At 36.3% G+C, this 72089-nt stretch overlaps 4 protein-coding genes across 7 annotated transcripts in view; 3 read left to right on the top strand and 1 right to left on the bottom strand.

Annotated features, from left to right (window-relative positions):
- The window catches only part of LOC149926102 (uncharacterized), a 4901-nt gene extending 3701 nt beyond the window's left edge, over positions 1-1200 (top strand). For 2 of the 3 annotated variants that reach the window (XM_090160241.1, XM_090160239.1), the window contains 5 exons: positions 1-50; positions 119-274; positions 340-453; positions 519-605; positions 1047-1200. The exon at positions 1-50 is cut by the window's left edge and continues 37 nt beyond it. In XM_090160241.1, coding sequence (XP_090016367.1) covers positions 1-50; positions 119-274; positions 340-453; positions 519-605; positions 1047-1147 — 508 coding nt within the window. In that variant the 3' untranslated portion in view covers positions 1148-1200. The remainder of the gene's footprint in view (positions 51-118; positions 275-339; positions 454-518; positions 606-1046) is intronic. The other variant, XM_090160240.1, reaches the window with a different exon arrangement.
- Positions 1201-1207: 7 nt separating this feature from the next.
- LOC149926101 (uncharacterized) lies at positions 1208-2403 on the top strand. The gene is made up of 5 exons (XM_090160242.1): positions 1208-1251; positions 1316-1420; positions 1488-1702; positions 1777-1936; positions 2007-2403. The coding sequence occupies exons 3-5, from the start codon at positions 1532-1534 to the stop codon at positions 2216-2218; spliced, it is 543 nt and encodes a 180-aa protein (XP_090016368.1). The 5' UTR covers positions 1208-1251; positions 1316-1420; positions 1488-1531; the 3' UTR covers positions 2219-2403.
- A 1370-nt stretch (positions 2404-3773) lies between these two features.
- Positions 3774-6103, top strand: LOC149926100 (uncharacterized). Of its 2 annotated transcripts, none has more exons than XM_090160772.1 (3): positions 3774-3802; positions 3895-3980; positions 4058-6103. In XM_090160772.1, the coding sequence occupies exon 3, from the start codon at positions 4179-4181 to the stop codon at positions 4851-4853; it is 675 nt and encodes a 224-aa protein (XP_090016898.1). In that variant the 5' UTR covers positions 3774-3802; positions 3895-3980; positions 4058-4178; the 3' UTR covers positions 4854-6103. The 2 variants fall into 2 exon arrangements, with proteins under 2 accessions (XP_090016898.1, XP_090016897.1); XM_090160771.1 differs by having other exon boundaries at positions 4042-6103.
- A 15220-nt stretch (positions 6104-21323) lies between these two features.
- Positions 21324-42715, bottom strand: LOC149926099 (MFS-type transporter SLC18B1-like). Its single transcript, XM_090160970.1, has 16 exons — positions 42671-42715; positions 39819-39949; positions 39196-39320; positions 38934-39135; positions 35180-35275; positions 33904-33977; positions 32735-32879; positions 31596-31664; positions 30871-30958; positions 28223-28359; positions 25796-25894; positions 25630-25721; positions 23791-23886; positions 23656-23730; positions 22611-22704; positions 21324-21519 (listed from the first exon to the last, which is right to left on the bottom strand). Exons 4-16 carry the CDS (start codon positions 39123-39125, stop codon positions 21361-21363), a joined length of 1416 nt encoding a protein of 471 aa, XP_090017096.1. The 5' UTR covers positions 39126-39135; positions 39196-39320; positions 39819-39949; positions 42671-42715; the 3' UTR covers positions 21324-21360.
- Positions 42716-72089: the final 29374 nt, after the last annotated feature.

Below are 72089 nucleotides of genomic sequence, written 5' to 3'. Positions count from 1 at the left end.
AAATCAAATGCCTGTATTCTCTTCAGTGTTTCAAAATAATAGTCAAACAGGTAGAAAATACTTTTCATAATTTTTTTACGGACTTTTTAAATGCTGACTGAAAAAATTAATTAAATAGTGAGCGGTGGACAATCTGGAGTTACTATGCAAATGAACATGCCAATACCAATAGATTTATCAAGAGATAAAGAATTAACAAAGCAAATAGTAGATTTATCAAGAGATAAAGAGAGAACTAATTACCATACAATGATGGCAGAGCACAATTCAGGTGGTATATATTTAAAATGGTAATAAAAGTACTAAAAATATAACTTTTATCTAAATCCCGGCTGTTAGGTTGTGAATTGATCAATTCTTTTGATGTATCAGTTCCGGAGGCAAATCTTAATGAAGCGCAAGAAATCAACTACTGCGATGACAATAATGATTATCAAGAGAACTTCTGCAGAGGTACTTCCATTTATTTAAAAAATTTAGATCAATATAATCTTAAGCAAATATATTCAAAAATCTAGAAAACGCAAGTTGTGGGAATTCAGCTCAAAATATTTTCAACACTCCATATTGTTCAGTTGGGAACCTATCTTCTAGTCATTCACTAGGTACTAAAACATTTAACTAAATGACCTTTTAATGCAGGCGTGTTCGTTGGCTAATAAGGAGCGAAAAAGGTCATAAGAAACGTTTTCCTAAATTGAACCATATTTGGGTAATTGGCTATCAAAAATCAACCTCGAAAACATGCAGTTTCCATTATTCCTTGAACCCAATTGTTTCCTTTTACTTAACATTTGGTTTCTTATTTTTTTTCAATAAAGGAAACAATTCGGTCCAAGGAATAATAGAAACTGCACATTTGTGCGTTTTTCGACGTTTTGAAGGCTGATTTTTGACGGCCATTTACTCTGATACGGTTCAATTAATTTAGGAAAATATTTCGCAGAATCTTTTTACTCCGTTAGCCAAAGAACATGCCTGAAAATTGATTCCAGACTTCTCTGAAACACCCCGTATAGTACTCTTATTAGAGATCTCTTATTTAGCATCCCAAAGTCAATTTAATGTCAGATCGGAAGACGTTGCAGCTAGAAAAACTACACCTATAGCTAGTGCTAAATCCAATTTATATTCATCAGGTGAATAATATCTTGCAATTCAATTTGATATCAATAAATGTACATGTAATTTCATTGATACATTTCACTCCACACCCTGCAGTTGGGAACATATCTTCAAGTCATTCACTAGGTATTTAAACGTTTACCAAAATTATCTTCGAATATAGTACTCTTATTTGATCTCCCTTATTTAGCATTCCAAAGTCCATTTAATGTCAGATTGGGAGACTTTCCAATCAGTGAAACTACAGCTACAGCTACAGCTAAAGCTACCGCTAATTCAAATTTGCATTCATCAGGTGAATCTTATATATCTAACAATAGAATTTGATATCAATAAATTTACATATAATTTCATTGAAACAGCTTGCTGTGCTAAAGATGAACAGTTCCGGCGCACTGTCTACACGATGTTTTCGGGCCTTGATCGTAAAATTAGTAAAATTCAAAATGTGCTCACTAAAAGTAATGTCATGGGATTTTCGGACATAAATGATTTTCCACCATTGCCTATAAAATCTAAAGAGGTTTTACGTCAGTATGAAATTTTAGTAGGAGACGAAACTAAGAGATTTAAATTGGTAATAAAACTTATATTTTGGCACAAGTAAACCGAAGATATACAATTCTACATATTATGGTTTAATTTACATAGATTTCACACCTTGCTTCAATGGGCGGAAAAACTGTAGGAGATACCGTTCGAAGAATTCTAAGAAACACTTTGAATCATGACTTGGTTTTAGGAATGAACTGGAGCGGAAAAAAGGGCTTTATAGCTTTCTCTAGTCTTAAATTGAAAGATGTTATAATTGGTAGGTTGAAACACTGAAAAAGGAGGGAAAAAAATCAACTTGTTTTTTTACAAACTGTAATTCATTACAGCTGCTGTTCGAGAAATGAGTGGATTCAGAAAAACCACAACATATGACATTGAAGCGGTTATCAAAATATGGTTAAAGCACAAAGCGGACCGTGGAGGTGGGAGAATTAAAAGATTATCAAAGGACACTCAGGCCAAAGGTTCGAACAACAGTGGTATAGAAAAGGAAAATGGGCAAAACATTTTCAAGGACAGCTCAGATGACTCAGACTAGATAATTCAGATATTTAAATATCCTGTGGGAAGTGGCGAAAGTTTTTTGCACAAAAGATGCCTTAATTAAGCAGGTGCTTATAAAAAAAATGTTATTTTTTTAAAAAGAATAGAAACCAGTTCATAAATTAAATGTTCTAAGTATTTTTTTATCTATTTAAGCAAGCCGCTTAATATTAATAGAAATGTGATAAATAGAAAATGTGATAAATAAAAGTTCCTAAAGTTTTATTGACATCTGTTTAATTCATTATTTCACTCCGTTCCAACTACAGGTAATTTATTTTTATGGCTTTAAGTGGTCATTTTTCAGTCAGATAAAATATTAAAAAGGAAGTCGGCCCGACGTCGTTTGGCAGTCGGCTTATGGTCACACATTCAAGGTCGATCGACGGTCGATGGACCATTTTACCCCTAGGACATTTCGACTCTGAAAAGTCTAATCGGCCGACGGTCGGCCGACCTTGCTGTTGGAGGGTATTTTCGACGTCGGGCCGACTCGTTTGTGCTACAGGGGTTCTTGAACAAAATGGAATCTATGGCGGATCTACCCGTAAATTTGGTGGGGCCCCAAATTGTTCCTTAATAAACAAATGTTTAATTTTAACCAGGTAGCGTTTTTGACATATTAAGGATTAGAAAATTTAGGACGTTAGGTTTACACGTGTGACGTGAAAAGTTTCCATTATTTCGACCGGCACTATACAGGCTCTCTCGATTTGCTCTGACCAGGTTTTTTCTCAAAAACTATTTGATATATAATTTTGAAATTTGCAGGGTATGCGCATTTAGTTGGGAACGCTTTAAATTGTAAATTGCGGAAAACTCGAATACGTTTTCACGTTTTTCTTTATTTATTTTTTGACCGATAGCTGCTAGGGAGCAATTTTCAATGAGAAAGTTATAGAGCACACTAGAAAACCTACAAATAACGTTTTTTCGATCACAAACAGACAATTTTTTCCCTTAGATAATGAGGTCAGCAAAAAACAAGTTTGCATTGATTAAGCATAATAACTTTCTGAAGTAATTAAATTTTTTAAGTAGAACTTTGATAAAAAGTCACCAAAATTACGAATATAGTTAAATTTAAATGGAAAATTAAGGTTACCTGATTTATGTATGAATACTGTGAACACCTTGAATATTACAAAATTGGTTATTCAAATTTTAGAGAAAACAACGACATGAGTTTAGAACATAACACGCTTGAACGATGAATCTACACGTAAGAAACACGTCATGGTAAGAAATGCGTCATGGTTTATTGAAGAGTGATGAAATACTAGGTAAGATAGCCACTTTGATAGCTCAGTATCGCCATCTAGAGAATATTGAATTCACGTTAAAAACGCAAAACAATAGACCCCTTTACTTATTCAACGGGTATTCAATCATCATAGGTTCGTCTCTTAATATGTAAAAGCACCTATAGATGGCACTTGCATCGAAGTGGCTGATTGGTCTAAAGCTTTTTTATAGAAATTGTATTTCTGTGGAATGCTTCCCAGATTCTCAGTGTTTATTCCAAGTTAAATATTTTTTGTTTTATTAATTTGAACAAAAAATAGTATCAATACGATAAGTAAGACTTTTATTATTGTTTCAGTGTTACTTTCTATAAACTGAAAGTTTTAAATAAGTATTTTTTTAAGATATTGATTATTTATATTCAAGTGATAATAAGCCTTGGTTAAAATCATAATGGGAAAAGTTTGTTGTGTGCACTGCTGGGTTGCAAGCAGCGAATGCCATCAAAAATTGTAAGACTATTACAACTTCAATTTAATAATTAAAATTGCTAAGTCATGAATTTTAATAAAGGTGTCATATCATTAAGTACCCAAAGACCAGGTGACAAGACAATTTTGGCTCAAGCTAATAAGGCGTCGTGATTATATTTACTCTCCAAACGTGACAAACATTTTTTTTGCTCTCACCATTTTAAAACCTCTGATTATATGTCATGTCGAGTTAATGAAAAAAAGCTGTTAAAAGATGGTGCTGTACCTAGCGTATTTGACTGGGATTTTAGCCATGGAAATGCTGTAGCAGCAAACTCGGAAGAGGGAAATACTGTTTCATCAAAACAGCCAAGTGTATCACTAGAGAAGCCGAAAACGTTTCCAAACTTTACCACAGATGAAAACATCATTGTACAAGACATTTTAAATGAAATGATTAGAAAGATAAACATAAACGATCATCAACAGAAAGAACTTGTATTTGAAGAGGCAGTTATAGAAATACCATCCGAGTCGTGTTGCACTTGTTTGGAAAACATTGAAGATCTAAAAGCTGAAATTGAGATACTAAAACATAAACTGGATGTTGTGAATCATAAACTTAGGCAAGCTGAAATTACCCTTAAAGATAAAACCAGGAAACGAGAGCTCGCTGAAAACAAAATAAAGATACAAAGCTCAGTATTGACAATATTAAAGATAGCGATGATGATATATTATTCTACATACAAGAAACTCATGGCACTATTACAATTTCTTAATCCGGGGAAAATGGTGAAAATGTTATTCTTTGGAGGAGTGGAAAAGACAAACAAGGCTTTCCCACTAAAGTATCTCTGGCTGGACGTCCTAGAAAGTTGGATGTCAGTGACCAATTTTAAATTGTTCTGATGCGTATAAGGCTCGGACTGTTTATTCAAGATTTAGCGCATTGATTTGCTGTTTCTGCAAGCACTATCAGTAATATCTGTAATACATGGATAAATTTCATGTATTTTAGATTAGGTCAAATAAATATATGGTCTACACGAGAAAGCATTGATGCTACAATGCCTGAAGAATTCAAAATGAACTATCCCACCACTCGTGTTTTGTTTGACGCCACAGAAATTAAGTGCGAGACACCGTCTTCATTAGTGTTACAATCTGGAACATATTCAAATTATAAGTCGTGCAATACTTTGAAGGGCCTACTTGGTGTTAGTCCTAACGGTTATGTAACTTTTGTTTCACATTTATTCACTGGCTCAATCTCAGATCAAGAAATAACACGCAGAAGTGGTTTTTTAACTTTAGACTTTTCCCCAAATGACTCTGTTATGGCTGATAAAGGTTTCATTATTGATAAACTACTTGATTAAATTAACGTGAAGCTTAATATACCCCCATTTTTGGGAAATAGAGATCAGTTCACCAAAGCAGAGCTTTAAGAGACCCAAAAAAAATAGCAGCTCTAAGAATTCACGTGGAACGCAGAATAGCTAGAATTAGGGGGTTTGATATTTTTGACCGCCCAATCCCACTTACAAGGAGACACCCCGAAGTGTAACCCACCGATTTTGTTCAAACTTGGGGGATTGGTAGACCTTCATGTATCATGAAAAATCCTAATGGGAATTTATTCATGGGCAACCGTTTTGCCATGGCAACGAAAAATGTTTTTGACAACACAAAATATTAAATTTTCATATTGAAAATAACGTGGGATTTTGACCTCAAATTGATCAAATGTTGATCCGTTTTGATGTTTTTTGTCAATTTTTATTTATTTTTTCTATTTTTGGCATTTTCAAAATTTTGAAATTTGTTAAAAATTTTCACAGGTCCTAGGAATCAGTCAGAATCCCATGTTATTTTCAATGGGAAAATTTCCATTTGTTGTTGTCAAAAACATTTTTCGTTGCCATGGCAAAATGGTTGCCCATTGAATAAATTCCCTTTAGGATTTTTCAAGTTACATAAAGGTCTACCAATCCCCCGAGTTTGAACAAAATCGGTGGGTTACTTTTCGGGATGTCTCCTTGTTAGTCTTGTACCAGTAGTTAACCAACTATGGACCATAGTGGCAATACTAACAAATTTTCAAACTCCGATCATGCGGAGTAAAGAAATTACAGGCGATAGTTTGAACAATGAAAACCTGGATGACACTCTTAAATGGGATGAGGACGAAGTCCATGATAACGAAGACAATTTCCTTGACTCGAATGGAGAAGACTTCGAAGAAGAAATTATAGAACCAGAAAACTACTCATTAGACACCAGTCTTAGTGATTCAGCTGAGGTTAGTTTTAATGGTAGTTTTGAAGAACCTCCAACGGTAGATTTGACCAATGATGAATAAAGGAATGATCTTTTTAAAATATTAAAAAATGTCTTTTATTTAAAACCAGGTACATGTCTAGGAACTTATAAAAGAAACAAATGATCTTTAGTTAATATTTATTTAATTTTAACATGGGGTTTCGGCTAGTTTTGGTAACATATGACTAAAATAGAAGTTTTTCATAACTTTACTAACTTCTCTCCACCTAATTTCATCAAAATGCACCCTTAAAATTATCATTCCAGCAGGAAAGAACGTGACATAATCACACCAACGTAACCCAGACACTCCCATTTGGCTCAGTATTTGATAATAGTGATTGTGAGCTGGGTTTAAAGAGAGTTTACCAGAAATCATTTTAACACGAAACCCATTCTCTATTGATGGGGTTTCTTCTCTTAAGGACCAGGGGCATTTCAGTTCTAAAACCCCAAAGGGTATATTCTCTTTAGGGTCGAAAACCAAACCATCTGGAGATGAGCCTAGCCAGGGTTGACTCGGGTTGACGATGTAGCCAGATGAGTAGACTCTTACGTTATGTCCTAGCACCTTCATATAAAATTTTTTAATATTGTAATATTTTTTTTTACCAGCAATATCTGTAATGCTGAAGGGTTGTATCCCTTCAGGAGGCAATGATTGACAGTTGTCAGAAAGTTTATTTATTGGAAATCGTTCTGCTGCAAAAACCTTGCTCGATCCATTTGATACCTTTGGAGGTTGTGTATTACTTCAAACCCACTTTCATTCAAAGACAGCTGTAAGCCCAAAAAAGAGCCTTTAGGTGCATAACCCCTCTTGGTCTCAACCCAAGTTGAGACTTCAGGGTTTGGAAGAAGACTAGCCCAACCATCCAAATTGAGATTGCTTATTAATTCTTTAGTAGCTAATGCAACTTATCCCAAGTGTTGTCGGTACCGACTGCCGAGATGTCACCTCCGGAAATGGAAACTGAAGATTTAGCGAAGTTGGCCACAGAGGAAGACTAGGAGTTTGGAGAGGGCAGTGTCGTAAGACGATTCCAACCTCGAGACGACTTGGAATCACACATATAGCTCGAACTGCGTTGAACGATAAAGCGCTAACTTTATTTTATTAACGAAGAGTTCGTATTTAAATCGGGAAACCATTTTTTAACTCTCACCCCGTCCGAATGTATCGTCTTACTCTGGGACCCCGTCCGAATGACAACTCTACCTTTCGCATAGAGTTCCCGGGTTTTGATGTCTCAGGACATCCAGGATCTTCGGGTTTAGTGATCGCTGACCCTGGGTGGAGTTATCCATACCCAATCCAAATATTTCTGCAAACACGAATCTATGTGACAATTAGTTGAGATTTATGATGGACGCTACGAATATTTTAAAAGTTTTCACAGCAATGGTTTTATGGCTTTTGTGGCCTGACACTTAGCTTGACAACTATTCCTTAATTTTTTTCTAACCCATCAAAATACAATAATACCCCCAAAATATTTCCCGCCAAAATTTTTCGAAACAAGGTCACGAATTCTATGAATAGCAATCGCGGTTTTTTTACGACTATCGGCACGGTATTTTTAAGATAAGAACTCAAAAGGGTAAAATACAATCAGGAAGAGAAGCCCCGACTTGACCTCCGCTAGAGGGGAAACCACTTAGGATAGCCCGCTTCCCGACCTCTGGGATCTAGGGACCAAATTCACCTTTTCTAGGAAACGGATCACTTTGAGGAAAGTCGGAATGAAACCAATTGGATCCGTAGATAATTTCAACGTGACAATATGTGAAGTATGAATTGATTTCAAGATATGTGATATATGGATGGATTTCAAGATATGTGAAATATGGATTGATTTCAAGATATGTGAAATATGGATTGATTTCAAGATATGTGATATATGGATGGATTTCAAGATATGTGAAATATGGATTGATTTCAAGATATGTGAAATATGGATTGATTTCAAGATATGTGATATATGGATGGATTTCAAGATATGTGAAATATGGATTGATTTCAAGATATGTGAAATATAAGGTTGATTTCAAGATGTGTGAAATATAAGGTTGATTTCAAGATGTGTGAAATAAAAGGTTGATTTCAAGATATGTGAAATATAAGGTTTATTTCAAGATATGTGAAATAAAAGGTTGATTTCAAGATATGTGAAATATAAGGTTTATTTCAAGATATGTGAAATAAAAGGTTGATTTCAAGATATGTGAAATATAAGTTGGATTTCAAGATATGTGAAATGGGTCATTCCACGGAGGTTCGAACACAGAGGGAACCATGGTTCGTCCGATTTTTATGAAATTTTACACACCGTAAATTGTGGCTAATGGAGGGCCAATTGTTAAATTTTAGCCTAATCTAAAGCCGGGTTCATAAAGACTCGAAAATGCGGAAAATGCTCAAGTCGAAAGCGAATGAAAAAAGTCGAATTTAGAATACGCCGGTTCACAAACCCGCCGATAGTCGAAAGGGCTTGGCAAATTCCGAATGCCGAGGGGAAAATCGACGTTCTGCTTCTATCTAACCATCGACAAATAACTACAGGACTGGCAATACAAGCTTATAAAACTTCGCTTCCAAACGGTCGCGGCAAAAATTCGCGCGACGTGCAGCGCCACCCCGTGCGGTTAATTGTAGTTTAAAATCCGTACAAGATGGCAGCCTCCTTAGAGGGCGAGATTAGGCTTTTAAAAGGTAAATATTACGTGAAATTTTACATATTAATTGGTAATTAATGATTAATTAAGTAATATTATGATATTTTGTTTTGTTACAGATATTATTGAAAATAGATTTCAATCAATTCTTTGTGAATCTATTGAGAAACTGGAAGATGCATTACATACTCCACGTAATGAAGAATCAAAGAGTCTGCTTAAATTTTTAATTTCAACCGGCTATGCATTAGAGTACTTGGAACTAAAAGATACTGTAAAAGAAGTGATATTGACTGTGATAATTGCGGGAAAAAATAAATTTTCGCTTAAAACAGGCTTAATCTTACAAAACCACTCTCTTCAAAAAAAAACCCAAGACATCATAAGAATAATTAGTAAGAAATCCAGAGTAAGTTTCAATGTAATGTTTTTAATTCAAAAATAAATATTAATAACAAAGTATAATATTGTTTCAGATTTCACTGAATTTGTGCGATGGTACAATCAACGTTGTAGCGGCTGCTTTTCTTAGAAGGTTGCTGATAGTAATTAATTACTACCTTGTATCTGAAAGAAACAATGTTGTTGTAGCAGCTGAAAATTCAACGGGGTATAAAGAAAATCTACCCGAAGAAGGCATACATTATGTGGGTGGGTTCGTACTACAGTCTGTGAAGAAAAAGATGGCAAAAATACGAAGCTACGCAATAAGCGATGTGCAACAATTAATTAACAACATGACCACTAGTTTTGAAAAAGAAAGTCGCGATTACGCTGATTTGAGCTGCTCATTGAACCGGGGAGGATTGTTTAACCTAAACGAGCAGGCATTTCAAATGTTTAAAATAATAGCAAAAATATCATCAAAACACTACGATTCAACGAGTTGTGAGCTGGTGTTAAATAGGAAAATTAAGGCAGAAGAAGAGATAAGAAAAGATAAAACAGTGCAGGAAAGCTGGGAAATAATGTGCAATAATATTCCTAACAATTTCAAGGTCAAAGGACTAAACATTGTTATTGCAACATATTTAAATACCCATGGCAAAGCATTCACCAACTTTTTAACAGAGAAATACCAACGCGATAGTTTTAAAAGTATTAAGTCAGTTCCTAGCCTACGAAGAGTTTTAAGCTCTTGCGAAAGCAATAACATGAAGTACTAGTCGGAGTCTATTCTGTGATGGAAATAAAAATGTTTTACCTCTGAAGATGTGTTTCCTCCCTCTGCGTTAATAATAATCAGCTAGACAATTCCTTTTAATAAACGTAATTTTCCAACATTTTTCTCATATTGGCTAACAGTTGGATTGGTGTTAGATCCGCAAAGGCTCCTGTGTTTGCCAAACTCCTGTTCTAAAGGATCTTGGTTTAATTTTCTTGTGGAAACATATTTCGCTCCTTTCGATAACATGTATCGAATAACTTTTATTACCGACAAAGCTATAAAGAGAGTGAATTTCAATAAGTTGAGTTTAATGACCAATTACTAATACTATAGTTTTACGCACTAGTTATTTTTAGCCCTTCTGATGTTTCGGTGCTTAACAACATGCTTTTTTTTCTGGGCATTGGTAAATTCTTCGGCACTTGCAACTTCATTTTCCCATTCTTGAAAATAGCCCAGAAAGTCTGTCTCAAGCCACTAAAAAAAGTCGTTCCATAAGTTCATATATTTTTTAGGGTATTCTTGGATCAATTTGGCATTGGGTTATATATCTTACCGTTAAACGGATGTCATCGGGAGACTGGAATGGTTCCAAATTTGGATTTCTTTTACAACTTGATTTTGAGAAACTCGACGCATTCATTATGTCAAAATATTGGTTCATCAAGGAACAAAACTTTGCGGTTTCCCTGCCCTCTTCTCCAACCTCCTTTCTAACTCCTACGGCAACTTTCGCAGACAATACCTGAACCGCATATTTAACCCTCATTTTAGCTCGTGATTTTAAATTGATGTGAGACAGTTTCAATTTTGGATACAATCTTGGAATTCGTTGCGCGTCTTTGTAGTACACGGTCTTGATATGGTCCCAAAGAATATGTTGTTTATTTTTCATTAGAAGTCTCGTAGGTATTTCTTCTTTGGGTTTCTTTGATGACTTTTTTGTTATTTTATTACTTTTCCTTTTAACTTTCGGTTTTTTATTCAAAGAACTGCTTTCCACGTTATTTCTACTAGTTTTCATAAGATGCGGATTGTCAAATAAGATAAACAACGGTCTTGGGTTTTCTTCTGCAGCGAAGTAATTAAGGGAGTAATGGGATAAACTACCATCATCGAGAGAAATCATGTTGTTTTTAAAAAAAGACCGGTTTGTATTAGCACCATCTCCAATAATTGTCAGGACTCGGCATTCTATGGCTTCTAGTCTCTCGATAGCTTCCCATAGTAGCGCGTTCAAATCTTCTGCATGGAGACAACTACACGGGGAAAAAGCCAGTGAAAACTGCAATTTGGTAGTGATGCCTTTGACCATTATTTGAAGAACATTAGTCGCTAGATCGAGTTTGTTTTTCTTCTCACTATTTTCATTACTTAAGCGCCTAATTTCGTTTAAATTTTCTCCCATGTCTACGAAACCGACAAGATCTCCAGACGAGCGCTTGTAAACCAACTCTTCTTTAATTTTCATTTCGTCGATCAAGATGGAGACGTACTTAGTGTGCTCTTCTTCAAAGCAATTTAATTCTTCCATTTGTTTTTTTAACAACGAAAAAGATTCTGCTTGGAAGCCTGGCTTGGTTGTTAAAGGCAAAGAATAGTTCTATAAAGTTCTCCGGCATGGTAGGTTAAGCGCGTTAGTTTTCCTTAAGCATTCGTATGCGCTCGGGGATTTACTGTGAAGTAGTAAACACCACTTTATAATGCTCGGGTGCCATCTACGTGCCCGATTATTCGATGCTTTTAGAGTTGATAACTGCTGCTTTAAAAAGGTCTTTGAGAAGTCTTTTTCAGTATCCATGTTTGTCTGTACAATGTCTTTCAAAATATCGCTGTCTTGCTTTGATATAAAATGTCCCTCTTCGCGAATCAACTTAGTTTATTTCTGGCTAACAAGTTTAATTTGCTTGGAGAAATACTTCGCTCTTCTTTTCCCATTCTTTACGCTAGTAATCAACTGTTTTTTAGACATAAAACTGAGTCTCTTCTTTGGTGTTAGTGATTTATTCCTAGAGGCCAATTTTCGCAAAACATTGCGATGCTGCTTGCAATTTTTACAACGTTTAACTCTTCCATCTCTTTTAAACAACAGTAAACAGTTTTTGGAGTGAAAGGAGTTCGTAAGGTTACAATAAACACCACTTCCGTACGAGTCAAGATTAGGAAAATCATTCTTCGCATTTCCCTGACAAACACAAATTTTTTCAAAGTTTTCCAGGTTCTTCACAACGTCTGTTATGTCATCTATCTTTCTTTTAACATTTTCCATGATGAAATGTGAATATGATAGTTCTTTTCTCAAAACAGTTACACGAGTAGTTTGGTCTTTGAAAATGTAAAATGACAATTCCAGTATCTCGTCTTTAGCCATTGAATACTTGGCGTAGTCCTCTCCATAGAAAGTAGTCCAATTTTTGGGACACCCAAGCTTCTGACTAAGCATGTCAATTGAAAAAAAAGGCTTATCTTCGAATGAAGTTGTCCCATTTTCATTTAGAAGGGAAAAAGCTGCTAAGTAAGAATTTTGTTTCGTCCGTTTAATTCTATTTAAATCTTCTTCATAGGAAATACTTCTTTTTCCAGACACAGAAATATTGGGAGTACTCGTTAACTGAACAGAAAATCAAAAATGTCATTAACAAGGTTACGCGGTTGTGTAAAAACTTTCAAAAGATTACCTGGCAACTTTCATAAACTGATATGTCATCAATGGAAACATCTGGTGTCGAAAGGTTATTTCCGGAATTGCTTTCAGAGTTAAAATCATTTTTGTTGTTCAAATTTGAGTGTGGATTATGCAGCTCTTTCGTAAGGTCTCTGCAATCACTTGAATGCACTATCTAGAGGGAAACAATTAATTTAGATGTAAAAATGTAAAAAAAGAATAACACACAGTACTTACTTTTTCATTCGAGCTGTCATTTGAACTCAGAGTAAGCTTCATGCAGTCATTCGAAATTGTTGTCTAGAAGTGAAAGCCAAAATAAAAATATAATGTAAGTGCACATTTTAAAATCGGAATTTCATACTTGCCTTTTCATTAAGTTGCTTCGGGTTTGGATTTAATTTCGACGGCCCATTCTCGACAAAATGTGTTGAGCAAATGTAGCGGGGAGTTTTTAAATAAGAAAATTTTTCTGATGAAGCCAAGTCCCACCCACTAGCTTTTAACCATTGCTCAAATTTAATAGGTTGTTTTTGAGGGTTTGGATAACGATAGAATTTAATTTCCAAAGAATTATTACCGTTGAGTTTTCTACTGTTGTTTTTACAATCACTGTAATAGCACCTTTTCGGTCCCATGATCAAAAAACAGTTGATAAAAACTATAAACCCCCGAACGTCGCGATAATATCCGCCATTTTATTTTACCCAGATTTTGAACTCCAGTGAATGACGCGTGGTGGCGTTTCAATCGAACAGCGCGACAGTTAAAAGATAGATCTCCTATGGGGACTTAGCATAACATTGCCAGTGCTGTAGTTATTTGTCGATGATCTAACCCAGTTTGATATTTCCCCCTTAGGCAGAAAATCACGTGAAATTTTTGGCCAATAGGACGACGTGATTGACGTCACACTAGTCATGTGATGTTTTAAAAACGCGTTCACGAAATTTAAAGTCCCACCACAGGCAGGGAAGATGAAATCTGCTATAGCGCAAATTAAACAACAAAAACAACTAAACCAACAGAAAGAAATAGAAAAAAAAAGAATTATTAATCGAAGCGATAAGAAAAGAAAGAGTCATTTGGAACAATAAATGTAAAGAAAAAACGGATCGAGACGCCGGAGATGTGGCTTGGACCAAAGTGGCAAAGGAAGTGAACATGACTAGTGAGTATAATTATTAATTGAATTATTTTATAATTAACGTGAAGTGGGAAAGATTTTGATAAAGTCGCCTGGCCTTATTTTAAATCATTATTATTCCTAAAAGATGTTTGTGAGAAAAGGCCGTAAGTATAAAAATTCAAAACTGGCTGCCTATTTATAATTTTGTCATTAATTTTTAGTACATCATCAAATATTACGGTTACATCAAATGTGTCAAATAAAGATGGGATGGAAGTTGACGAGGTACACTAACCATTAGTAAACCGAAGTTTATCTTATATCTCGTGGAGTATATTATTAACTTCTGGTTAAAAGAATAAACACAAATTTTTGGTTTCCTTAATTTCAGTTTTTGTCAAAAATTGGGGATGAAATTGAGGATTTTACCAACTTTTTTAACAGTAATTGTAGTAAGGATGCATTGCCAACCAAAACTGATGACTCTGTTGATAAAACTGAAGAAAAAAAATCAGACGAAGCTAACGACAATGACACTGAAAATATTTTTGAATTGGTAAAACCAGTTGAAACTAAATCTCCGGGTACGAGGTGTCTCCTACCTAAAAAGCCATCTTCCAACAAAAAAAGGAAAAAAGATGAACTCGAGGAAATCCAAATCGATAGAGAAATTAATCAAATTGATAGGTACCTGTAAAATGTTTGTAGAATAGTAAGATTCTTATATTTAATTATTGGTTTTCCTCAGATTAGTGAACAGTTTATCCAACCAGAAAAGTGATCGAATTGACAGATTTGCAATGCATTTAGCAGATGCGATGCGAGATGTCAATAGCTGTTTATTAAGGCGATGTGAAAGGAAACTTTTGGAAGTTGTAGATGAATTTATTGAGGAATCGGACAAAAATACAAACAGCGAATAAACTTTTTAACCTTTTTATAAGTTATTTTTCACAAGATATTTTAATAAATATTAGTTGAAGTTCAAGGTTGTTTTTAATCTTGAGTTTAATGGTCAGTGTCTTTTACCTCTGCTTATCAATTAACAAAGTAAAATTATTATTGTTCATAAAATAGATAACAGATTATTTTAAACAAAATTAAAACCATTTTTCCCAGTGTTAACTTTCCATCACTGAAAGTAGGTTGACTGCATGGCAAATGTGTCATGCAGTCAGCCTACTTTCAGGGAAGATAAACCAAAAATATTTTTATACACTATTTTAAATGTAATCCTCTGGCTTTTCGACCCCCGGCAAATCCCATTGCCAAGGTACTGACAAAATAATCTGAGTAATTATCTCTAATTAGTTTGGCTTCGGCAGAGAAGTTTCTAGCTGGCGTACAATGTAGATTTTGAAGCGCATGAGATGGACTTGCTTCATGCCAGCTTCCATTTATTGTATTTCCTAAACTGTCTGTAAAATCAGAATAACCAGGCGGGCAATAAACTTTATCAGTTTTTTTTAAAGATTTTTCTTCTGTTAGTAAAAAGTTGTGGAGAACAACTGCCGCCTTAGTAACTCTGTCCACGTTAGCTGGTTTCAAGTTTATAGCTCGTTGGAATATACGCCAGCGTGCCCCCATAATTCCGAATGCATTTTCACTACAACGGCTTTTAAGTAATTGAAAATTTAGTATACCATCATAGGATTTTTAGCAGAAGCTAACACTTACCGAGCTCTGCTTAATCTGTAGTTAAATACTCTTTTCTTCGTGTCCAGTTCTTTTCTCGCATACGGTTTAAGGAAATCGGGTCTCAATTGAAAGGCTTCATCACCTATAAGTACGTGGGGTGCAAACCAATTCCAGCGAGGTAATTGACACGCTTGTGGGATAACCAAACTATTATTTTCAAGAGCTCGCCCAATAGCTGAGAGTTGAAAAATTCCGCCATCAGAACTGGAGCCATATGCTCCAATGTCAACCGCAATGTACTTATAATTTCCATCTACCACTGCCATTAAAACAATGGAATTGGTAAAATATATTTATTCAGATTTTAGTTTAAAAAAAAGGTTTAATAGTAATAAAAATGTTACCTTGTAATTATAATAAAGTGAGCCACTTTTAGCTGGCTGTTATATGACAACATGCTTGCCATCAACTGCACCACAGCAGTTAGGAAATTGCCAATTGCGGCCAAATATGTTTGCTATATTTTTCCAATCCTCGAGATTAGAGGCTATTTGAACACAAAAGCACATTTATAACTGCAATTCTATTTAAAATACCCTTACAGGTTGGTTTACTGTTCATTAGTTTGCTTTACAGTGGTAAGGAAAAACTAAGATTTTTTTCAAAGTAAAGTGCCTATGACAGCTTCACACCACTCACTCAAAAAATACATAAAAAGATTTAGCACTAGAAGGGTTTTAGCTTTTTTCAATCGAGAGATGGCGCCTATAGCTCCTAAATTTCAGCTCAAGAACTTCCGAAATTATTACAATTAAAAATAAAACAATCCTAACATCGCCCTGGCCCTGTGGCTTATTTCCCAGTTATAGTCAGTAAACCCACCTATATGGAATACACAAACATACTTTTAAATAAATAGGTTGTAATACATTCCATAAAGCATCACATGTCTCATTTATTACGTAATGTGTAGTTGATTTGGCAACTCTAAAACCGAATGCAGTACTAACTTGACTATCACCAGAGGCTAGGTACCTAAAACATATTCGTACTAAGTTTTTTTTTAACCCAGAAGTTATTTAAAAATAATGAACCTTAATGTTATGGCTAAGCGATGTTGTGGGGATAGAGGCTCTCTTGATGGTGGTGATTTTTTAAGGGATTGGTAAAGCATTTGCGACAATTTATCAAAGATTTTTGGAGACATTCTAGTGAAATTTTTGAAATATTCAACATCGTGTTTCCTCATTGATTCCATCTAAAAATAAGAAATACAATATTGATCTTTCATTGACATACCAAGGCCCATAAAAATATACAGGTATTTACCAAAGTATGGAAATAGCCTTCAGTTTTCCTATTTTTCCGGATGGGATGAACCCACCAACGCCGAAATCCTCTTTCCATTCTCCTTTTAATTATAATTTTCTTTTTTAAAAGGAGAAGTTTTAGATTCCATAACAGTAAAACCATTAGCAGCATCTGTACTGAATCGTACATTTTGAAATAATGAAGAAAAATGCGTCCAGAGCACAGAGCAGACGAATTTTTTCCCTACCTTGTGAACCGTTCAGCCCTATAGAAGGTCGAAGAGGGAAGCTCAAGTTGAAATGGCGCGCCGAAAGCGGAATACTCTCCCCCCCCCCCTTTTTCTTTCGGCTTCCACCTTAAAAGTGTCTTTGTGAACCCGGCTTAATGAGCTGTTCCGAAATAATTGACTTTTGAAAATACCCCACGTTTTTAAGGTTTCGTTTGCGCAAAAGTCGTACCCCTAAGCGTTATGGTGAATAACATTTTTGCGACTCTAGGAAATTTCATAGCGTTGATTTCTAAAATGCTAACATAAATATTGTATCTGTAACGGTTGTTTAAAAAATCGAACGTTTTTCGAAATATTTAGTATTTGCCATATGTTTGTGATATCGGGGTGTTAAGAACCAAAAACAAAACAAACATTATTTTCATGAAAAACACGTTTTTAAGAAAAAAACACCATATTTGTATACAGCTCTGATAAATTTTATTTAGATTGAAATATAATCTGTGCATTCGCTATGCAAATTTTAGAAATTTTAAACTTGGTTGACTACCGTTGAGATGAAGACAAATTAAAAAGCATTTATATCTAATTAAACGAAGATAGATGGTGACCTTTTTCTCCCGTATTATATCGGTCGTCCTCTTCACTTCAGTAACAAGTTGGCAAGCCAAAATATACCTCTCCTCTGAAGAATCGTCCCTAGTGGTATTAATTTATCGAGATGATCCTTAAAGATATATCTCCGCATTTCAGAGATATTTACTAAAAACGTAATCCCGCTCGGTATAAAATTTTAATTATAATTAAAATAATTTAGTTGAAACAACCGAGTTTAATTTATTCAGAATATTATAAATTAAGTAGTTACAACAGTGAGTAAGACGTACTAAAACAATGCACAAGTTTATCAGTTAAATATATTACGTAGCAAATTTTTATGAAAGAAATATCTGAAGATACCGTGGAATAGCTATATTCGACATCTGGTAGTGGACGACTAGTAGACTTCCTGTTGTGGTTGTGACACATACCGCGTAAAAAAGACCAATGCCGTCCAATTCCCAATATCATATAATGACTCGCACACCCAGGAAATCAATAACTGCATTAGGAATCGTAGATATCCAAATATCCACACCAAATGTATTAACAAGAAGCAAAAACCTTACCATTAACAAAGCACAGAAAGCCACTTGACTAAACGACAGCTCGTATATCAATAAACGTTAAACCAACGCCACCACATTTCAAGATATGTGAAATATGGATTGATTTCAAGATATGTGAAATATGGATTGATTTCAAGATATGTGAAATATGGGTTGATTTCAAGATATGTGAAATATGGATTGATTTCAAGATATGTGAAATATGGATTCATTTCAAGATATGTGAAGAATGGATTGATTTCAAGATATGTGAAATATGGATTGATTTCAAGATATGTGAAATATGGATTGATTTCAAGATATGTGAAATATGGATTGATTTCAAGATATGTGAAATATGGATTGATTTCAAGATATGTGAAATATGGATTGATTTCAAGATATGTGAAATATGGATTGATTTCAAGATATGTGAAATATGGATTGATTTCAAGATATGTGAAATATGGATTGATTTCAAGATATGTGAAATATGGATTGATTTCAAGATATGTGAAATAAGGATTGATTTCAAGATATGTGAAATATGGATTGATTTCAAGATATGTGAAATATGGATTGATTTCAAGATATGTGAAATATAAGGTTGATTTCAAGATATGTGAAGTAAAAGGTTGCTTTCAAGATATGTGAAGTAAAAGGTTGCTTTCAAGATATGTGAAGTAAAGGGTTGCTTTCAAGATATGTGAAGTAAAAGGTTGCTTTCAAGATATGTGAAGTAAAAGGTTGCTTTCAAGATATGTGAAGTAAAAGGTTGCTTTCAAGATATGTGAAATATAAGGTTGACACACTGAAGCAATGCCTTCTGTGATGTTAACTCACTCCAACGCAAGCCGTGGAAACAATATTGAAGTTTCAGAAATTGTTGGCCAAAATAACAGAAAACAAATTGAAGAGCACCAAGTTAACAAAAATCTCTCAGTTGTGACCCAGGCTGAAGAAATAAAAACTCTTATTTTGCCGTACCTTCGGAAACTTTTGGAGATGATGGAGAAAGTTACGGAAAATGGTAAAATGTTAAATATTTGTCAAATCAGATGTCTCGACTATAATTCTAAAACTTTCAAAATTTCAGATTCTTGCTCTGTTATCATAATAAACTGCACAGTTGCGTTAATTGGAGAGTATTTAGTGCGGGTGGCAGAAGAGCATTCAGAATGTGAAAACTGCGTGGAGAAGCTTACCCAGCCAGCCTCTAACTCACCATTGCTTAAGTTAATCAAAGCTCAGGACAATGTGGGTCTACTGTACCCCAGCCGTCTTTTAATTAAACTGTTAACTGACCGGTATCATGTCGGTACGCCGTTGGTTTTTACTACGACGGCTTTTGCGACGATGCGTCTGGGTCGTCGGTTTGAACTTCTATGTCGACGGGTATCTTTGCCCCCGGTTCTTGGTCGAGGGGTGTTTTTGACGACAGTCTTTATTTGGCCTGGTGTCTGCGTCGTTTTTGGCTGTTATTTTATCTGAGCACATAGGAAATAATATTAAGAAAGAACTTTATTCCTAGGTCTAAAAAATAGGACGTGGTTCTGGATTGGTGTAGATCGTTAAAATAGAGCTATGCGTTAAAAAATTCGTGGGGCGTTTTTGCTGATTCTCGTTTTTTAAAGTGTATTAAAATTGAATAGAGTGTTATTGTCATTTCTATTCTCTTTTGGGGCAATGTCGCTGGTGTTGGTTATAAGCAAGAAAGGGAGTCAGCAGTTGTTTCCCAAAGGTGCGTCGGCGTAAATGTTGGTTGCCGTCGTTGCTCGTTGGCCTAAAAACCTTCGGCGTCGTCACCCGTCGGTGTATGGACCTTCGGCGTAAACATTCGCCAGCGTATTGAGTGTCGGCCTAGGTGCAGTGAAGTAAATGGTGTCGGCGCTGATGCGACAGCGTTATTGTCCGTCGGCGGTGGGCTTGTCGGGGTAAAGCCGTCGATGTCATAAAGCTTTTGACAAAATTCCTCGCGTAATTTTCTGGTTGACCGTTCCCAGTCGTTGATTCTTAAGGGCGTTTCTTCCGATATGCATTGTCCTTTGATCGGAGTACCGCAAGGAACTGTGCTTGGTCCACTCTTGTTTTAAGTCATTATAAATGACTTGTCATCTTCAATTTCGCACGCGACGCCTTACTTATTTGCCGATGATACGAAACTAGGATATCCAGTTCTTATTTCCAGCGATTGTCTCAACCTACAGAGTGATCTTGATAAACGTTTGGACGATCTTGGTTTGAATTTCAATCCGTCGGAATCTTTGGCTCTTCTGCTTGGAAGGTCTAATCCGCAACATTCCTACGCACTTAACGGGTCAACTATTTAAAAGACTACGATGGTTCGTGATCTTGGAATTTTTACCGTCGATCGTTTGATTTATTCTTCGCATACGTTAACCATTAGTAAGCGTATTAATTCAATCACTGGTCGAACTAACCGAAATTTTTATTTTCGCTCGAAAACATTTATGAGAACTATATATTGTTCGTTAATTCTTCCTGACATTGACTTCGGGTCTGTTGTGTGGTCTCCCATCCTGGAAGGTGACAAACTAGAACTCAATAAGTCACGTAATCGATTTACTAAGCTAACTCACAAACTGGACAAATCGTCCGCAGCAAACCGAAATAATGCCCTAAGAATTGTTGACCCGATAACTCATCATCGCCTTAATGATCTGGTTTACATGTTCGATTTGTATTCGCGTTCCCGGAAATCGCCGAGTTATAATCCTTTTCGTGAACTATTCGTATTGTCATCCAATACCCATACTAGGGATCACCTTTCTAAATTAGTTAAACCTCTAATTAATAGCTATGTTCGTCTACGTCATTTAGCATGTAGAGTGATTAATGATTGGGATGCTAGTTGCTACAATCGCCTTCTAAAATGGCCATTAGAAAAGCAATTACAAAATTGATCACAATGTTAGATGTTTGTTGACTTTGTTCTATACTATGTTTCTGTTTGTGTTTTATATTTATCCGTTCGGTATTTGGCCCCCCTTTAGGAACAACATATAAGCCGATCGTGGCTTAGTGGTCTTTGTTTGTGTATCAATAAATAAATAAATAAATACACTTCTTTGAATATAGTTTCACATTTAAATATAATAAATTGGAAAATCTAAAATATTGTGCCGGTGTAGGATTTCTCGTAGAGAGATGCCCTTCTTTGTTGATCATTGTCTTCGGAAGATGAGGTCAACGGCTTCGATTCTTCGCTTTTGACAAAACGTCCGAGTAAACCTCGGCACAGAATAAACTGTAACGTCAGTACGACGAGCTGAAACAATGGATTGCGTTCTTTAAACAATTACTTTCATTATTTCAAAGGGATTTTCAAGTGTATTTTCAAAATTACTGGTAATAATTGGGGGGGGGGGGGTATACTACGACTGGAGTTTGTTGGATAGCATAATCTTCATGGCAGCTACGAGTAACAAACTAACAAACACAAGGAGAATGCAGCTAGCCTTTAAACACGCTAACGCAGTATTGTGTACAAATTTCATTGGACGAGCCTTTACGCTGAACGTTTTTGACGGCTCGCGTTCTCCTTGTGTGGGGTGTTGTGTTGGTTGCTCCTAGATGGCAGTCTTCCCAACCGATTTTCAAATAAAGGTTGCGTTATCTGAACCGAGGAAAAAATTAAGATATCAGATTATACGTAATTACGTTCAGATATTATCGTATCAGTTGATCAGTAAATACAAACCAGATATTTTTCACCCGAAATTAATCCGAATTAATTTTAGTCTGACAGACAGAGGGTGAGCGGATTTTAGATATATTCAATTATCGATTTTATTAAGTTAAATTAAATTCCGTTAAGAATAATAGTTATAGTGTTTATTTTCATTTCATCTCCGCAAGATTTCATACTAGTTGTATAAGATCTTTTCAGAATAATTATAGCTTATTGGTTACTGGGGAGACTCAATCAAATACAATTTTAGATCACGTTTCTTGGAGCTAGGACCAACAATCATAAGGAGAACGTAGCTAGCCTTGAAACACGCTCACGCAGTGTTGTGTACAAATTTATTTGGACGAACCTTTACGCTGAAAGTTTTACGGGTGGGGGGGAGAGAATTTTTCCCCTTCCGACGGCAGCAGGCGCTAAAGCGTCTAACCAATAAAAGATGTACGGAAGAAAATGCACGACTTTTGACTGGTTGCGTTCTCCTTGCGTGGGGTGCTGTGTTTGTTGCTCCTAGCTAGGAGAGAGGAATTTATCTCTTATCTTCAGAATGACCTGATCAGGTGCCCGTTGGAAGCTCTACTTATTTGGCCGCGGGATATTTCTACAGACTTTCTAGCGCCAATAATCTGAATTTATTTGATCCACCATCGAACGTCTTACTCCGTACTTACCAAGCTGACTTCAATACACATGATAAAAACAAGAGCCCATCGAAATCCGCAATAGTCTTGAAGATACCCTCCAGCGATGGGCCCCAAAAATGCCCTAAAATTAAAAGGCATCAAATTTTAAGGAATATAATTAACCAGAAGTGTGTCAGATTGGATAATTTGTATTTGATATGATAATACCATAAGTAATATAAGTGTGACAATTACCAACCTAAGCAGCGAACTGATATTCGGAGCTGTTGCTCAATTATGGTTTAGTTCCCAGCGCAGAGCTTCCTAGTTTCTAAATATTCCCAAGGATAAATATACTACTACCAAGGACGATAATATGCTACTCAGTTTGGTTTCCAAAATATAGGTTGAGAGAATATGCCATAAATTTTTAATTATTTTTTAAATAAGTACTTCGGGTATTTTGTTATTAAGAACCGTTTTCAGAACACCCCAAACGTTTATTGAACTTCAGACCAAGTCATAAGATTGGCCATTTGCCTGGAACGTAATTATTCGCGACCGAAACGAGTGTATGTGGCACCTAGGAGCAGGGCCGTGCAGAGGTATCCTGGGGCCCGGGGCAAACTTACTCGCGGGCCCCTTCGATTTGCACCCCCCCCCCCCCTTGACCCCTGAAAACTTTTCCCAAGTTAACTTGATTTGCACCCCCCCCCCCCTTGAGCTTCTTCGATGGGCCCTACAGCTACTGGTTCTCCTCGTGGGCGCTTTTCACCGGGGCCCTACCTAGGAGCAACAAACACAGCACCCCACACAAGTCAAAAGTCGTGCATTTTCTCGCGTACATTTTTCATTGGTTAGACGCTTTAGCACCTGCTGCCGTCGGAAGGAGAAAATTCGGAAATTTACTTCCCTCTATCAGTAAAACGTTCAGCGTAAGGGTTCTTCCAATGAAATTTGTACACAACGCTGCATTAGCGTGTTTAAAGGCTATAGCAGCGTTCTCCTTGTGTTTGTTGCTCTTAGGTGGCGCTGCGCCGCGATGGTAACCGAATAGATTTATGCATATGCTTTTGAATAATTGAAATGATACCCGATGGATTGTGACGTTGCAAAGAGAGTTGACACCAGACCGTATGTCGTGATATCGTTTGGAAAACCTCTTTCTCTGCAAAGATAAAATGTCAATTTAAACATGATGAAATGACCTTGGTCTTGCCATATTTACATGGTATCTCTCAACGAAATGACGAAAGTGGAAACTAATTTCAGCGACAGAGTTAGACCCAGAAAGAACAGTCCTAATATGACCATCCACAGTTCACTAAAAACAGATGGAAACAAGGCTTATTCATTTTGGGCCAAGACCATATAGACCTCGTACCTAGATTCGAAATCAACGCCTCGCGCGTAGTCCATAGCGTTTACCTACTTAGTAACCGTAGCTTCGAAAACCCTAGCTCCCTAGTTATCATGATAACCAACTATAGATAGCACCCTACAGTAACCGATGGAGGGCCTTTTTTTGGAGGTCAGGTCAGGAAGTGGGTAATCGCGTAGTTAAAAAACCATCATTCAGAAGGTTCTCTGATTTCGAATCCATGGTACAAGGTTTATACGAGTAAAAACTGATTTTCACTGGGCCAAAACGACGCGAAGTGAAAAACAGCTTTCATTTAGGTGATTTAGGGTAGGGCCCTGAACGTGATAATTTTTATGTGACACGTCGTATAATATTTACACTGTTTAAAATTACTTCATATTGTAATTTTTTAGCTAAATAAATCGGGATTCCAGAAATAATGATGATAAGTTTTTCTTTTTCCAGTAACAGCCGGGGTTAAAAAAACAAGAAAACCGGTTTGAATTGAAATGCATCTAAATTTCGTATAATTAGGGCGAAATCGGTTAGAGTGTAAACAAGATATCACGGACATTTGAGTACATACAATCCTCCAATATATTAAATATGTTTTGAATTTTCAATTTTAATTTGAACCAATTTTAAATCATCTTCTACATTAACTTAATAAATGTACTATAATAACCAAACAGGAATTTCCACTCAAAGAAAAACCCATGAAAACGCTTTATTAATCACTCTGTCCATTGATTATAAACATTTTTAAATCATCCTGTACATAGTGCTCATCCGTTTAAAAAACACGCGGTGCCCTAAAAAGCACGTAGAAAGTATCCAACGCCCTGTAGTTCGTAGAGGTTTCCAAGGTCGAAATTCAAATATCACAAGAGTGCGTACGCCAGAATTATCACTTAAAATTGACATTTCTGAAAGCAACTGAAAACGTAGCTCAAAAATGATAAGTACTAACTAAAAATATAATTTACAACCAAGTCGGTCTTAATTTTAAAAAAGTATGTAGATTTAAAGTAAAAAATCTCCCAAACTCACTAACATGGGCAAATGCCCAGCTTGTGGGACCCTTAACACCGAAATTAATATGGGCTATCGATGATCTGTAATTCCATGTATTTTTATGTAACATTTACATTTATAACCCTAACAGTTGAGAAGTTAGGGTACACGAAAACCACAATTTGTGTATAGACAATGCTCACAGTCAAGTATAAGGAGAGTTTTAGTATTGCTTAGATACGTTTTTAATTTCGTCGCGTATCCTGGTTTAGAAAAATTTATAAAATATGTCAAAATTCTATTGGAACATAAATTGTTTTGGTGGACCGTTGAACAAAAACCAGTTATAAAAATTTAAATTTCGCAAACGTCTAGGTTCTTCTCACATTGTCGTTCAAACTTCTAGGGCACTTTGCTTAATAATAATCATAATCAGCTAGGCTAATACCCGCAGCACCACCTTAGGCCCAAGTCATATCGCGGCTTATAATGCCCTTAAACAGGTGGCCGTGTTATAATCTCTGTAACAACTCTTAAAGGGCCACAAACGCGTTTTTTTATTTCGACAAGAATTGTTTAAACGATTTTGTGTCCCTTAAAGGTGGTTTTATGGGCGTTTCAGGAAGAGCACTCCAAACGACAAAAACGTGAATTTACTGTATACTCCCTTTAAAATTACGCGATGCTTACGTGTCAACTGGGATGAAACCAGCGGGTCCAATGACGGTTTGAGAGCACAAGGCGACGACGCAACCAACCAGCACACACGCTTTCGGGTTAAACTGCAAAAATTAATCAGCTGTTAAGATTTGCCATTTGCATTGATTTACCACTCAAAAATATATAGTCTATATACTCCTTTGTCGCAGAGACGACCCACTAAAGGTGCCGTGACGGCGTACGTAGTTCCGCTAATGATGAAAATGAATCCGACCAGAAATGGTTGCAATCCGAACTGTTAAAAAACAAGATGAACCGAGTCACATTGTATACTTTTGAAATCTAAATTTTGTTGGTACCCGTTTCTAAAATTAATTTTCTGTAAACGGGCGATTCTAAAAATGTTTTTACAAGAATGTATTTATTCATACAGAATGACTATGTTGATACGTTCTGTGAGGTCCTATTTTCCCCGGGGACGAGAGGGGAAAGGAAAAACGTCACCAGCGCGTACTTAAATCGCCCCGGAAGACGAATAAAACGATTTAGAGTAAAAAGAGTACACTTTAGTTCGAGAACAGGCGAAAAGAAACCACCTAAAAAGTGTAGAAAGTGGTTTTCCACCACCCTTCTACGCATTCTAACCCAGCAACATTATTTCGAGGAATTAAAAGTCGCTAAACAACCCCGCTAGGTCTAATACAATAGTTAGGCACTTTTTATTCTAGTGGAAACTAAGCTTAAAGCTAATAAGAATTTCCAATTGACCGAGTTTTCGAAAATGTTTTAACGCTGTCTACGCGAAAAAGGAAAATTCTTGAAGCGGAAACGTATTTTAAGTATTTTTATCCGCTTATAGCAAACATGAAAATGTGGCTTTAGGCACTAGCGCGCGTCATAATGCATTTTTCTTTACGCACCAAAAATCCTTTGTACGCCGAAAAATTAGTGACGCGCAAGTGTAAACCAAGCATTAAGCCTGGTTTTCACTGGGCTAAATAACGGCGGAAATTGTTTTACGCAAATATATTTCCGGCGGATTTTCCAAGGCTTTTCCGCACCTGGTTTTCACTGGGGATTTTTTCAAGCGGTTTGTAATTTGGCGGTTTCGATAGCGCATGCGCTGAAGATTGTATCTTTACTGACACACAGAATTAAAATGGACGCCGAAGAGGTGCAACAAGTCGAATTTAATGCTTATATTTTCGCGTATATTCAACTAGTTAATGGTATTTTAGCATTTAATTTATGGAGAAAATATGCAAAAACTATCTACGAAAGACGGTTCTGGGTAAGGGGAATATTTTTGAGACGCGAGGAAAAGGGCTACTACAAAAATTTAATACAAGAACTGAGGGAATCTGACAGTGAAAAACACCACACGTAAGCCTTGGCCATTTGTTATGATTGTACAAAGATTAAGGATTTAACAAAATCAAACTGTAGGTTTTTCATATGTCCAAGGAACAATGGACGCTTCAATAAAAGATACTCGGTTTTTACTCCCCTCTCCAAATTCATCTGGGAAGGAACTATTTCCGGTCGGTTGGTTAAACGGTTAGAATGGCTAGCCAAAAAGTCATATTTAAGCCAATGGAGAGGGAGACGCGTTTTTGCCCTCATGAGAATTTAGCGTCAGATAAGAAATGCGTCAGCTCACGTGTTTAAGGAACATACTAATGTTAATTTTCGATAATATATTTTAAGGTAAAATATATAATGTTACTAAATCTAAGTATAAGAAGATAATATTATTATTAATATCATCCTCTTATGGTAAAAATAATTAAAATTATACGGAATATTTTTATATTACCGGGCAATTTTCAGGCTTCTCATGGAGGCAGAGTTAATTCATTTCGTATAAAATTATCTTTCGGAAAAAGATGAAAACTAATTCCTTTAGAACTAAACGTATTACGGTATGCAACAAGTGTTTCTTTTTAACTAGGTAACCTTTTTTGGCATGTTAAGGCTTAGCAAAAACCGATGTTACGTTCGAGAAAGTTTCCAGCTTTCTAATATTTCAACAAGCACTATATAAATAATAACTTATGAGTCCTGGCTGTCGGAAATATTACTTCTTGGCAATTTCTGGGAAGATGTTTTATTTAAGCGCCTATTCGACCACATTAAGTCTCGTCAGGGCCAAAATATCTTAGAAGAAGACCAATTTCAGAAAACCGATATACAATAACCATGTTTATAAACTAAACGCGACGCTTTTTAGGCCTAACAAATTGAATCAAACCGAGAGTAGTGAGCTAGTGACGTCAACGCATGATTTTCACTGATTGGTTAGCACATCGCGTTGCGTTTTAAAAATTTGGAAAAATAGAACTTCCATTCCGCGGAATAACGCAAGCTTTCCGTAAAATTTTGCGGAAAATATTTTTCCGCAAACGGAGCGGAAAGCCAATTCCGCTGTTTTTTAGCCCAGTGAAAACCAGGCTTTAGGCTGGTTTGTCACTAGAGTAACAACGCTCACCGTTGCGGTGTTTTTCCCTTAAAAATGTAGAAATGCAAACTAGATAGCTTTAAAGAAAAAATTGTAATAACCTTTTTCGACAAGCCAGGCGAATCTAGTAAGCGACAGACCAGAAATATTTGGTCCAAATCTTACTTTTCTTAAATGGGGTTCCAACGACGTTTGGAAAATGCCAACGTAGAAGAACACGGACATGACCGTTAAGGAGTTGGCAATCAACGACCAACTTTTCCAAAATTTCCACAGCTCGCCTGATTTCTTATCTTCGCTACCTAAACACGTGAATGTTCATTTTGTCAAAGGAAATGTTTGATTAATTTCACAGTAGGTAGTGCCACACGTTTATAATGTATATATGGGAAAATAAAATGAAACCAGTACCTTCGCAAGTTCCAGCTAGGAGCAACAAACACAAGGAGAACGCGGCTAGCCTATAAACACGCTAACGAAGGGTTGTGTACGAATTTCATTGGACGAGCGTCACAAGCCTTTACACTGAACGTTTTACGGGCGGGGGGAAGACAATTTCAAAATTTTTCCCTTTCGACGGCAGCAGGCGCAAAAGCGTCTAGCCTTGTGTGGGGTGTTGTGTTTGTTGCTCCTAGGTTCCAGGAACATTGGAATGGAAACTCATTTTTTGCCTTATCGCGATTTGTGTACACCGCGTAACAGCTGAAATTTTACCGCGTGTATTGCTGCGTTTCGTGACGTAAAATGCCTAGGGATGTTTACTTATTTAAATACCATATTTTCCCGGTGCAATAGTTTAATAATCTTAGTACATGACGTATTTAACCCCTCGTAGTATTTTATTTTGAAACGTATTTCATAAAGTCAGTGGGAATTCCAATCAAATGTCAGAAAAATGAACTTCGTTGATAGATGTTTCTTATTAACCAAGGAAATACTTACGCGCACGTTTATCTACCGGAGTTTTCTATGAAAAATCATTTCACCTCGGGCAGGAATCGAACCTAAAACCTTTGGGTTACCGTCCCAACGCCACTACCATTAGACTACCGACGTCGAGAGTGAGTAGGCCTCGGACATCCAATTTCATGAATGACTCGATTGGGTTCGTTGATTTGACTGGATATATTTAATTAATTAATTTAAAATTTGGTTCTTTGGCTTACACGTTATGATAGATTTTTAAGTCCTGAATCAGAATATATATACATATAAGCACTTTCAATTAGTATTTAGTTTTATATTTATAAAATAATGGTATTTCAATAGCCGCGCAAAACTTAACAGATTGTTGACGTCATGAGTTTGGTCGATTTCGGCGCGCTCGAGCGGCGGGGAATTTCCAGTAGTCTTTTTCTACTATCGCGTAGAGGATTTGTAAGCGCGTTTTTTGACTTTCTTCTCGCGGACCACGTGGTTCGAGATTCTCGAATCACGACTTCACGAGCCGGCTACGTGTAAAAATATTATTTTCAAAGTAGAAATTGAAGAAAAAATCGATAACAAGGTATTGTTTATAAATGATATCATTATTTCTTATACGTAGTCATTATAACAATATTTAAATTCTACGGAAAGATGCCACCGATAGCACCGAAGACCGTGGGCGCCACAGTGTATTGCGCAGTTCCTTCCTGCAGTAATAATAACAACACAAGTGGCTTATCTTTCCATTACTTTCCATCGAATGAGGGTCTTAATGCGTGCGAAAGCGGGGAACTCGGATCAAAAGAAAGCGATGGGAGTAAAATTTCCTCCTGTAATCCCCTAAAAATTCTATTTCCAGCTCGCTCTAGTAGCGACCAATAGACATCAACCTATCTATGACGTAGACAGTATGTGATAAGAAAAAGTTACGCTATCTTTCTATTTTAAAATTTGAAATGTTTTATAGCGATATTTTTCTTAACTATATTTTTAAATAATTGATGAAAAAACTTCATATACGTAGAAAATACTGACACTATCTCTTTAAACCACGTATTTCAAAGCGTGGTTGCCGGATTTAAATTGACGAGGTATATAAATTAATATAGTTCAATTCATTTATGAAAATGTATAATATAGCTTATGTAACTAGAGATACGTTAACACGATAAATAAAACGTTCTTCCCTTCCGGAACGTGACTCAGACGTACCTTCCCGCTTCGCAACGTAGCCCCATCCCCCAAATTTTAAACGATTACGTAGCCCTTTAAAAGCGGTGCACCCGACATGCTTAAGTTCAGGGCCGTGCGAAATGCATGGGCGAAACTGAGTGTAGCGGCCCTACGGTATATACATCCCTATGGTAAAATTTCAGAGGCCCTGGGTTGAGTTGGTCTGGGAAGCAACGCGAAGAGGATTTGGCAGGGGTTCGGTGGGTAGTTCTGACGTGAAAATAATTTTCTTGCTATTTTTACGATAATACAGAGAACACGAAGACGGAAAAGTGATTGGACGATACTACAGCAATGGTAAAAAGTCCATAAGACCGCAGCTACTACTTCGTCAGCGTGTACCCTGCTGTAGCGAAACAATACTAGAAGACCATCTTGAACAATGCCAGTGGTTTTTTAAAGCTGGGATGAACTACTTTGTTTAACATAGCAATTCACGTACCAACATGCAACAGGTCTTCGAGATTGAAAATAAAGACGCGAAACTCAGGCCAAATAGGCCTTCGAGTTAAAATTTCCCTGCACAATACCGATGAGCCCAAATAGGGCAAAAACCATCTACTTTTGGAAATTTGTAGACTTTACTTTTTAATTGGTTTTTAATTCGAAGGTCTAGCTGTTTGCATGGAACCGCTCATTGTAATTGATCTTACCAGCTCTGGTGAGCACAGCCAACATGACGCAAGCGTCCAGTAGGAGCAGAGCGCCAACCACGGCAAAAGGAACTGAGTATCCACCAATCTAAAAGATAAACTATTAATCCTGGGAATATTACAGCTGATCCTAATCCATCTTCCCAAGCCAAGGTTAAGTGACAACTTAAACCCGCGAACCAAATAGCTGTTAACGGATTTCTGTCATCGCGTGATCAATCTGGTTTCTAAGTAAGAAATTAACGATTCGGTGTTCGAAAAGACGGTTCGGCGGGTAGTTACCACGGATAAAGCTCTCCATCGCTAGCTTTTGTGATAAACCAGTGTATACCTAAGCACCAAAAGTGATTAGACGATACTACAGCAATAGTACTATTTCATCGTCGTGTATTCTGCTATACCAGAAATATTTTAAGCATTATATGTGTGGGAACTATTGCCTAACGCAGTAAGAGTATAAGCGTTCCTAAATGTTAAGGGGTGGGACCTAAATTATGAATTATTGTTACTTAATTTAGGAGGGGAAGTGGGGTATCGAGAAAATATGGTTCTACGATTAACATTGAAAACGGTTTTCAGAAGCTAGTTTTAACACGCTGCGTTTCCGTGGAGCCTGTAAACGAATACGCAGTGTGTTTCGCGATCCAAACTATGCTCAGCAACAAAGTTTGACCAAACGTTTACTCGTATGAGCCTATGACCTTGGCTAAGGTATATAGAACTACCTGATACATGAGTCCACCAAGTGTTGGTCCAACTATCAGACCGATTCCTAATGAGGTTTCGAGCAACGCCTTCAAAAACACAAAAGGGATTATATTTTTTGTCAATAAAATTATGATAACATGAGGTTGAAGTTCGTTCATAAACGACGTCACGGTTTGGATAACCTCATTTTTATTTGCAATACATCAATATTTCATAGACGACATAATACCATTAATTCATAAAGGGATAGTTTATACTTTGTCGCAAATGTGACAATCTATTTAAAGGGCCATATAGTCATTTGAGTTTTATGGTGCGGTGATATAACCATGGAGGAAATTTATGGAGAGCCAATTCTGCCTTTAAGGTATGAAAGTCGGTTTTGGAATTTCGATTCTATCGCCACGTGGCCGTCATACGGTACAATCATTAGCGTTCAGCGCGTTAAATTTAAAATATCATATTTAATTTATATATATTTATATATTTACTGACTTTGTTGATCTTTTGGGTTGTTGAAAAAACATATCTATTCTATTAATTTCCCTTCTGCAATACAACAATTTAAAAAGGAAAAGTTCGAACCACGGTAAAAACGACCCGGGGATGGTTTCCGTGTCCAAACCCCCACTTGTGTGTAGCTCTGGCTATAGTAAAATTTAACCCCCTTCTCGACCCCTCTCAGGTATTTCACATAGTTTGAACCCCTCCCTTGAAGGATTTATGGCTACGCCACTAGAAACGACTATTTGATTTATTTTGGTTTTTGGCCATGCTTCAGTCATCACGCGGTATAAACCTATACCTATTTCATGATAAAAAAATTAGCGCTGCCATATTTGTTACCGTACGACGTCTAGAAGCGCTGCAGTCAGCAGGGCTACTTGGCACTTAAAAAAGGGCCCAAGTCGGCTCTCCTTATCTTTCCTTCATGATATACCCATGTGTTTTGCGAATGAGTCACGTCACGGAAGGGTACAAGCTACCTGGGAAATTCAACCAGATTGTTTTCAGCGGATCCTATGAACCTTTAAACATCTCCCACAAAATCAGCATTCCTGGTCACAAAGCGTGACCACCCTCTAAGCCTTAAATCACTGTGACGTCGTACATGAACGGTCCGTGGCGTCGTCTAACGAAAGTGGAACTCGCTTACGAACATAAAAGTAATGTTCTCCTTGAACTCCATGCCGATGATGGCGTAGCTGGAAGTCTTAACAGCCACGGAACCAATTCCCTCGACGACGCGGACTAAGATGGCCAGAGGAATGAACGACTCGTTGGAAGCGCGGTCCAATGTCCTGTCGGCAGACAATCAGTGTTGCAAATCAAAATTTAATTCAGTACACAGGTTAAAGGGTGCGCAAAGTGTTTTGAAGATTGGGGACATTAATGTAATTTCCAATCACCATTTCACACTCAGACAAATCAAGGATGTATTTATTTCTACTTAACCAAACATATTTCGATTATCTATAATCTCGTTGATGTAATAATAATCAGCTAGGCTTATACCCAAGGCACAACCTTAGGCCCAAGTCATCGAGCGACTTTTAATGCCTTTCAACAGGTGGCCTAGTTACAATGCGTAGGAGGGTGGTGGCAAGTCCTTCAAGCCACGCGAGTCAGTAGGTACCTCTACTTACTATTACCGTTAACCTCTACATTTGTTTTGATGGGAAGGGGAAACCGAAGCACACCTTTCACCAGTGGGGAGAGAACCGTCAAACTCAATGCGGAAGGAGTAGTTCCTAGTTTTCACCTAGTGCCACAAGCTGGGATCGAACCCGGTTCTTCTTGCTACGAGATGAAAGTGCTAACCACTCCGCCACCCCACCTAACGAGCCGAGCCGAGCCAGCCCATCACTGATATTGATTAAATAATTTTTCAACAATTTAATTATGATTATTAGGGCACCCTAAAACATAGTGCCCCTCGGATGTAGCCTACCCCAGCCTACCCTTAGCGCCGTTATCTAGGGAATCTAGACTACAGCTGTTTTTCAAAACCATATACTGTTTAAGTTTAACGGTAGATAAGGAAATTATATTCTAAGAATTTATCCTTTTTGTTGGTAGATGGCCCTTCAGTATTTTCGCCTTTCGGTGGCGTCATCTATGATAGATTTTCAAAAGCAGATATATACTATAAAAGTGTTCTAGAAACGGGATAAAAGGAAATTGCACACTAAGTACTTCTCTTTACTGTTACTAGATGGCAGTCCGTCTTAATAAAGTCGGGTATTCTGCATTTCGTATAAATAAGATTCTATAATAAAGGTTATTCAAACCACTTATAAATGGAAAAATTAATTTGCCAAATACCCGAATAGAATTGACGAAACTCCTACTATGACGATCCCCGTTGTCGAGGTAATGTACGGAGGGATAATATTTACCTGAAAATAAAGACACTTAATTAGAAATATTAGTTCTTTCTAGAAATTCCTAGCTAAAGCAAACACATTTTTCGACGCTCGGACAGCAGAAAAAGTATAACCAGGGTTGTTCAAATTTTAGGAGGTTTGATTACAAAGTTTTAGCAGTAATATAAACGCGTCAGACTTTCTCCCTCCCCCTTGGGTGACGAAGGGGCAATTTATGTGATTTGTTAACACTGCCCTCTTTTGCTGATAAGTAGAAGCTCGTGAAAGAAATAGGAAATATGGCGTTGATTTGTTATGAAAATATTTTAATAACATTTATTTTCTTTTATAACTTTTATTTCAGTAAATATTTATTTGGAATTATGGCTATCTCTACTCATTGTAATTAACAAAGTCAATAAATAGGTTACCTAGATGGCGCTTTCGTGCAATAACGGTAAAAGACGAGGAAGCAAGTCTGACTTTTGGAAGCATTCGGATGGCGCCCATTAAACAACTTTCTAAAAGAATATCCCTCCTTCCTCCATGCTCGTATAACTGAAAAATCGATCGGCTTCGAGCTTAGAAAAAAACGCCATCTGCTTTAATATCTGTCAACTAAATGTGTGAGGAAATAACAGCCGACTTTTTGATTTAAATGTTTTTAGGCTGAACCTTTCAGCTTTCACACCTTCATTTTACAAAATCGGTCGGTAGGCGGCGATACTCCCAACCAAAATTTAAACTAAGCATTGCGCTCCCCGACATGAAATATTGCCAAAATTAAAAGGTTTCGCACTCGTCTCTACATAATTAGCCTTTTCAGGTTACATAGAGACACGTAGCGGTTAACCCGAGAAGTTCGTAAACTGCGGACTTTATCCTGAAATTGTAGTTCCTTAAAGTTGATTGTTTATCTAAAATTTAAATGCAGTACTCTCAAATTTGATTGGTTCCCTTAATTTATAAGTGGAGTTTGATAAGAATTTTGAATGCAGCAATTCTTAACTTTATTATTGCACAAGACACAGAGTACAATAAATGCATGCTCTTTGTATTTGCTGTACAATCAACTCCTATTATTATGCTAAGCAGTTCTTCAAAACTTAGCAAAAAAGTGTTTGTGTGGCCAACACGTTGTGGAAATATTATCTCCATTCACGACGAAGCAAAAATGTTGACTCGTGACAATTGGCTTTAAATGTAAGTGATTTGCGAATACGTTAATTACTTACCGTTTTCCCAAAAACAGGTGCGAAGCAAAATATGGCGACTTGGTACACAGCGAAGACAAACCCGTATTGCGTAGCGCTGGCTCCTTTTCTCTCGGCCTACGCGAACGAAATGACTTAGGTTAAATATGCTCTTTCGATATTTGTATTGCCTGCATTAGTTTGTTCTATCTAACCATGTCAGTACCTTAATTCCTAATATCAATTTGGGTCAGCGGGTGGCCGTAAAAACCGTTTGATTAAAATAATAATAATATGCCCAAAACTCTCGGGTCATCGGGGCCCACAAAATTGGGCATTTGATTTCCCTGAACCCGTAAAGCGAAGAAATGTTTTTCATAAATCAATCGATTTGAAATATCGAGCCCTTACGATCACAATGCCAATTTGGGAAATCTGACGCCCATAAATAATTGGGAATTTGATTTCCCTGAAGCCGTTAGGTCAAGAAATGTTTGTCATAAATCAATCGATTTGAAATATCGAGCCCTTACGATCGCAATGTCAATTTGGGAAATCTGGAGCCCAAAAATATTTGGGCGTTTAATATTTTTGAAACAGTTTGGTCAAGTATTGTGGGTTATATCCAAAGTGCCATAATTACCAAATTAATGTTACTCGCGAAGTAAAAATTGAAAGGGGATGGGAGTGATTGTATTTCAAAAGCATAAATAGTATCGCCCTGGTGAGCGCTTCGAGAAATAAGAAAGCGCTGAAGAAGGCACACAGGCTTATTGATTTTTTTGCCACACGACCCAAACTCTACCGCCATCTATCTACGTTTTAATACGAAACAATAAATAGTAAACCAGAAAATGTGTGAATCGTCCATCCTAGTTTAGTCTTCTGCGTGCTCTATCTCGATAGCATCATTCAGTAAATCTTCAGCTTTGAGAGTTATAGGAACTGGCATACATTCGGTGATTAAGTCACTTTCGATATTTCCGGCATCTCATAATGTGTAAATGTTTATCAAAATGTCCCAGCGAATCGATCGAGACCATTTTAGAAAAGCTCATGAAAGCGGCGATCAGACTATACAACTTTTAAAGCCCAATTAGTTTGGTCAACCAATTTGTCAAACTAATAAGCAGTGAATTAAGCAGTAGAAACAGCAATTTTCGGTTCGGTGATCGATTTTGGGGTGTTTGAAATGTACAACTATTTGAAATTCAACCAATGAAATTAAGCTATTCCATGACGCAATTACTATGAAACCTTTTATCCGTCGTCTTCTTACTATGTATTATTCCTATTATCGAAATAGCAGACGTAAATAATTTTGAAAAGCTAAAAATTCGAATAATCCTATTGGAGGAACCCAAATCGTTAGCCCCCATATGAACAATTGTCGTACTATTGCGGCCCACAAAAATTGAAAAAAAAAACCCATTTTCGTTAGAAATGTGTGAACAGTGTAGGGTGAACAATTAGTTGTTGCATCGGATATAAACAACTAATTTGGCAGCAATAAATTTGAATAGTCTAAACTGTCGAATTCAATTAGGAAGTGGAATCATTTAGTTGGGAATATTAATATAGAGGTCCAATCAAAACGTCGGATTTCAGTATTTCGCGAAGCAAGTTTTTAAAAAATAAGAATACTACCGTCTGCTCCTAAATGACGAGAAAACTTTATCATTCTACCCGTGGTGCCGTCTATCTCTCAATGGTTCGTTCAAATAAGACGCGTTTCCCGGCAAAAAGGTTTTTTTTTTCAAAAAATAATGGATGGCGCCACGGGTCATATGATAACGTTTTCTCATCATTTTAGAGGAGACGGCACATTCGTAATTTTCAAAAACTTCGCGGGGAGCACATTTGATTGGATCTCTAGATTAATATTCCCAACTCAATGAGTAGAATGACTGTTTATTGTTTTTAAGGGTGAAAAGTCTGTAGTAGCCTCTATTCCTACCACCTAATGCAAAAGTCGTCTGCCTTTCCCGCGGGCGTTCCTCCGAGCTTAGTGGCCAAGATGATTCGTACAAATAATAAATCAATATTTATAGGAAACGAATCAATACGCAGATGAGTTTTATAAATTAAAAACATTAACATTAATTAAATTAAAATATTAAGAATAAAGTACGTAATCATATTAATAACGTGGGTGTGGTCCCTTTTTCCCCTTCTAAGTGGACGCTATATTTTAACAGGGTCACCTTTAATTTCGGGCTAAAAGTATTTATTTCCCCGTGAAAATGCATGGCAAGCCTGTTTTCCAACGATTATAAAGAAGGGTGTACTTCAGCATTGTCCATTCTAGTGTTGTAAGTCGAAAAATGACCAAGGCCTTTTTTCGGGAAAACATTCCGTATTTTTCCGAAGAAATATAAAAATATTTCATTCCATGATTATTCTAATATTGCTTGCAAATTTAAATAAAGCCGCATTTTCGCCTCATTTCTTCGAATCTAAAAGAAAAACTAAACCTCTAGACTAGCTTTAAACTGATTAACAATGTAACACTATTAATGTTTTGTAGTATGTTTACTGTTTTAGTTAGTGTAAGGAGCTGTTGGCTTGCAGGGCTTGCCATCACCCTCCTACGCATTGTAACCCGGCCACCTGAATTAAAGGGTTTAAAAGTCGCTCGATGACTTAGGCCTAAGGTGGTGCCTTGGGTATTAGCCTAGCTGATTATTATTATTATTATTATTATTATTATTAGACATATTATATCGATAAAAAGTTTAAAAAAAATTAAAAACTCTTAAAAAGTAATTTATGTTTCAATTATTTTTATTTTTCCGATTTGCGGAAAATTTTTCTGGACATTTTTCCGCATTTTATTTTTCCGGAATATTAACAACACTAGTCCATTCACAAGCTTCCGAAAACCGCCTGCTCGGTGAACACGGAGATTCTGAAATTTTGTATGTGCACATCACATTTTTAACAGCATGGACTGCAGTCGGAAAATATAAATCGAAAATAAACACAGAAAAAATAGATAATTTAAAGGGTCCATAAAATGTTTCAAAAATCTAGGATTGTAATTAAAGGGAGGCAGTAATTTCATTTCAAATCTCCATCTGCTTTTCAGCATATTACGATAAGAGTTTGTCATTTAGAAGAATCTTCTTTGAATTAATCATATCTTGGCCACTTAACCTCGAAGGAACGTCCGCCTGTAAGGGGCGCGCTTAAGAATTATGCCTAAGGCAGTAGGATTAAGAGGCTCCGACATACTTTTAACCTTATAGCGGTAAATACACGAAATTCGTTGATCCGCCATCGAACCTCCTACTTTAGGCTCCCTTTAAGTACGAACAAAAAATACAATAAATGTGTAAAGAAATGCATAAACAAACCTTCGAAAAATGTGAAAAGAAATGCGTAGACAAATCTTCAAGAAATGAGTTTAGAAGTGCGTAAAGAACTGTGTTGGGAAATGTATAGATATCTGGGCTGGTAAATGTGTAGGGTCGAACGAGGGGAACAGTGTAGAGAAATGTGCAAGGAAATGGGTAGAGAAATATCAGGAAAATACGTACAGAAATATGAAGTGAAATGCGTAGATACATCTTAGGGGAATATGTTCTGAAATGTGTAGGGAAATGCGTAGGGAAATCTTTCGGAAATGTGTAGGGAAATGCGTAGATAAATCTTTGGGAAATGTGTAGGGAAGTGGTCAGAGAACTGTGTTGGGAAATGAGTAGAGATCTGTGCTGGGAATTGGGAAATGTGTAGGGAAACCGCGGGGAAATGTGAAGGGGAATCCGTAGCTAAATGAACCAATTTGGAAGCATACCTCAGCTGGGAAAAACGGTGCTTGTAGAGAAATGCACGCTCCGATAGAAAAATTCCCGAAAGCGAGGCCAATAACAGTCATTATTTTGGCGTACGTCATTTGATTTAGTTGAATGGAATCTTGGTTCTGAGTTTTCTGATCGTCCTTCGGAGCCACCAACGGCTGTTTAGATCCGAACGAATCTTGATCCATCTCTGAAAAACTAAAAAATATCGTCTAACACGGGAAGATAATAGTCTCTAACGTAATTAGCGACAATTACTCTTTGGTTTCTGTTATTTCAGGTGGCAGAAATGTAAAATTAGGCGATCCACCACAAATATAGACCTTTTTTAAACTTGTTTTACCAAGCACGTCAAATTGAATGTCGAAAACGTCAAAATATTTCTAGACGGGCAAAGAACCAATTAGGCAATAACAAATAATTTACCAATACAAGAAGTCTAAATTGAAATGTTAAAACTAATACATAACAATATAAATTTGATCCTACGTGTGATGAATGTAATTGAGTAAGTCGGGGCCCTTAGCAGCGTAACGCCATGCAAAATATAGTTAGTTAAATAACTTATGATGTATTGTTAATATACAGGCTGTTTCAATTTTTATGATCAGGACATTTTTTACTAAAAATATTTACTCTAGAATTTTAAAATTTTTGTGGGTATATTTATTGGTCAGGGAACTCTTTAGTTTAGAATTTTCAGAAACGTCGGAAAATTTTCCTAGTTTTAGAAACTCCATTTCTTCACCGGAAGGTGGTAGACAAAATGTTTCAAAGACTTACAATTAAAATTGATACTGTTGAATAGGCTTATTTTTCACTGAGTTTGAGGTCATAAAAACCAACAGGTACTACTTAAAATAATATTTGCGGAGACTTACCAGAAAAGGTTTGAATGTATATTGGTTCTTATGTTTCAGACGAAAAGCAGACCACTGCCTTGATTGTTACGACACCCTCGTATGATAAAATCATGATAAAATCTCATTAAAATCCAATCTATAGCTTTTGTCTGCACAAAAATTAAAAATGATTAAATTAGGATTAAATTTTTAATCTTAATTATTAGGACACTCTGTAACAGAATGATCTACCTCTCGATTTTATCGTTCAACTATACATTTTTTTTATAAATTCAATGGTTTGAAGATCTTGTTGAATTAGTTTAAATTTATGGTTCGATAATTCTACCCTCTGCTGCGATCAGGGCCAGATTAACACTATTGGGTGCCCTGTGCAAATTTTAAAACACATTAAAAAACATTTATTTATTTATTTATTTATTTATTTATTTATATATTTATTAATCTCGGGGACCCCTGTGCCATGGCACACTTGGCACATTGCTTAATACGGCCCTGGCTGTGATTCAGAAATAGTAGACAAAACATTTTCTAATAGAGCTAGCATAATGCATATGTCTGGAGAATTCTAGACCATCCGAACTTTCCTACGTAACGTGAGACCATTCCTTGGGCACTTCATGATGGATATATGCAGTGCTTATTTCTCAGTGCTTCAGTAACATGTCTCACGAAAATTGGGACTTTACAATAATAATAATAATCAGCTAGGCTAATACCCAAGGCACCACCTTAGGCCTAAGTCATCGATAGATTTGTAAAGCCTTCAATTCAGGTGGCCGGGTTATTTACTCTTAGTGTCCGATGATAGTTTTCCTCGATATATTAGTCAATTAGACACCAAAAGGTCTGGGCAGGTCTAGTCGGTGATCGTCTTATTGGTCTATTTTGCCTTCTAAGTCGTCTTGATGGGCACAACTACTTAGCCTTTCTTCAAAACGAAGTAGTGAACTAGTTGAACGACATTTCTTTGGCCGATTACAGACGACTTTGGTTCCAGCATGACGGTGAGCTAGCACATCAGCATCGTGATGTTGTGGGAGGAACCGTCCTGTTTAATGGCCACCAAAATCCCCGGACCTTACTTTACTTTTCCCTGTGTGGTTTTATCCAGGAAGACGTTACCTGACTCCTGTTCTAAGCCTAGAATTCGTACATTGACGCTTGCCGACCTGTATTGCCGCAAATGGGGAATTATCGAACCAGATAAACAAAAAAAATATGTAATAAAATTTTATGAATTCATTCAAAGTGTGAGAAATCACAGCTATGCGGAGTAATGCAAATTAATTTTCAAACATTTTGCGGTGTATGCTTCCGCGATTTGACGGAAATTCTATCCCATTATAATATACAAGCCGCCGAAGGTTTTATGACCTAGATAAGAGACATTTCATTTTTCTCTTTTCTGGTTTTACTAATATTGTATTTATGATAATGACTATGTGTAGATGCGGTGACGTGGGTACTATAGTGGAATTCAACTTCCGGGCACGAGAGGGAAAATAAAATCGTCACCGGCGTGCACTCGCGTCGGTAAACGTCAGATTTTGAGAACCAATGAGATACCGGGCTGATTCGATTTTTTTTAGGGGGAAGGAACTAAAATCATCTCAACATAGCCATTCCCTTTAAGTATAAGCAAAAGTGACATAATTACCAAAAGTGTGTCAATCGAACCTATTTCTTAATGAATGTTACGAGCGAAATACAAGTTGGGAGGGGAGAAGGGAAAGTATGCCTTTGGGAGGGAAGAAGTTAAAACAAAGAATTAACGCCTCGTAGTGAAGAACGGAGGAACTAAGTAGCACTGGTCAAAGCTAGTGTATTTTATGATTTTTCGTCGTTCTGTGGAGACCTTATCGCCATCTACCTATGATATAATACCGTAGACTGAAAAAAGAAACAGATAGGGCGACAATAAATAGTCTTTTATGTGGTCGATCTCGAGTCGAGCATTCATTAAACCTTTAGCATACGAGAGTACAGGGGTTGTCGCACTTTTGGGAATTATGTCACTTTTGGTATAAGTAAATAAATTATTGTTGTGACATTTTTATGGAAATTATAACTGAGGGGCCAGACATTCAGGAATGTGCAAATCCATTGGATTTTCCGGAACCTTTCGTGAATTTTAAGATTTTTAAACAATTCAACCGTATTTTTAAAAATAAACAGATTTTTATGTTTGGTGAAGTTCTGGATTTTGTCGAATTTTTTTAGGATTTTTTAAGAAATTGTGATTTTGGATATTTCTGTTTATTTTTCAACTTTTGATCCTATGTGTTATAGCACGTTTCGATCTATTGAAAAAATCAGTTATAAACATTTCTCCGTTATAGAAAAAAATCCATTCGTGATGACGTTTTACACAAATTTTTACTATTTCACAATTTTGGCAAATATTTCAATTCACCAGTTTCAATAATGTAAAGTTATTTTCAAATACCACAAGTACAGTCAACTTTTATTTTTACGCAACTGGCCGAGATGGTACTTATGCGCCAAGATTCCTAGAAAAAAGCTACGCTTACAATTTTAAGTAAGACTAATTTTATGAACGCGCTACCTAATTCAGAACTAAATTTTAAAAACCGATAGATGGCAGTAATGTTATTGAAACTGGTCAATTGGTTTCGAACTTTTGTACTTAATTTTTAAATTTAGAGAATCACGAATTTCTTCCACGTACATTTTTAACATTGTAAATGAAAAGCTAAGCTATTTAAAACCAGTTATTGTAAATAGAATTGGTTTAATTTTTGTCGAATATTAACGGAGTTATATTTTACCACGAAATTGATAAATTTTCTGATTATAAAATAATGTTTTATAAATAATAAAGGTTATTTTACGAAATCTGAGCTTACCTCTGTGTTAAAGCGCTGAGTTTATTGACTCGCGGGTTCCGTTGCAATTGCTTTTTTATTTGAGCCGTCTCGTAGTCGTTGAAATTCGAAGTTGTATCGTGGCGAAAACGCTATCATTTCCTACATAGCAGTTAAGGCTATCGCGAGGTCAAAACATTTTGACGAGATTAAGTAAGCCACGATAAACCGTATACGGAGAACGCTGTTTTCAATGTGACTAATAACCTTAAATACAAGCCACGAACAGTGTTAATGATAAATAATTCGTGTAGTCATAAGTCAATAACCACGTTCCATAAATGTGTCAGTTAGTCGAAATAATTATCTAAACGTTTTACGTAGAATAATTACGGAGAGTTACGTAGAATTATTACGCAAAGTTACATAGAATTATTACGTAGAATTATTACGGAGAGTTACATAGAATTATTATGTAGAATTATTACGGAGTTACGTAGAATAATTTCGTAGTATTATCAAGAATGTATTTATTTATTCTCAGGGAGAATGAATATGTTGAGACTATCGATGGACACGTTGAGGCCCTAACCCCGTCACGCTAAGGGGGGGGGGAGGAAAAAAGGAGGCGGTCTTATTTTTTGCGTCCTCGCAGCAGCCCTAATCGCGTCGAAAAACGTAATTTTTAAGAACCAATGAGATTGCAGTATTATTTGATTTTATGAAAGCGGAGGAGCATACCGGGGGCCCCAACGGGTTGAATTGGAGAAACGCTAAAAATAATCTCGACATATCCATTCTCCCTGAGTATAAATAAATACATTCTTGGTATAGCGTTATTTTGTTTATCTCCGCGTCCTCCGTACGCGTCTTATCGTACACGCTAAATATCTTAGTTCGGGAAACGATAATTTTGTTGTTTGTTCCAAGTCTTTTAAGCGTGGACCTCTTTAATATTCTGAGATATGTTTTTAGGAGATTACAATTAGAGCAAATGAAGGCGATTAGTCTCTATTTCATGTTTGAAAGATTTACTACAGAGTGTTTCGATTTGAACAGGGCATATTTTTCAATACTATCACAATGGAAAACGAGGCAGGGCTATTCAACCTTAAGAGGTTGAACCCAGTAAAAGAAATGCGTGTTCCACAATGAGTCAGGTTTTCTTTCCTTCCCCTGGCTGAAGGAAGGGGATTTTATGTTGATTTGATTGAAGATAAATAAAAAAAGTGGTAAGGTCAAGAAAATAAATAAATAAAATTTATTTACTTTATAACTTGTACAAGTAAATATTTATTTCAAATCATAGAGCATCTTTTCTCAATGTAATTACCAAAGTTAATAAATAAGTTACGTGGATGGCGCTTGCTTTACGTATGCAAATTTAATAAACCGTATTTCTTTTATAACCAAGATAGTACCACTCAGCCCCGGACTGACCATAGGGCAGATCGGGCAAATGCCCGATGGGCCGGTGTGGTCAAAGGGCCGTGAGGCCGTCTAGCCAGCATGACAATGTAGTGTTTTTGTGGGAAGAAGGGGCCGACGTTTCTAAAACGCCCGGGCCGGTTTTAGGTCCCAGTCCGGACCTGGTACCACTGATGTCGCTCTTGTGCAAATCGATAAAAGAGGGGGAATTTGGGGAAAGCAAGTCTGACATACTGGCGCCATACGAAACTTCCGTAATGCAACCTCCTAAAGTTGAATAACCCTGATACACATATTGGACCAAGCGGGTTGAACCGGGTATTTAACTAAACCATATGTAACATAATCATAATAATAAATAATAAATATATTTAACGATATTCCGAGGGAATTGTGGGTAGGAAAGGAGAACTTGATTGGCTCTTACGGGAGTCTGCGCAGAACCTACATTATCCTACTTGTACACTTTTACAAAATGTTCCAGCGAAGTGACAGTTTAGTGTTCCACATCTTAAACTAATTTATTTCATTATTAAGTTTTAATGATTAAGATGAAGTTAACAAATATAAAAAAATTATGATAATATTCAAATCGAACTTTATAATTTTTTTTCGGACAAGGCTTAATGCATCTTTCAATGTAGCTCTGCTTTAAAAGTGATTTTAAATGAAGATTTAAGTTTACCAAAAGGAGCTTCTACAACCTTTAAAGCCACACTTTGAACCACTCCGGACACTCATTTCACAAAATTAAATTAGACTAATTATATTTAATAATAGTAAAACAATAAGAGATCTTTTATGTATATGTATGTGAAAAGGTTGATAGATGTCGCTACCATCACAAATATCACGTGACTTGGCTGGATATCCCCGTTTTCTTCCCCCTTTTTCAAAATACCTTCCACGTGAAAATTAATTAAAGAAAAACTGGCAAACAATTTCTTTACTCGTCTACTAAATTAATTCCTCATTAATTATTATCCCAATTTTCGAATCACTTTATACTCCCTTAAATGCACCCTAAACGTACGCGTTGGTATGCTTTGACGAGATGCTTAAACTCTTTATTGTACTGATCGTGAAAAATGTAAACACCCTGTATAAGCAACGATTCCTAATTTAAAGAAGTCTTGTAAAGTATATTCACAATCGTGTACAGAGCTTAAAGAGGGTTAAATTTAGAGCACCTTCATTTCATCATATTTTTTGTCCAAAAACAGTCGCCGTTAAGAACCGTAGATGGCGCCATAGTACCGCTTTATCAAATTATGCATAATGCCAAGTGTGGCGTTCGGAGGAAACGCCGCTTTATGATCCTTGAAGTCGTAAAAAGGCGAGAATCGCGCAGATTATAAACACAAAATGCGGTAGATGGCGCCACCCACGTTCTTTACGGCTTGTCGTCTGATATCTTGGCACACATTCCGCCACTATCCCTTAACTGGCAATAGAAGCTTAAAAATAAAAGCGATGTCTAAGGCGTTGGAAGTGGTGTTACGTTAGGGTCGATTACGAGGGATAAAAATTGGAGAGTAAACGCTCGTTTTTTATCAGTTTAATAAGAAACGCTTTTGCCTTTTATTTCTATTCATAAATTTTCACTAAATTGCAGCCTCATCGTGTAACGCGAGAAAGAGCCTGCCATTTTTAGAAAACACAGGGTGAACAGGCTATCAGTGACGGCGGAATATGGGCTACATCGGAATCCATTCGCTTAGTCGTACCAACTTGAGTCGACCCAACTAGTTGTACCGACTCGAGTCGACCCAGCTAGTTGTACCGACTTGAGTCGACCCAGCTAGTTGTACCGACTCGAATTCATTCGTTTAGTTATACCAACATGAGTCGACCCAACTAGTTGTACCGACTCGAATCCATTCGTTTAGTTATACCAACATGAGTCGACCCAACTAGCTGTACAAACATGAGTCGACCCAACTAGCTGTACCAACATGAGTCGACCCAACTAGCTGTACCAACATGAGTCGATCCAACTAGCTGTACCAACTTGAGTCGACACAACTAGTTGTACCAACTCTAGTCCCTTCGTTTAGTTGTACCAACTCGAATTGACCCAAATAGTTTGACAAACTCGAATTGACCCAACTAGTTTGACAAACTCGAATTGACCCAACTAGTTTGACAAACTCGAATTGAAGCAGTTAGTTGGGTAAACTGATTTGAAGCAGTTAGTTGGTTAAACTGAATTGAAGCAGTTATTTGGATAAACTGAATTGAAGCAGTTATTTGGATAAACTGAATTGAAGCAGTTATTTGGGTAAACTGAATTGAAGCAGTTATTTGGGTAAACTGAATTGAAGCAGGTATTTGGGTAAACTGAATTGAAGCAGTTATTTGGAAAAACTGAATTGAAGCAGTTATTTGGAAAAACTGAATTGAAGCAGTTATTTGGATAAACTGAATTGACCTTAATAGTTAGACCAACAAGAATGGAATAAAGTCGAATTGACGCAACTAGTCGTACCAAACTGGAATTGAAGCAACTAGTTGGACCAGCTTGAAGTGACCCAACTAGTTGGACCAGCTTGAAGTGACCCAACTAGTTCGACAAACTCGAATTGACGCAGCTACTTGGACGAATTCGATTTATTGAACCTTGTAAATAGGCCTTAGGTTTGTTTTTTAAACCAGCTCTTCAAGGATGAGGATGAGGGTATCCGTGTACTCATCAGCTTCGAAGTGAAACTTTGAAAATGGTCCGCTCTTAAATCCGATAACGTCCATCCAATACGGTAACGATCGTTCGGTGTCGGTCCGTTCGCTGTCTTGCCAGAAGATTGATTACAAAACTAATTAAAGCGCGCATTATGTAGTTATTGCCCTTCTTACTATGGCCATTCTTGGTTGCGCTTACAGCCAATTTAGAAGGATAGCTTAGTACTCTTTATTGACGCTAACTTTCGGTCGCTTTTGTTCCAACAAAATGAAAGCGACTTTAATTAGAGAGCTAAGAACGACAAATAAGCCTTGGCCCAACAAAAAAAGTAACTTTTTAATATCAGGGCCACACCTTTTATTTGAAAGACGGTGTAAAGTAGGACGTTCGATAGTGGATCAACGAAATTCACGCTTCTGCCGCTAGGAGCGCGGTTAATTGACTTTTAGGGTGAAAGGTTTATAGAAGCCTCTGTTCCTATTTGGGACTCGTCAGTACCGTGCGGAAATCTGGCTCGCGACTATTGACTGATTTTGAAATGACGTTTTAGCGCGCGACACTACAGGTACATGTCTTGGGCACACAGCCTTCTTTGCGTGCTTTTTTTAACATAACATGTAGCTCTGGTATTTTCACGCGCAAAATGAATTTTAAAAGCCGTCAATTACACCGAAAAGAAAAACTAAGCCTAAACATTAAAAATATCAAAACGCGTCGCATAGCAACGGAAAGCCGAACATGGGGATCTCTATTTGGCTTTCCGTTCGAATACGTCCTATTAAAAACACAGATCCTATATTATCTGCGCTAAGGGAGATATGAAACTTTTCCAGAAGGCCGTACAAACGTATCGTGGCGCCTGCTATTGGTACGGAGTAAAACTAAAAACCAGAATCACGTGGTAAATTTTATAAGAATGATTAAGCATGGTTCCAAATAGATGCGCGTCCAAATTTTGTAATAATATTTATAACAAATTGTTTCCCAAAGAAGAACAAAGGTAATACATTTTTTATTAATAAATAAACAAAATCTAAGTTATATTAAAGCAAATGAATGAAATTATAGATGAGAAATATGGCTTGAAAACTTAGATGAGAAAGACCATTTTGGGAAAATAGCAGAACAACTGTATATTTCTTATAAAGTTTGTCACAGGCACTTTGAAGACAGTAAACCTTTTAATTGAAAAACCAAAACCAAGTTGTTTAAAAATACAATTCCAACAATTTTTGGTTGCCAAAAAGACGGACTATTGGAGGTCGGAGTCTTCAAAGCGATAAGTATGATGAAGGTCAGTTTTTTATTGCTATTTAATAGAACGCAAGTTGGAAAGAGGGAAATAGGTCATTTTCAAGCACGAACATATTTATTGGATTCTGAAAGAACTAATATTTTTCCTTTTATAGCCATGACATCCGAAACAAATATATTAACAGATCGGTCGCCACTTTCATCCGCTTTGAAGCGTAGGCTATTGTGGGACCTAGGATATCTGCACAACTAATTTTAGAAACAACTAAAAACTGTTTTTAAAATAGGAAAAAAACCCTGGAAATTCTAGGCCAAATTTAATCAGCATTAAATCACCCCTTACCACTACTGCGAAACTAGTGTTGTTAATTTTCCGGAAAAATAAAATGCGGAAAAATTTCCAGAAAATTTTCCGCAAATCAGAAAAATAAAAAATTGAAACATAAATTACTTTTTAAGGGGTTTTAATTTTTTTAAAGTGTTGGTTGCACGAAATTTTAGCTATGGCTAATTAATGGTTCATTAGAAAGAGCAAACATTTTATAGCGAGTACAGAAAATTTCATCAAAATCGGTTAAGTGGTCTTTGAATAGACGCTAAAAGAAATTATTCGCTCCAAAATAAAAACCGTCAAAAGGAAGGGTTTTTTAATTAAAAACGCGTGAATCTCGATGATATCGCCCATTTTTTCGTAGCACGTGTAATTATTTATTCTGATAATAAAATAGAATCACGTGGGCTTAGCAATATTTATCCGCATTTGTCTTAGCCAATAAGATTATCCCTTCCGTGCAAGCACGCGCCAATTTACACAATATAACCGTTGAATTTTTTCAAATCAATTTCTTTTAAGATCTATTATTATAAAAAGAAGTCGAAATGGTGGAAGTCGAGTTTTTCGGCGAATTTCCAGACTTCTCGGCACCCATGACGTCAGAAAATGCGAAGCGTATCATTGGCTAATTGTATGTAATACATTTCTTTACATCTGGGATTAAAAGCGGGTTGATTTAACACCCAGGAAAAAGTCCTACGCAGTAGTAATTGAAATAGGCATACACAAGCCTACGTAGTAGAAAAACGATATGAAACCAAAGATAATTTAAACTTCGTACCCTAGATTCGAATACTGAGAGCTTTCCCATTCACGGTTTTGTTACGAAGCGTTTACCCTCTTCCGGCACGTGACCTCAGAAAAATCGGCTCCATCGGTTGCGGTAAGGCGCCATATTTAGGCCTAGATTTGTTTTATTTTCGCGTCTTAGTTTAAAATGGGGAAATCGTGTCTTTTCGATTCGTGTAAGAACTATGAGGCAGTTCATAAGAAAATTGAAGAAGTGTATTTTATTCCAATTCCCAAAAAAATTACGCAATGGGACAAATGTGAAAAATGGTTGAAAATTATTAACAAGAAAGGTTTTACTTTAGACAAGTTAAAGAGATATCACTATATTTGTTCCAAACATTTCGTGGGGGGTAAAGGCCCTTCAATTGATTATCCAGACCCAGTTCCTGATGTTGTTGACAATGTTTCAATTATTCATATGGTAAAATAATTAAACCTACTTACATATTATACTAAATAAGTATAAGTTTAAAACTTTTCCTTCCCAGTGTGCTGTTAAATTAGATCACTCTTATTGTAAGAGTGATACCTGCGAGATTGTAAACTGTATTCAAACAGACTCAACAATGGATCAAATATTGGAAAAAGATTCTGAAACTACATGTATTAAGGAAAAAACAGCAGGACTGCTTTTAGATGGACTTACTCAGGATATAGTTAAAGAAACAACACAAGATATCAACGTTAATATTCAAACTATTGAAAACCCTAATGAGGAAATGTTTACTGACCATTTAGAAGTGATTCCACCAGATAAAAATATTATAAATTTACTTACATCGTGTAATCTACCTTTAGATGACCTAACTAAAGTGGATAAGCCCCTAGAAAAACTTGGTCAGATATTTTTCGAGTTTAAAATGGAAAATTTAAAATCTTTGGAATGGTTCTTTAAAATCGAAAGCCGAAGTAATGATGGCAATGTAGAACTCATTTCTTTCTCAAAACCATGTTTTGGAAGCTTTTTAAAAGTCAACATCTCTTCAACTTTAAAAATATCCTTGTTTTTTGGAAAGAAATTAATTCCAGAGAGCCACGCTGTAAACCAAGACATTGGAGGGCATTGCATAATTAATTTCAATGATCTGAAGGTTATATTTGGCAAATTAGATTCATGGTCTCATTGTGAAGGCACAAATGATAGCCAATTAATGATTTTGAAAGATAAATATCTTAAAAATGGACACTTTTGCCACGTAACACAGACATTTAAATCAAACAAATGTGAACTTCTCGTTAAGAGTGCAAGGACAAAGATTTGTAAGAACTGCAGGTTAATTAAAAAAATACTTCAAAAAAGGAAGAAAAGGGAAAAACATGGTAGCAGTGTTGCAAGGACTACTAACACAAGATATTTAGATAAAAATTTAATTGCGCTAAAAGCAAAGGCTCTGAATATTAAAAACATCAGTCTTAAACGTAGGAACAAGTATCTGAAAATGAAAATTGACAGGGTTATAAACGAAAAGGGTATAGTTTTGACAGATGATGATAGTCTTGATTTTGAGGACATTTTTCAAAAAAATCCCTTTGAAAATGCAACTACATTTCAGAAGCTTCTTCTGCAAGAACAGCTTAAGTTAATTCAATCCAAGAAATCAAGGCCTAAAAAGTGGCACCCATTTATTGTGCAATGGTGCCTGTACATAAGATCAAAATCACCAGCTTCGTACAACGCAATTAGGAAAGTTCTTACTCTGCCATGCCAAAGAACACTCTTTAATTATTCAAGGGACCAAATTGAGAAACCTGGGTTTACTGATGGTTTTTTAACGGAAATGTGCAAAAATGTAAAAATTGAAGATCTAAGACAGGACCAAAAATATGTTTCTCTAATACTAGATGAAATGCAAATCAAACAAGACATAATTTTCCATAGTAACACTGGTGAAATTGTAGGCTTTCAAAATTTGAATGAATTTAGGAACAAAGTTCAACAAATAGAAAATGAAGTTAATGGTATTACTCCGGAAGTAAGTGCAATGCCAATAGCATCACATATTTTTCACTTGATGGTACGAGGTATTACGTCAAAAATAAAGTTTGCGTATGCATTTTTCCCATGTGTGACACTACAATCAGATGATATTTATTCTATTGTTTGGCAAGCAATACGTAATCTTCATCTGGTAGGGTTTCGTGTACTGACAGTTGTTTGTGATAAAGCTTCAATAAACCAACGCTTTATTAAAATGTGCTCTGAAGCTATGCAAAACCAGTGTAGAGACAAAATTGGCTACCGAACCGTAAATTTTTTTAGTGGAGAAGAGATATTCTTTGTTTCAGATATTTGTCATTTAGTCAAAACTTTAAGGAACTGCCTTTCAAATAGCGGAAAATTGAAGAAACATAAAGACAAAGTTTACCGGTACACGCGGTTACTTTTAAAAAACAACAAACATATCCTGTGGGATCATATTCGGAGAATGTATGAAATGGATTCCGTATCACTATTACGTCAAGCTCCTAAACTGACCTACAACCACATACATGTCAGCCCTTTTGGTGCAATGAGAGTTAAATTGGCAGTCCAAGTCATGAGCAGTACTACCGCTAATGCTGTAGAAGACTTAATAGGGGATGAGGCTTCGGAAACTGTCAAGTTCCTCCGTCTAGCTGATAAGTTTTTTGACATCTGCAACGTGTCAAACCTTGATGAAGGCAAACATGCAAGAAAGCCTGCCCTAGACCCATTCAGGAGCGTTAATGATTGGAGATTTCAGGTAATGCCCATTTTAACTTTTAAATGTTTTGATATTAATTTTATTTTTAAATAGTGGATTGAAGAAGAATTTCTTACATATTTTAAGGAGTGGGAGGAAGAACTTGAGAGAATTGATGAGCAAAAAGATTTAGACAAATCAAAGATGATTATAAGCAGGGAGACATTAGAAGGAATTAGAATAACTGGTATGGTTGACTGATAAATAATATTATCCGATATAAGAAACTTATTTAATAAAAACGCTTTTAGCTTGCTCTATCATGGGTGCCACTAAGTTTTTGCTCGAGAAAGGAGCCAGTTATGTATTAACTGCTAAGTTTAATCAAGACCTTTTGGAAAACCATTTTGCCAAATTAAGATCTTCCATAGGCTGTGGAGACAATCCAACAGTTGATCAAATTTGCCAGGGTAACAAACGACTCAAGTTAGCTAAGTCTCTTATAGCTTCAACTCAAAATAGAAATTGTAGTAAATTAAAAAAAATCAGAGTGGAGAGAAGAAAGCTAGCAAGAAATTTTAAGTTTTCATAAAACCAAACTGGAATGCATTTATTTATTCATTCATTTACTTTTTCATTAAATAACTAAATTCAATTTTTAAAACAATGGTGTTTATTGCACAATGTGAAAATCAATTAAAATTAGACTTTAGTTTCAGTCCGTCTGTTATTCTAATTAATTTTAACATTGTTCAATAAACACCCTTGTTTCAAAACTTTAATGTTGTTATTTCTCTGGATTGCATTTTCCTTTTTTTCTGCATTTGTGTAATCTTTGTAAATTAATAACTTAAACAAATGTTTTTAATTATATTAGAATTTTAAAATATATATTATTAACCTTTGGATCAATTTTTTTGGGTTTTAATAACTATTTGATATTTTAAATGGACTAAGTTCTATACATTTTATCACAAACTTTAGGAACAACCACTTAAATTAGGAATCTACTTCCAATGTTATCACATGAACTCTTTACTTATCATTATTCTTTGCATTGCTTAATGATTTCAATTGTTTCCTTAAATTGTTCGCATTCAAACTAGCTCTTTTATGTTCCTGAAATGCATTTTTTAGGTTTACAGTCACTCCTTTTAAATAACAATTAATCAAAATTTGACGAGATTTCGTTAAGGCTTTCATAGCTGCCTCTCCCGAACTACCCCACAATTCATACCAAATTTCATTAATTTCATTACAGCTGTCCAATTTGGAGATTATCTTATCATATTTATTATCTTTGGATTTTTGATGGAAAAGGTTTTCTTCAATTACTCTAAGCGGTTCAACAAATGGAATAATAATTTTAACCGTCTTCTCAAAATAAGAAAATGCCTTATTTGATAAAAAAAGTAGCCCTCCTCTGTCCTGCTTTAGTGTCCAGCCATGAAAGTCTTCTCCTAATTGGTTTTGTTTTACTAGGCATTTGCTCCAAAATGTTTCACAGTTGTAGAAGCCAATTATTTCATTCACAACATAGCCGGCTACTTGATGTAGGGTTTTTAGATCTTTTTTCATTAAGTCAGCTGGACTTAAAAAACATTTAGCTGTTGTTTTGGTCAACTTTTGCTTCTTAGTTTGTTTTTCAGTGAAATATATGAAAAGACAATCCAAAAACTCCATAACAAATACCGAGATGTCAGTTCTCTTTTCAATTTCATTCATTTTTAGGAAACATTTTAAATGTGAAAAGGATGGGAGCATCTCCCGTAAAAAAATTTTATTGATCAAAAGTCTGGTGCGATTAAAATTATACCGCAATTTATCAAACTTGTTTGAACCTTCGATTGAAAAAATTGATAAATAATCCAAAGCTTCATCTGTGATATCAGTGATCAGGTTCTCTTTTAATTCTTCTAAGCAATCCTATTTAAAACAAGATTATTTATAGAAACACGCTTAATTGTAAATCATATATTTACAATAAAAACTTACTTTAACAAATGGTAATTCTGGTGCTTGAATGTCTTCTTTCGGTAATGATGCTAATCTTGAAGAATTTTCTAAAATTTCAGGCAAATATTCCTTAAGAATGTCGATGTTAAACACGAACCCTATTAAAATGGTAAATGAAATTGAATGAACTATTAAGTTTAGTCAAATTATGCTTGAATCGCTTGTAAGATTATATTACTCACCTTTAGTAAGTCTAGGTTTTTTCTTTCGATTTGAAACTTTTTCAGTGCTATAATTGTGGTCCATCATGTTTTAAAACTTTGGAGTTGAACGCAAAACGCGTCAAATTACGCGCCGCAACTTCCAAAAACAAAAATTAGTTTCTATCCCTAGATGGCAGTAGTGCGCCACCATTGGAGCGAATTTTTTCTGAGTTCCGGCGGGAAGTGGGTAAACGCTATCGGCAACGCGCGAGAGAGTGATTTCGAATCTAGGGTACGAAGTTTAAATTATCTTTGATGAAACCGAAGGCTCCTTGTAAATTCTCCTTAAAACGTCGGGTCGCGCGCGCCACGTAGCGCGCGCGTAAAAAAAATTTATTTCGATAATAAGCCTAATATTATGATTAAAAACCTCTTGTTTGAAAACTTCTACAAAATAAACAGAATCCCTCCACTTCAGTTCCTTCTATTTTAGGAATAAAACTACAGCTTTGATTTGCCCCAAATTGCTCGTCGCTACCTGAGAGCAAAAGTCAAGTAAGTCGACTATTGAAAGAAATTCAAAATAAGAATCCTTGTGTGTTTTTAAATTAAGGTGACTCAGTACAAAATTTTCAATATATATTTTCACTCTATTTTTATCAATTTTCATTTTTAGATTATCATTGTTATTATGTTAGATTTCGAACTTTAAACTGGTTTTTCTCAAATAGGGGTTTTCAGACTTGCTTGACTCTTGCTCTAAGGTAGCGTCGTGCTACGGAGGAGAATATTCGCCGAAAATTTCAGGATTTTGGGGAGCGAAAAAGGTCAGTTTCGGACTCAAAGTTAATACACTTAGGCTTGGAAATTTGATTCGACAATGACATTTTTGGAAACACAAGCCCGCATTCATTCGTTTTTATTACTATCGATTTTTCGCGCAACCAACAATTTACATTTTATAGATATAAAATGTCTAATAACAGTAAACATACTTCAAAACATTATTAGTGTTACATTATTAATCAGTTTAAACTAGTCTATAGGTTTAATTTTACTTTTAGATTCGAAAAAATGAGGTGAAAATGCGGCTTTATTTAAATTTGCAAACCATATTAGACTAATCATGGAATTAAAATGTTTTTTTTTTTCGGAAAATTCGGAAATTTTTCCGAAAAGAAAAAGGCCGACTTACAACACTATGCGAAACCAAAAGTGGATATACAATGATTGAGCCAATCAGGAACGACTCTGTTACGTTTGGCCTATGTCTCATGACGTCACGGTCATAGGAAATAGTTCAGATGGGCGATGCTAGCTAACCTGGCGGTAAACCCAAGAAGCATATCCTCCTTGGTAAAATTCCCGAAGACGTTGTCACGTTGGTTAATTTATTCCTTTTTAAAAAAATTTGCCTCTGTTAAGTTCAAGCGTTACTCAAGCTCGTAAGAAATATACACCAGAAGAGTTAGCTTTAAAGCCGAAAAGTAAATTTAGTCAGTGTAATTTATTTATAAAAGATTTGTGTTCAATTGGTACTATACAAACCAGTGAATATTTAAACCAAGGCTTAACTAAAATTCCACTAGATAGGGATGTACAGACAAATTTTAGTATAGTAACATCAAGAACGTATATATACGTTCTTGGTAACATGGATTAAATAACCTTATAAGGTTATTTAATCAATGATAGTAATAACCAAGGTAATAATGCAGAATCGCAAACTGAGATTTTGGGTTGAATTGTATCTCAAGAAAAGGGCGATGAAATTAATTGTTTTACAACTAATAAACTTAAATGTGCTAAACGTAAATGTGAGCCAAATGAAGCTGCTAAGGAGACAAATTGTGATGAAGATTTAGATTTTACACTGTTGAAGAAATCAAAAGTGGATAACTGCACCCCGATTAAATTACTAACTTCAGTTGATAATGTCCCACGTAGCCTGTCGTGTATAATATTTTATATTGAAACTTTTCACAATCACCGCTGGTACTTTTCGAATTATAGTTAAAAATGTTTCTTTAAATTTTAATCATTTTTCACAACTTAAGTAGTTTCTTTAATTGTTTTTCCTGGATTATTTCTACCAGATGAGAGGCGAAACTGATCCGGTAACCATTTTTGTAACTGTTGACACATACGGCATTAGGGAATCATGTGCAATAAATTAACCTCCGTTGTTAATTGCCTTCAAAACAACAGGGATTTTATTGAGGTTTTTTGCCAAGCTATCCAAACTACATTGGAGAGTTCATTTGCATATATTGGGTCACAAATTATAACTGGGTTAATTCCTTATTCATTAAGTATACCCAATTGTTCCATGCGTAGTTCTTTTAAAGTTCCATTGTTTTTAAATTCGTTAAACACTTTAAGCCGCACACCCCATTCAAACAAAACAAAAATGTTTTTATCAATTATCTACCTAAGCCTTGCCAAACTTGTGAATTTTCACAAAGAGCAGACGCACCAAATCCAGCCCAAAGACTATATAATCAGGTGGATAAGGAACTGAAGAAGAACTATAATATATCAGCCGATTTACGCAGGTACATGCGAGTAAAGCGCCATTTGTATTGCTCCGCCAAAGGGGGTAGGCACAAACTAGGGGCATGCTTGGGGGATCCTCATTTTTGATGGAACAGGGCTACCGGGTCTTCCCAGACTTTCTGTTTTATATCCACTTTTGGCGAAACGAAGACTTCAAATGAATGACGTTAGAGTCACTCCTCCGGCACCATCTGAAGAAGAATACCAACACAAGAGAACGAGCCGGAAGATCCTAAGATAAATACTTTATATACCACTTGTGATAAAATTGTACCAAAACGAAATATTATTTACACCGCAACCTAGTCAAAATCAAGAATACTCAATTTTCTACGAGCAATCCAAATCAAAAGATGAAAAGGATTATAAATAGCCAAGAGTTAAACTTTAATAAAGAGACAGCCAGATATAAAAACTAACCGAACTAAAGAACGCAAACAAGCCTACTTTACGAATGTATCAAGAAACTATAAGAGTGGTAGTAATTACAGAAAAATTTTAAAATTTAGGAAAAGAGGCAAAAAAAATGCAAGATAGAGTAGATGTTGACAGATTGTAATGTTCCTGGTTACCTTGAGTTTACGAGCCGTTAGTAAAAAAAGATTATAAAATTTAAAACGATTTACTTGGGTTATAAGTTCTAGTTTTTCAACGTGCAAAGTAGTCTTTTAATAAAATGGTTTTTAAAATTTACTTCTGTAGCGTTTTCTTTATACTGTAATTTGCGAAACCATTCGTAAAGATTAAAATTCGCGCGTTTTGTAGGCTATCAACTATAAAAATTACTCGGTAACGCATCCACTTGTCCCATAATTTGTCTGTGGAAAATAAATAATAATACATAGGGGAATAAACGGGGGTAGAAACTGTACGGATTTATACCATTGACAAGGCATAGATCAGTGTCATATCTTCCTTAGCGCGGCTAATATAGGATCTCTGGTATTTAACACTCTAAACAACTCAATGCCCGGTAATGGGTGGTTCTAAAATCCGTATTTGGCTTCGGTAATGGATAGATAATTAAAACATTAATGTATTTCGGAAATGGTTGATAGAAATTTTAAATAGACCAAATTTATACTCCCTCTTATACCATTTTAATTTTACCAATCGACGGCAAAATGAGTTGCAACTAATATTTTTCTAAAAAGGGGCCCAGGATCTCTAAGTCCGGCACTGGAAACGCGGTCTCCGCCCATGCTGATCGAGGGGGAAATAACTTGAGTAATCTGGTGTACACTAGTTAGGTAATCCCAGGTAATTTGTGTAATATCATGTAATATCCGTAATTCCAAAATAATCTCAAGTAATATCAGTAATTCCGCTGCCTTTTGGTGGAACCAATTCTGCCTCAAACCATCAAATGTGGCACGTACAGGGTTGGCAAAAAATCGGATTTTTTCGGAAAAAATCAAAAAATCCGATTTATACGATAATTATCGGATTTTTTGATAATTATCCGATCATTTGATAATTATCCGATTATTTGGATAATTATCGGATTATTTGGATAAATATCGGATTTTTTTTGATAGTTATGAATATTTGCCCTCAAAAATCAATTCAACGAAGAAAATGATAATTTCTATAAAATATTCACAATGATGAACACTAGCTTTAAATGAATTTTTTTTTACAGTGGATAAAGTCAATTCCTATGAATTTAAACCCAGAACTATCTATTCAATTCTATTCCATTTAAATATATTTGTACTGAACATAATTATAGCCATTCAACTAAACATTTTGACAATAATGAAAACGATAACATTGAAGGTTTCGTAGACTTCGGTCCATATGGAAGGTCAAAATAGTACGCAAATCAGGCCCTAGTATTCATGGTGAATGACATAAAACTGAAATTCAAACCACCAATTGGTTACTTCCTCACAAAAGATACTTGTCCCGAACAGACTTTGAAGATATTGCTTCATGATTGCGTAACTCACCTAAAACGTATTGGCCTTATTGTCAAAGCTGTAGTCTGTGACCAAGGAACAGGCAATCAAAATTTGTTCAAAAGTATGGGGATATCAGTGGAAAAGCCATTCATTGAAATTGATCCTCCACATCTCTTGAAAAGTGTGAGGAACAATTTCAAACGGTATCCCATAATAGTGGAAGGCAATCTAGTTTCTTGGGCAGTCCTAGAACATTTTTTCAAAATAGACTAAGAAATTGGTAAGTTTCAAAGCACACATAAGCTGAAACGTAAACATATCAAGTTACCAGCATTTTCTAACATGAAAGTCAGTTTAGCTGCCCAAATTTGCAGTCAAAGTGTTTCTAATTCAAATGGCCTGTTAACTGGGATTAGGAGAGTTAACAATTGAAAGCACATACACAGCAGAGTTCCTCTTACACATGAACGGCCTTTTTGATTGCTGCAATAGCAGGACATTAAACAATGAAACACACTGTAAGAGAGCAATGACTGATCAATACATCCACATACCAATGCTGAAAGAAAAATTGGAAAGGTTTAATATATGGTAGCTTCAGAACTGTAGGTATAAAACCTTACCTTGTATTGAAAGGTGGAAACTATCAATTCAGTCTTTGCTACTCCTATGGAATGATATAAAGGATAATTTTGGTTTTAAGTTCTTAGTAACTGGAAGAATTGGTCAAGATTTTTAGAAAACTACTTTGGTTCCATTCGCCAATAAGGAGACAATTGAGATCATCCAAATACTCAACAATACCAGGCAGCATACAGAGCTGCATCAGTCAATAGCCTCTTAAAACCATCAGATTCATATTGAATTTACAATTTGGATGACTTTATTTTAAACAGACCATGATGAAGATTTGTCCAATTATGATAACCATTGGGTTTTGCAAGGTAAAGGACAATTCACTGACGAGATTTAGAAATTTGCAAAGCCATTGAAAGTTCTTAATTATATTTCAGAATATTTAATTCACCGCTGCTATTCAAAACACCAATGTTCTACCATGGTTTTGGTATATTTAATTAAGACTTGGCCAGCCCATAAAATATTCCACTTTAGATTCCACGAATTTCTTTTGATATATTAAAAAAGTATAGTTGTTAATATTGAAATGAAATAGGGAGGGATTTTTCTTGTACTTACTTTTTATATTTCTTACGAAATCAACTGTTTTACTTAAATAGTTAAAATAATTCAACATCACAGCTGACTGAGCTGAATTCAACTTTAACCTACTGAGAGCAAAATTTATTTTTCTTTGATAAGCAATTTTACAGTGCCATCGTGTGTCCGGGAATTGCAAACACTGTCGTCTGCTTCTTCAACGCTCTCACGGGGAAAAAACGTACCACGAAATTTTAACATTACGGGGATAGGAAGAGGCGCCTCTCTGTAGCGAAGCGACTTTACACTCTCTGTTAATACTGCTCAATATTGCTTTCAAAATTATTAAATTAAACTTTAAAAACTGTTTTCAGAGAATTTAATTTAATTCGATAATTATCATGATTTTTTCATCGGATAAATATCGATAATTATCGTGATAATTATCATTGATAATTATCCATCGATAATTATCGACCAACCCTGCGTATTCCCAACATTTTGAAGGAAACTGAAATGTCGCGTAGTATCAGTAATCTCCATTAATCTCGCGTAATCTCATAATAATTTCTAATAATATTATTTGTATTACTCGAAATAAGTAATCCCGCGTAATATTTGGTTATCTGTATTTTTTTTAGTAATCTCTTGAAATGTTTAATCTGTTGTACACATTTTCAGCGAGTGATTTCCCCCTCGATGCTGATATACTAACCAATACGGAGCTCCCTCCCGGGATAGCGTCCACTTTTGAAATAGCAGCGACAGTTCGAAATTCCAGCCCCATTTATGTTACGGTCTATTTCCCGTAATAGGCCTTTCAATGAAACCTGTTCAGCACTCGCCAAGGAGTATTATCATTCCGCGCCTGGACTAACAGATTCCTTTTTGTATAGTCTTTGTCACTTGTGGTCGCTTGGTGCCTGAAATAAGGAAATATTTTTAACGCTGTAAACGTGAGGCCTAAGTTGGAATTTTCCTTCAATATATTCGGAGATTTGAGCATTAACTGTACTTTTGCTGGTTTTGGGGTTTTTTTACCGTCTAGTGGCTCCATATCTTCTCTATTTAACTGAAAACTAGAAATTATTCAGTTATTTACATGAGATTTATTTCATTTAATTAAAACTTTAAATATCTTAACGAAGGACCACCAAGAAGCAAGAACGGTAACGCGTGTGCCGAGGCTTACAGTTTAAAGCGAAATCTTGGATTGAAGTTGGCTGTTTCAAAGAGGGTTGGCTGTACAACTACCCGATAAAATCTGGTAGCCGTGTAACATAAATTAAATCATCTATTTCCGGTTTTACGCGGCGGGCGGGATGGAAGGGGGACGTAACTTTTATTGAAAGACCTATTTATGTTCTTTTGAGTATATTTAAATTCCATTTTTGGCAGTTTTAGAAAATGTATTTGTAGAGGCACACCTGCATTCCGCCATAGTTATTCTAACGCCAATAGGCTTTACCATAATGGGGTGGCGGTGTGGTTAGCGCTTTCGCCTCGTAACAAATGGAGCCGGGTTCAATGCCGTCTTGTGGCACTGGGTGAAAACTCGGAACTACTCCTTCCACGTTGAGTTTGCAAGTTGTCTCCATACTGGTTAAACCGGTTTCCACCGAGTTCTTTGGTTTCCCCATTCCATAAAAACTTGTAGAGGTTAAAGATAATAGTGAATGTAGGGAGTTGTTGGCTCGCGTGGCGTGAAAGGCTTACTGCCTTCCTGCTACGCATTGTTACCCGGCGACCTGTTTAAAGGCATTATAAGTCGCTAGATGATTATGACTGCCCAGCTTGTTTTTGAGAGAGTGCAGTCAAGTCTATGGGCGAATTCATGAACTCTCTTTAGTGGTAGAAGTGGGGGCAAAACAATAAACAAGAAGGTCGCGTTATTTTATGGAAATGCCTATTCCAGTGTCCTCGAAGCTTTCCAAATACCCGAATGCTGGTGACTGTGCCATCTGGTAAGCCTTGCGAAGTATTTAAAATCGACCCTCATGGCGTTACCCCTGTGAAAGACTCTCCTCCGTTAACAAATCTGTAAATTGTTGGGGGGATTGCGGTACCTTAAAGAAGACGAATTAATAAAGTTATACGAGTCTCGGCATTTTCTATTTAACTGTACATATTTCTGTATATTATTTTGTGTAGATGTATATACCTTTTTAATTTCTATTCTTCATTTTGTAAATGGTATTTTATATTTAATCTGGAAATACTTTAGTAGTTTTTGGTTTTTTACCCGCGAATCCAGATAATGGTTTCTTCCCTATTACAAAAAGGATTTGTATTTCCAAAGGGACCATAAATATTCATTCATTCTCCTTAGTTCCAAAACCATGTATCTCGACTCTGAGAATTTGCTTCTATGGCGTTTTTATAAAGATAATTTCAATCTTGATTTATAGTAAAAATACGAAAAAATTATCGATTTTAACGATTGTAAATTTCAAGGTTCCAAAAAGTAACGTAACGTTTCTCAGGGTGTCAATTTCCTTTAAAGAATTTTTACACATTTAATTTTTAAGATACCTTAATTCGGAACTATGGAAGTATGGTCCCTTATTTTTATACTCTAGTTTAAGGTTTAACTACTAATTACCCTTCTATTTAATCGTTGTCGCTTCCCTCAAACCCTTACTTGGAGAAACTACTAAAAACTGTTTGTCAATGCTCTAGCTTCGGTAATGGTAGAGAATGTAAAACGTTATGGCAAGGAAATGGGAATGGAAAACGTTATGGCAAGGATATGGGAATGGATGGTATTGGAAAGTTTCTCTACGATAACGGATGGGAAAACATTTCTGATTGGTAATGAGATCAAAATGGTAATATTTCAACGGTTATGAGTTGTAAATGATAATATTTAAACGCTTATGAGATGCAAATGATAATGAAGTATGCCTGTTTTACCCCATTTTCCTACGATGAGTTAAAAGAGCGCCAGAGAGCTTCAAAGTGTGGCCTACTAGCCCCTGGAAGTAGGCCGCAACAAGCGCAAAACCAAGCAACAGGGACTGTAAATACTGTTTAAGTTTACTTTTTTACGCTGGTTACCTCTATTTGTTTACAAAGTCCTTTTTTGCCTATCACACGAACATCAAGGTTTGGTAGATGTTTTAACACCACTTTTACTGTCGAAAGCCTTTCCTAAAAAACTAGTTCATCGCCGTTGGGCGAAACGTCCTCCTAACGAACTAGCCCATCAGTCAAGCCGAGAAGACCCGAGCGGTCAAATGAAGGTAAACTGGAGCCGCCCGGGTCCCGAAGGAGCGACATGACGGTAGACCGGAACCCTTATTTGATTTTCGGTTCTTCATATTTGCTATAAAAGTTACCCGCGAATGTTTTTTTTCTAGACGCTGCCCTAATCAGATTTCCGCTTCCCGAGAAGCGCTCCTTAAAACTCAAATTGAAGAAATATATTTATATAAGAACGCGGTTGTAAAAACGTCTCAAGTCTTCTAAGTTAAGAATTACTCCAACTGAATTTCTAGCGACATTTTTTTATTTTGCATTTCTTAAAGTGAAAAAGTAACTTTTCAATGTCGTAGGTAAATTCATTTCCACGTTGAGTTTGCAAGTTCTCTACCTGCTGGTTAAAGTGGTTTTCCTCTGAGTTCTTCGGGTTCCCTGTCCATAAAAACATGATGAGGTTAACGGTATTCTTGAGTGTAGGGAGCTGTTAGCTCGCGTCGCATGAAGTGCTTGCCACCACCCTCCTACGCATTATAACCCGGCCACCTTAAATAATGGCATTAGAAGTCACTTGATGATTTAGGCCTAAAGTGGTGCCTTGCGTATTAACCTAGCTAATTATTCAGTGGTGGTTAACCCGAACTGGTCTTTTGGCAAGTTCCAGGACCCTAGTTTTCGGCTTGAATTCGGGAGCCCTGACTTTATTCCAGCCTCTGCTTTGACCCCTTATGGAAAGTTGAGGCAGGGTTGTAGCGAGATGGTTCGATCACTTTTTGAGACTTTAAATTTGGTGATTTTTTTTCTCCCACGGATGGCGCTACTGACGCTACGTAGTCCCTCCAGATATATGGTGGGTTTTACCTTATTACACTGGATTACCCAAGGAAAGTTAACACCACCAAGTTTTCTTGTCGAGCGGACTCGGTTCTTTATGATCTCTAAATTAATTAATTAACAATTACATTTTTGAATAGTACAAACAATCTAAGGAAACCTACCGTAAGATGGCGCTACAGGCTTAGGTTAAAGTTTTAGCGACGGGGAGCGCGTATTGGGGAAGTACAGTTTTCAATTCCAGGATACGGGTTATTCATATTCCTAGCCTCCTAGGTTAAACAAGCATTTTCCCCAGCCAAATATAACGATCAGTGAACTTAGATGGCACCACGTGCTTCATGAGGGATCGTGATCATAGACATTTGTTTTTCGGTGATAATAAAAAAAACGGTCTCTGCGCCTGCTCAAATATCAACCAATCCCCCTCTTTTGTGCTAGGGGAAATTTCGAGCCGGATGCCCACCGATGATGTCGACACTAGGTGGTTTCTTTTCGCCTGTTCTCGGACTAAAAGTGTACTCTTTTTACCCTAAAACATTTTATTTGCCTGTTCCAGGGATGATAATTCCTCCGGCCCATAAACTATTCGCCTGTTCCGGAATATAAGGGCTACTGTTTTTACTCCTTCTGAAAAGGAGGTGTAAAGGAGGAAATCGGATTTGGTCGTCTGCTAGCCAGAATTTATCTGCTAAAAAGGCCACAGGCAGCCATTTTGGAAGAACGTTTTTACTCCGACTAAAACTATTCGCCACCACAGAATAGAAGTAAAATGACGTCATTCCCTTACTCTTCTTACCCTACTCCGAAATCCCCGAACAAGCGAAAAGAAATCACCTATACTTTAAGTAGATAAATAAATTCTTGTTTCAGGCAAAACAAAAACCAAATAAACAATATTCAGGCTTAGCTTAGGCATTCTTCTGTCACCTATGCATAAATTTAGAAACACGACTAACCTGAATGGCTAATCAGTTTTTACACAAAGTACTAATCTCCCGTAATCTATGTACAAGCCTGTATCTTTGAGTGTAATAAAGTAATTACAGATTTACCAAAAGCTGTAATCAATTTCATACCTATAATGGGCATCCTGATTTTTCGCAATTACTGGATTCAATTAGAAGTTTCATTTTTAAACCAAGGAATACCTCTGCGTGTGGTGCCTTACCAGAGTGACTGAGAAAAATCATATCACCTAATATGACGTAAAATGCTACGGCACCGTCAACAACGGGTTAAATAGATCCCGTCAATAATGTGAACCAGATCGAGTCATTCTTAAATTGGATGTCCGAGGCCTAATTATTCGTGGCCTCGGTAGTCCAATGGTAGTGGCGTTGGGATGGTAGCCCATAGGTCGTAGGTTCGATTCCTACCCGAGGTGATATGATTTTTCTCAGTCACTCTGGTGTGGCACCTTAGACCAAGAAACACAGGGACGTCGCACGGTAGATATTTCGCGGCCGAAGCTTCGTTGCGGCTGCCTATTTCCTATTTATCTCGCGCTGTGTCGCTAGTAGCGAAGGTGAGTCAATTTTTATTGGCTATTTGAGTCACGTGCACAGCCAAACAATCTGTCAGCACGTTGCGTGCAACAACGTGGCTCCAAAAAACGAAATTTCTGGTATGTTTTTTAATATTTGTGTCCCTAAAATATTAAAAAAATATAAAATAATTTAAAAATATGTAACTCTTAGCTGATTATTTTTTCAAGTTCTTTAAAAAACCTTATTTTTATCTCTCGTGGATGGCGCCTATTGACTATCCGTATCACCTAACCCCCCTCTCTCTACCGCAGCCGCAACAAAGCCCCGCCGAGAAATAAAGCGTTGGGTATGCTATGAGCGAGACGTCCCTGTGTTTCTTGGTCTAAGGTGGCACCACACGCAGAGGTATTAATTGGTTTAAAAATGAAATTTCTAATTGTATAAATACCTGCGTATTAACAAAAATAAATTCTCATTACTTGATTCATTTTGCATATTTTATAAATATCCGTTTGCATTGATTTTCAAAACAACAAAATTCTTTATCTCTATACCTTAAAAAAATATATATATTTGAAGACCAGAAATTCGAAATACAAAGTTCTTGGAAAACCTTAAAAATATCGTATTTCTTTAAAGCACGTTAGATAATGAATCAACCATAGACATAATAAAGAAATAGACCCAAGATTCTACGGGGGGTAAATACGGGAGCGATAACTAGCAGACAGCCGGTATTTGTTCCGTATTCCTGTGGTACCACGTTTAAGCGACGCCTGTCGATTAGGCGAGAAAATACAAAATCATCACGTGACACGTCACACATGTTCGTGTTTGTAATCTTTTAGGTACTCTGACGTGATTCGCGAATATTTTGGCTGTGATAATTTAAAATAAGGTAAATTTTTATTATAATTTTTAAATAAGTCAATTAATTCTTTCAAAACCCAAATAAAAAGCAGCAGATGATCTTATAATTAAAAACAAAAAATTGTATTTGCGAAATGATATTTTGTCAAAGGCTTAAGTAACTATCCGGTTTGTTGTGGAACTTGTGGTTATGGCTTGTTATGGGAATATTCTGAGATTCTAAATTGTAAACAAAAGTAAATGGAATTTTGATGAAAAGGATGATTCTACCTTGGATTAATAATGATTCTACTAAAGGTATGTAGTTATTGTCCTTGAAAAAAAATTAGCTTTGACAATTTAAGTCTGATGGCTTGACACTTCATATCTAGATTTTTGTCCTTCGCTAATTTGTGGAGTCTGAGCTTGCAATATAAATTAATAACTTTCTTAATGATGATGTTCGATTCCAACTTCAGGATCAAACATGTTCGTGGTGATCTGGTAAGATGTCCATGCCAACAATATTTCGTAATACAGCAAGTTCTAGCAAGACTACATTTCTTTTATAGAGAGAGGAATATCTCTTCATAACAACTAAACAAAATTGGCTGAAAACCAAGGAGATCTTACTCAAATTATAATAACATAATTAAACCTACACGAAATGATCCTTGGTCAAAATTTAAAGGTGAGAAGTTAGCATCACCGGTTTTTTCTATTTCACTTTCAACTGGATGTAATTTCTTTAAATTAAATAAAAAAATTATTTAGACTTTTGTTACTTGTTTTAATTCTATGGAAACCAAACCAGAGTTGGAATGGCTTTTGGTGTGACCCACCTTTTGCCGTTTACAATTTGTATATCCCGTTCTAATAAGTGATCATTACAAATTAAATCATGATTTGAATGTGTCGCGATTTACAGCAATTGTCCATTGAGAAAGTGTTGTAGGTTTCGTTATAAAAAGATTTTAAAAGAAATGTAGTCTTGCTAGAACTTGCTGTATTACGAAATATTGTTGGCATGGACATCTTACCAGATCACCACGAACATTTTTGATCCTGAAGTTGGAATCGAACATCATCATTAAGAAAGTTATTAATTTATATTGCAAGCTCAGACTCCACAAATTAGCGAAGGACAAAAATCTAGAAATGAAGGGTCAAGCCATCAGACTTAAATTGTCAAAGCTAATTTTATTTCAAGGACAATAGCTACATACCTTTAGTAGAATCATTATTAATCCAAGGTAGAATCATCCTTTTCATCAAAATTCCATTTACTTTTGTTTATAATTTAGAATCTCAGAATATTCCCATAACAAGCCATAACCACAACAAACCCGATAGTTACTTAAGCCTTTGACAAAATATCATTTCGCAATTAGAATTTTTTGTTTTTAATTATAAGATCATCTGCTGCTTTTTATTTGGGTTTTGAAAGAATTAATTGACTTATTTAAAAATTATAATAAAAATTTACCTTATTTTAAATTCTCACAGCCAAAAAATTCGCGAATCACGTCAGAGTACCTAAAAGATTACAAACACGAACATGTGTGACGTGTCACGTGATGATTTGGTATTTTCTCGCCTAATCGACAGGCGTCGCTTAAACGTGGTACCACAGGAATACGGAACAAATACCGGTTGTCTGCTAGTTATCGCTCCCGTATATTTTTGGCAAATCAAACTCCGCGTAAGGTGTCTATTTCTTTATTATGTCTATGGAATCAACACAATTCATGGTTTGGCCGCTAGGAGCGCTGTAAGCTATTTTAAGAGTGAAACGTCTCCAGGAGCTACGATTTCTACTGCCTTATGCAAGATTAAAACGCTGGAGGGCTTTCCTCGAGCTTAGTGGCCAAGATTATTAGTTCGAAGAAGATTTCGCTAAACAACTTAATCAAATTTAATTTAAATCACCTATTATATTTCTATGTATTTATGAAAATATACAAAAGTAAGCTCTATAGCAATGACAATTCGGATCAAACTAAAATTTTAACTTTTTAATTACTTATTGCATTTAATTAAAATAAATTTAAATTTTACTTTGGTTAACACTGAACAATACTGAACAATCATTTTGACAAGAAAAAAAGACGCATAAAATCAATCAAAATTAATAAAATTTCAAAGCAAATCAACAACTCTGATCACAACCCTTAAAATTCAAACGATTCTGTGTCCCCTTAAAGGCCTAGGTTTTCTTCTGCCTGTCCCCCTTTAAATTAGGCCAACATGTTTAGCGGTTGGCCTACCACCAGGGTATTTGTACTCCACTAAGTTAATTTAAAGGGTGACAGGCAGAAGAAAACCTAGGCCTTTAACCCGGTGATTCAGAACCTCGGCATTTGACAGTGCTGTCAAGTTAGTTTCGCAAGCGCTTAAACGCGAACGTCGGACCCTTAACCTCCGCTAGTTCCATTGGACATAAGCGAATGGATCAGTTTTAGGCCCACGCTATTATTCGATAAATGGGCTCCGCTCCATTTTTTAAAAAAACGAAAAATTCTTTATAAGCGAGATTTTATTTCGGCGATAAAATTTCGCTGGGGCGGCGCCTAGATAAATGATTACGATTTCTCCTTTTTGCGGCCAGGATTCGAGTTGAGACGTGCTCCGGGCCTATGCTCTCGCCGCTTCCGCCGTCGATGATACTCCTAAACCTTTTAAAACTAAAAAGGCCTTTAATTTACGAGTTGCCGGTATAAGTGACGTCCCGCAGCCCCAACGGGAATTAAACTAGACCAAAAAAACGCCCATAGCCAATATTGTTTTTTCGAAAAATAGTTAAAATTCTAGACCATTTGATAGCCAAATTTTTACGAAATGCAATGTTTAATTTTATAGAAGCGTGAATTTTAGGTCAAATAATCGCTATATATAAACAATAACGAAACAAAACCAATAATAATAAATAATAATAATAATAATAATCAGCTAGGCTAATACCCAAGGCACCACTTTAGACCTAAGTCATCGAGCGACTTTTAACGCCTTTAAACAGATGACCGGGTTCAGGAATCCATACCTCTACTTGGAATGCTTATCGCGGCAGATTTTCGTCTCGATGTGGCTGACGGTTTTTTGACGTCACTATGTTAACTTAACAAACAACAACGTGAGAATCGAGTGCGCGCAAAGGGGATTTGTTCTCTCGTAGAAGGGGCCAAAGCCGTCAGAGTGATCTTACCACACGCGATACGGTAGGATAAGCATTCCAAATAGAGATATGGATTCCTGCCGGGTTGCAATGCGTAGGAGGGTGGTGGCCACGCGAGCCAACAGCTCCCTTCACTTACTTTTACCGTTAACCTCTACAAATATTTATTTTGTGCAGAATTTCGGTCTAATATTAGGGTAGTCACGCGTAATCTTTACACCCTGGACTTCCGCGATGCCACTATCGCCTCGTTGTCACGCAACTTTCCCTTCATTTTACGGTATAAATATTTGGTGGAAATCACAAAAACAAACCCAAAAATTCGCCTTCCGCAAAGCGCTTTGAAAAGGAGCCCAATCAGGCGATAAAACCGCCCAGTTGGCAACTCTGCCTTTGAACCTCATCTACATAGACTAAACACTAGATTTCAGCTAGTGAGGATAAGCTAGTAGGTTTTCTTTCTTCGTTGCGAAGATGACTAACAGCTTATCGTTTATTGCGATAAATACGAGTTGAGACTGTTTAAAGGCATTAAAAGTCGCTAGATGACTTGGTCCTAAGGTGGTGCCTTCGATATTAGCCTAGCTGATAATTATTATTAATTCGTCATGAGTCCGCCGAAGCAAGCGTCAGATTTCATGCTGAAAGCGTTTTAATTTCCAACAGGCCTTGGTATCAGGCCAAAGTTAGCTCGCATTGGTTAGCTCGCGAAGAAAATATTTCGCCGTAAAGTTGCCGATAGTTTTCTTACATTTTTCAACTAGGTTTAGGATAACAATTAAGTATCGACTTTCGAATACAAATACAATGTTTAAGAATCTGTTGAATTTAAGTAATATCCGTAATAAAACGGTAAAGTATAAGTTCGTCAAATAAATATGAAACTCTCCAAATATTGAACTCTTTCATAATACCTAGGAGCAACAAACACAACACTCCACACAAGGAGATTAACGCAACCCGTCAAAAGTCGTGGATTTTCTTGTGTACGTTTTTCATTGGCTAGACGCTTTAGCGCCTGCTGCCGTCGGAAGGGGAAAATTCGGAAATTGTTTTCCCCCCGCCAGTAAAAAGTTCAGCGTAAAGGCTCGTGACGCTCGTCCAATGAAATTCGTACACAACAATGCGTTAGTGTGTTTGTTGCTCCTAGATAATACAGACAAGAGTGTCAGTTTAGGGAACAAATGAGATATCGAACTGATAGGATTTTTGTTACTTGGGGGAAATAGCTTACTCTACAGCATGGGGGGATTAAAAATGGCCTCGACAATAGAATGAAATACCTTCTTAATAATATTATAAAATAATAATTGTTCCCAAAATATTTCGTCCGAGTTGAAAAACGAGCAAGGAATTTGGGTCTTGCCCTCGCTGTCCGGCGGCCAGAGAAGGAAGAGCGTCCACGGTGACCACGACGAAGAGAAAGGTCTCTTTTGAGAGCGCCCGGAAAAGGTTTTCATAATCTGGATAAGGCAATATAAAAGGATGAAGCTCCCGAAATTCCTCTTTCAAAGCTTTCTCCGTTGATGCCACTCTATGTATTACAAGCTTTCCGCAAAAAGATATTATCTCTTTTAAAAAAGGGAATAGTTTTATCTAAGATCCGTTCTCTTTCATTTTTTTTTAAAGAAATCCAATATTTTCTAGTTTTCCTTTTCGCCAAGCCTCCAAAAATATGTTCTGTTTAGTTTTAAATGTCGAGCTTTATGTATTATTTTGTTTTCGGCTGGATACGGAGATTAAGTGTCCTACAATAACACGCTCGCACGCGTACGGCCACGGCCAACTTTGACACTCGCGCAATAGCGGCCAATTCATTCGTTGAAGTTTCAATGTTAATAATAATAATAATAATAATAATTAAGGCTTCTTCTAATAAGGGATATCGTCTTCACAGGGACACCCCGTTCCCGAATATTTGCTTCCGGCGATTGTTAAATGTGCGCTCTGGCGGTAAAGTTAAGAACTAACGGAAAACTAGGGTCAAACGGGAAGGAGGGAAAAAAAGGGGGGGGGAGTGAACAAGTCATAAACCTAGTCAATGTGACTACCATGCTGTGGCGCGTACCGTTTCGTTTTTCGGATTTAAATTAGCTTGAATTGCCCTTCTTAATTTGAACTAAATAGAAAATGAATTTTTCTTCATTAACTTATGAAACGATGTTCATTTATCCACCTAAAAAAGGGGACAAAAATAATTGGATGTCAATTTTATTTCTGGTTAGTGTTTACCAAGGCTTAATAAACAGCCTTTTTATCGCTATCAATTTCCGAATTTCTTTATTGTAATATTGGTTTTATTTTGTAGATGATGATGATTTAGGGTTTAGGGAATGTTATTAAACATACTCCACTCATATGCTGTATCTTGAACCACTTTTACACGATTTACATACAGAGTTTTTCATTTTTCCCAATAAAAATATAATCTAATGCTAAAAAACTATCATAAAACGTATTGTCGAGGGAAAAAAGACCGTTGTAAAAACAGAGATAGAACCGTCTGCTATTTTTTTCAAAATTCTTAGATGATATTGAAAACTATATACTAGATGGCGGTAGCCGTTTCCTTTTTGTGACGTTTCGACCCGAGTAAAATTCTGTCGGGGGGGGGGGTAAAAAGAGGAAGAGCATTTAACAAGGGTCTTTCGAAGCTCCCTACAGGAATAACATGGGAACGGGGTGTCCCTGTATTAATTAGTCCATGGTCTTCAGCTCATAGCTGATTTTCAAGAGGGTCCCTTTAAACTGCGTGGGAGGGTGGTGGCTAGCCCTCATGCCACTGCCCCTACACTAACTATTATCGTTAACCTCAAGTTTTTATTTTTATTTAACCTACGAACAAAAATATCTGTCGGGTTGACCGCTATTGCGCGAGTGTCAAAGTTGGCCGTTGTACGGCGAAAGTGTGGTGAAATTTTTGGCAGGACAATTCGCGCATTTAACCGAAAATATTGGCCGTCTTAGCGTCTTGAGAAAATAAGAAAACA

Source organism: Leiobunum rupestre, chromosome 10 (genome assembly GCF_980474605.1).
Source record: "Leiobunum rupestre chromosome 10, qqLeiRupe1.1.hap1, whole genome shotgun sequence".
NCBI classification, from domain to species: domain Eukaryota; kingdom Metazoa; phylum Arthropoda; class Arachnida; order Opiliones; family Sclerosomatidae; genus Leiobunum; species Leiobunum rupestre.
The sequence above is the reverse complement of the archived record's forward strand: the minus strand, read 5'-3'. Positions and strand labels throughout refer to the sequence as shown.

Excerpts from the sequence above, each read along its gene's own strand:
- LOC149926100 (XM_090160772.1), top strand. The coding sequence starts at position 4,179 with ATGTCATGTCGAGTTAATGAAAAAAAGCTGTTAAAAGATGGTGCTGTA.
- LOC149926099 (XM_090160970.1), bottom strand. The coding sequence starts at position 39,125 with ATGGATCAAGATTCGTTCGGATCTAAACAGCCGTTGGTGGCTCCGAAG. Across the intron at positions 33,978-35,179 it reads CACCTGTTTTTGGGAAAACG|GTAAATATTATCCCTCCGTA; the intron begins GTAAGTAATTAA and ends CTTTATTTTCAG. Across the intron at positions 23,731-23,790 it reads ATTTCGTTGAGAGATACCAT|AGAAAGAGGTTTTCCAAACG; the intron begins GTAAATATGGCA and ends TTATCTTTGCAG.
- LOC149926101 (XM_090160242.1), top strand. The coding sequence starts at position 1,532 with ATGTTTTCGGGCCTTGATCGTAAAATTAGTAAAATTCAAAATGTGCTC. Across the intron at positions 1,703-1,776 it reads AAACTAAGAGATTTAAATTG|ATTTCACACCTTGCTTCAAT; the intron begins GTAATAAAACTT and ends TAATTTACATAG. Across the intron at positions 1,937-2,006 it reads ATTGAAAGATGTTATAATTG|CTGCTGTTCGAGAAATGAGT; the intron begins GTAGGTTGAAAC and ends AATTCATTACAG.